The sequence below is a fragment of the Lontra canadensis genome, unplaced genomic scaffold (genome assembly GCF_010015895.1).
Source record: "Lontra canadensis isolate GAN:19392208 unplaced genomic scaffold, GSC_riverotter_1.0 scaffold29, whole genome shotgun sequence".
Taxonomy (NCBI): Eukaryota; Metazoa; Chordata; class Mammalia; order Carnivora; family Mustelidae; genus Lontra; species Lontra canadensis.
This window is the reverse complement of record NW_022631023.1, coordinates 15,231,643-15,290,461: the sequence shown is the minus strand read 5'-3', so window position 1 is coordinate 15,290,461 and position 58,819 is coordinate 15,231,643. Positions and strand designations below refer to the sequence as shown.

The 58,819-nt window shown below is 38.0% G+C and overlaps 3 protein-coding genes across 17 annotated transcripts; 1 reads left to right on the top strand and 2 right to left on the bottom strand.

Annotated features, from left to right (window-relative positions):
- Window positions 1–1,034: 1,034 nt before the first annotated feature.
- On the bottom strand, window positions 1,035–10,915 carry RWDD2B (RWD domain containing 2B). Of its 3 annotated transcripts, none has more exons than XM_032865478.1 (6): window positions 10,822–10,915; window positions 6,181–6,357; window positions 2,665–2,891; window positions 2,500–2,567; window positions 2,014–2,376; window positions 1,035–1,404 (listed from the first exon to the last, which is right to left on the bottom strand). In XM_032865478.1, the coding sequence occupies exons 3-6, from the start codon at window positions 2,869–2,871 to the stop codon at window positions 1,170–1,172; spliced, it is 873 nt and encodes a 290-aa protein (XP_032721369.1). In that variant the 5' UTR covers window positions 2,872–2,891; window positions 6,181–6,357; window positions 10,822–10,915; the 3' UTR covers window positions 1,035–1,169. The 3 variants fall into 3 exon arrangements, with proteins under 3 accessions (XP_032721369.1, XP_032721370.1, XP_032721371.1); XM_032865479.1 differs by lacking the exon at window positions 10,822–10,915 and adding an exon at window positions 10,199–10,244; XM_032865480.1 differs by lacking the exons at window positions 6,181–6,357; window positions 10,822–10,915 and adding an exon at window positions 4,951–5,135.
- A 148-nt stretch (window positions 10,916–11,063) lies between these two features.
- USP16 (ubiquitin specific peptidase 16) lies at window positions 11,064–41,002 on the top strand. Of its 12 annotated transcripts, XM_032865469.1 has the most exons (19): window positions 14,155–14,276; window positions 15,173–15,215; window positions 17,228–17,329; window positions 19,044–19,222; window positions 23,135–23,238; window positions 24,021–24,124; window positions 25,060–25,244; window positions 25,820–25,915; window positions 26,516–26,646; window positions 26,971–27,058; window positions 28,136–28,214; window positions 30,203–30,294; window positions 30,637–30,693; window positions 31,610–31,786; window positions 33,712–34,372; window positions 35,445–35,539; window positions 36,739–36,825; window positions 40,313–40,469; window positions 40,567–41,002. In XM_032865469.1, the coding sequence occupies exons 3-19, from the start codon at window positions 17,269–17,271 to the stop codon at window positions 40,689–40,691; spliced, it is 2,478 nt and encodes an 825-aa protein (XP_032721360.1). In that variant the 5' UTR covers window positions 14,155–14,276; window positions 15,173–15,215; window positions 17,228–17,268; the 3' UTR covers window positions 40,692–41,002. The 12 variants fall into 12 exon arrangements, with proteins under 12 accessions (XP_032721361.1, XP_032721368.1, XP_032721364.1 ...); XM_032865470.1 differs by lacking the exons at window positions 14,155–14,276; window positions 15,173–15,215 and adding an exon at window positions 11,064–11,212; XM_032865472.1 differs by lacking the exon at window positions 15,173–15,215 and having other exon boundaries at window positions 14,158–14,276; window positions 25,063–25,244.
- A 1,104-nt stretch (window positions 41,003–42,106) lies between these two features.
- CCT8 (chaperonin containing TCP1 subunit 8) lies at window positions 42,107–56,036 on the bottom strand. 2 transcript variants are annotated; one of them, XM_032865463.1, is made up of 16 exons: window positions 55,862–56,036; window positions 53,116–53,206; window positions 52,158–52,237; window positions 50,722–50,871; window positions 50,108–50,288; window positions 49,936–49,997; window positions 48,669–48,806; window positions 47,609–47,787; window positions 46,817–46,883; window positions 46,650–46,737; window positions 46,453–46,568; window positions 45,684–45,755; window positions 45,442–45,606; window positions 45,011–45,130; window positions 42,637–42,741; window positions 42,107–42,329 (listed from the first exon to the last, which is right to left on the bottom strand). In XM_032865463.1, the coding sequence occupies exons 1-15, from the start codon at window positions 55,919–55,921 to the stop codon at window positions 42,649–42,651; spliced, it is 1,662 nt and encodes a 553-aa protein (XP_032721354.1). In that variant the 5' UTR covers window positions 55,922–56,036; the 3' UTR covers window positions 42,107–42,329; window positions 42,637–42,648. The 2 variants fall into 2 exon arrangements, with proteins under 2 accessions (XP_032721354.1, XP_032721355.1); XM_032865464.1 differs by lacking the exon at window positions 42,637–42,741 and having other exon boundaries at window positions 55,862–56,035.
- Between the last annotated feature and the right edge of the window lie 2,783 nt (window positions 56,037–58,819).

The window sequence follows — 58,819 nt, the reverse complement described above, 5'->3', positions numbered from 1 at the left end:
CTCTCAAAAAAAAAAAAAAAAAAAGGTTTGTACAGGAATTACTTTTACAAATAGAAGTGGACATATGGCCAATGTTTCCTGCCCACACTCTTGTTTTCTAATAATCCTTTTAACTTTTAACCATAGTTTGATTTGGGATTAATAGCTTGTTTTCAGTATTTATCATTATTTCTTTGTAGATGATTCCTGTTCAAGATATGTATCAAATTAAGACACTGACAGATTGTCATTGTGGAATAAATCGTACGTGCAATCAGATTGGTCAATTTTACCCAATAGGAATGTTTATATATCAAATATGTAATCGTATCAGATATGTAACCACTCCTAATAATCTAAGAAAGCTATGTGTCCTAACATTTAACTACAGTTTTTTTTTATTTTTTACTATTTTTACAGTTTTCTTTTTTTAAAAAAATATTATATTTATTTGCAAGAGTGAGAGAGAGGGAGGAGAAAGTACATGCTGGGGAGTAGAAGGGGGCAGAGGCAAAGGGAGAGGCAGACTCCCCACTGAGGAGGGAGCCTAATGTGGGGTTGACCCCAGGACCCTGGGGTCATGACCTGATCCGAAGGCAGATGCTTAACCAACTGAGCTACCCAGGAACCCTTACCTACAATTTCTTGTAGCTTTTTTTTAAAGATTTATTTATTTGAGGGAGAGGAAATTCCAAGCAGACTCCCTTCAGAGCTCAGAGTCCAACTCTGACCCAATCCTACTACCATGAAACCATGACCTGAGCCACAACCAAGGGTTGGATGCTGAACCAACTAAGCCACTCAGGCACTCAGGTACCCCTCTTACAGCTTTTATTGTCTTTTTCAAAGTATATAGTACAGGCAGGACCATCTAACTTGCTCTTCTCTCTTTTGATATCTTATACTTAAATCCATTTTTATTTTTAAAATTTATTTATTTAGTAAAGACTTTATTTATTTGAGAGAGAGATTGAGAGAGAGAACACAAGCGGGGGGAGGGGCAGAGAGAAGCAGGCTTCCTGCTGAGTGGCAAGCCAGGTCCCAGGAATTGGAGATCATGGCCTGAATCAACGTCAGATGCTTAATGACTGAGCCACCTGGATGCCCCAAATTACTTCATCTTTCAAGAAAGACTGGGGGAAAAATCAAAAGGCCAACAGTGACAAAAACTTTCATTATTCCTCTGCCAGTCACTGTCCTTCCACACCAAAGAACATCTGGAAAACATCCGCACATTCTTTGGCGTTTAAAAACTGATACAGCTGACCAAAGTCCATGTGGTTTCCTCTGGCTCCATTAACACCGAACACTTTTTCTTCAAAACTTGAAAATTTTCTTTGTCTTTCTATTTTGTCATTTGTACCATCAAAAGGAATGTCTTCTCGATGGCGAATTAAAATTCTCTTCCAGTTTAATTTTCTGAGTCTGAAAAGAAATTTTCAAAGTAGACACACTGAAAATATGCTCTGTCCTCTAGAGCTTTGAGAATACAAGTTATAAAACAGACTTAGCAATGCATTTTCCCAGAAGTAAAGACATTTACTTTTATCTCACAGGGATTAATTTTAATCAAATATGATGCTGGTCAGGATCCTATCCCTAAACTCATTCATTGCTACTGACTCAAATCAGCATTTTACAAATGTGAAAACTGCTGTATCTCAAACTCCCAAAGGGACTTCTTAGAAACTCATTTAGGATGTCAGTACAGAAATGAGAAGATGAGAAACCCCTTTGTTTCACAAGGTATGCACAGCTTATCACATCACTAAGAAGAATCCAATCCATGGAAATGAAGGGGATCGTAACATCTTGGACAAGGGCCCAAATAAACAGCTATTTACAGAACATCTCCTGTGTGCACCATGTCAGGGAAGGGGGTGATGCTGATTATATGTGAGTTCTATTTTATCCATTGACTTGAGACTGGATCCCTCATAAGGTACAATACGAGGGACATATTAATTGCCACATCTCTAGTATCTTGTTTACTTAAAATTACTGACACAGCATACAACATTTGTGAAAGCAAACCTTGACCAGAATTCTTCACAGGCACTTTGTGGACCTTCCACACAAACAACACCAGGTTTCCCAGGCATGCTAAATCCAGATAGTGAAAGCTCCTTTGCCCACTCTAGAATATTCTTTCTTTTACACTTGTTGTAGATGTGATGGCTATAGATCCACAGTCTTGTGAGAATGAGATCAACTGGTTGGAATGTACTTCCTGGAGCAGGGGAAGGCATGGGGTCTCTGCTCATATAGCCAGAAGCATGTTCTCTAACCCACTCTGTGGCATTCAATATACAGACGTCTCCAAGACAATTCTTTTGCAGGTATGCAGTCAGATCTGTGTTCAGCTGAGTCTGCTGGGACCTACTTAATGATACTGATCTGATGGAAGAAATAAGGAATAAAAAATGAAGTCAATTTTCTTGGAACAGAGAACAAACTTAAACCTTGCTTTTATTCTCAGGTTAATTTTAACATTGATGTTGGCAAATTTCTGTCACATACCTGACAGTAATTTCAGGCAGAACTTCGGGGTATTGAAAGGGAAGAATACAGGCCAGAGAAAACATCACCTGATTTTAAAAAAAGAAGAGAAAAAGAAGAAAACGCCCTATGTGGTGTTTTAAGTCTTGATAGGCTTTCAGTTCTTCAAAAAGCAAAGTGAATTACCGTTGTTTCCTCAGATACATCCAGTTTCACATTGATAGTAAAGTAAACTTTCGAAGATCGTCCCTCCATCGTCCTCTTTTCAATACAATCTTTCAGTTCCGCTAACGCCAGCTGGTCATTCACTACGAGCTCGTTCTCACCAGGGAACATACTGGCTAGCAGGTCTAACTCAGAGAGCTGAGCCTCTGCCTGTTCAATCTCAATCATTTTTGGATATCCATAAATTTCTAAGGAGGTAAGGATAAGAGAGATAATTTACAAATAGAACCTAGGGAGAACTCAATAGATCAATATAGGTCTTTATTGAAAGTGTGTTTGATTTCTTCATAAAACGTGAAATTTAAACGAATGTTAATATACTAAGGATCCAAACTGTGGGCCAATCCAGTGAAAGTCATAAAACTATAATAATAACCAGGCATCAAATTCCTCTGTATCTGGATAGTTGACCTGGAATCTTGAGCTACCACAATGAACAATTTCACTGGAGTAAACTAATTATGTAGTCAAAAGCCGTATCAGTGATATAGCCAGGAGAGAGGCTATGACTGGTTACTTTGGAAACCTAGAATGAACAGAATAAACAAGAGAATTTTGTGGATGGCTAATATTTTTCTCTTAATATTAGTGTTTATTTGTTTTTAAAAAGCAGAAGAATGTGAAGAAGAAAAAATATGTTAACAATCCCTGTTTTTAAAAAGCAGAAGAATGTGAAGAAGAAAAAATATGTTAACAATCCCACAGCTCAAGTAACCGCTGGTAACATTAAAAGAAAAGTACTAGGTTGTAAAATTCAAGTGGTAGAAGGTTAAAAAATGAAGATATAGTTTCAGCTGGTGATCTCTTCCCCTACCTTCCTAAGTCTCCCATCCAAGTTGAAGGGTTTTGGTATTACAGTAACACAAAATATTTTAGCCATTATACACATACATAAATGGAAAATATGTGGTGGTATAATGTTTATGTATATATAAAGAGTGAGGTATATAATCAAAATGTATCTGCAGGGATCATATAAACATATCTTTTTTCCCTACTTCTTCCCTTCCAAATATATATCAAAGAACTATTCATTGTCAGTACATAGTGATTTATTTCATTCTTTCTAGTGGTTGACTGTCATACTGAATCATGTCAATAGGTCATAATTTATTGCATTCTTTGCCTTCTGATGGGCACCTGGGTTATTTACACACATTTGATATTATGAACATTTATTTAATAGAAGTTCTTAATAGAAGCTCACTGAAAATTTTTTAAGATAGGTTTTTTTAAAGTTTTATTTACTTTTTTATTCTAAAGATTTTATTTATTTATTTGACAGATAGAGATCACAAGTAGGCAGGGGGGCAGGGGAAGCAGGCTCCCTGCTGAGCAGAGAGCTCGATGCAGAGCTCGATCCCAGGACCCTGAGATCATGACCTGAGTTGAATGCAGAGGCTTAACCCACTAAGCCACCCAGGCACCCTAAGTTTTATTTATAACCCACTAAGCCACCCAGACGCCCCTATGATACATGTTTTAAAATCTTTGTCAGGGGCACCTGGCTGGCTCAGTAAGAAGAGCATGCAATTCCTGATCTCAGGGTCACGAGTTCAAGCCCCACATTGGCTGTAGCAATTACTTTAAAAAAATAAAATAAAATAATATCTTTTGTCAGATAATCCTGCCATCTCTGTCATCCTGGCATTGGCATCTATTTTATTGTCTTTTTCATTTAGTTTGAGACCTTCTTTCTTTTTGGTATGATGATTTTTTTAAATTTATTTAATCTGGACATTTTAGGTATTATAAGACTCTGAAAAATACTCAAATCTTCCATTTTAGCATACTTCTTCTGAAACCCTGCTTCAGAAGGGAGAAAAAGGGGAGCTTCTGCCTGGGAGGGGTGAAAGTGCCTCCTTATTGTTACCCATGCGGTCTCCAGTAACCACTTTGTTAATGTTAGGTGTTGGTGAAAGTTGGACTCCCCACTAGACTTCTTGGACATCACTCCAGAAGGGTGAAGGTGGGATGCCTTGTTACTGCTGCATCAGAGGGGAAGTACAGGCTCCCCAAGTGGTCTGACATGGATCTGACATGGGTCTGACACTAAACCCTGGTAAGGTCCTCATTCTCTCCCAGCAGAGAGGAAAGTCCTAGATCCCTAATCACATTTTTTTTTTTTATACCATCCTGATAAGGAGTGGGCACTGAAGTGGTTATTACAGCTTAGTGAAAGTAGAATCTAGGCGCACTTTGCTGGTGTGGTAGGGAAGAGGCCACAGTGTTTTCTTTGGTATTTACCCGATGTAGCACGTTTATTATCGAAGTGCTTTCCATCTTGCTCAGCTGCACATTTCTTGGTACTTTAGCTAGAGAGAGCAGGGTTTTTTAAGGCTTTACAATTTGTTTGGTCTGTACCCTTGATATTTCTCGGTTGCAGCTTCTTTAATCAAGTCTCAGGTATTTGAGGCAAAAAAGAATAACCAAGGAGGGGCGCCTGGGTGGCTCAGTGGGTTAAAGCCTCTGCCTTCGGCTCGGGTCATGATCCCAGGGTCCTGGGATTGAGCCCCGCATCAGGCTCTCTGCTGCATCAGGCTCTCTGCTCAGCAGAGAGCCTGCTTCCTCCTCTCTCTGCCTGCCTCTCTGCCTACTTGTGATCTCTGTCTGTCAAATAAATAAATAAAATCTTTAAAAAAAAAAAAAAAAGAATAACCAAGGAAGTCACCATTGTGTCCTTCCTTGGCTCCCAAGGTCCCCTGGTTTTTCTGCTTTCCTCTTCACTTTTCAGAGTCTTTTGTGTTTGTTTTATAGTGTCCAGGATCCTTAGTTGTATTTAGCTGGACAAATTAGGAAAAATACATCTACTCTGTTCCAAAAGTGGAGGTCCCTCCCACACAATATTTTTAACTTACTAAATTAGTATGCAAGTGCAAACACACACATACACACACACAGATACACACACATATACACACAAAGATGGTTAACATCTAATAATTGTTATAGAAGAAAAACTTGGTATAAGGAAAGCTGATCTAAGTCTGTGAAACTGATCTAAGGAAAAAAATCAGACAGTATATAAAAAAGGTGTTTATAAGGATGTTCATTGCTTATTATCTACAAAAAAAATCAGACAATGACCTAAATGTTCAACAATAGGTTAGTTAAATAAATATATATCTAAACAGAATATTATGAGATCATTAAAAAATACATATTGACACTGATATTCATGATACAATAGTTACCTTAAAAAAGTAGATTGTAAAAGAATATAAATAGGTATGATCATATTATTCATTGTTATATCATTATACACACATGAAAAAAGTCAGAAAGAGAATTCACCAAATTAGTTTGTTAAATGTGGGTAGAAGGAAGAAAGGAAGGACTGACTAATTTATATGCTTCTTTATTGTTTGAAGTTTTAGGATTACTATGTAGTGTTTCTGAATTTAGAAAAAAAAAGGAGTTACACATCTGAAAAGAAAAACAGCTCAGTCCCATTGCTCCAAAGGAAACACGTCTTACCTTCTCAAAGAGAATTTACTCTGTGAAATCAAACACTATTATCTTGGTTAATGGTGTCTTCATGGAATTCCTTCTCAGCTTTGGGTAAATGTTTATTGAGTAAATACTGTATGTAGAGCTTCATGCTTCATTCCTTCGCAGAGCTCTCTAATTAGTTTGAGGATCAGGATTTATTACCTAGTAAGATACAGAACAGTGCATATAAAGGCTAAATGTGTTAAATGGCTAGTGTTAAATGACTAGTATAGGCATTATTGTGGGGATTAAGAAGAGTACATGTCAATGAAATGGGCTATCAGGAAAGGGTTAAGGAAGGAGACAGGATCTGAGTTGAATCTTTCTTCAGAATTTTTTTTTTTAAATTTTATTTAAGTAATCTCTACACCCACTGTGGGTCTGAAACTCATGACCCTAAGGTCAACAGTTAATGCTTTTCCGATTGAGCCAGCCAGGTGACCCTGAGTTGAGCCCTAAATATAGGCTAAGACTTAGACAAGTGGAGAAGGAAGCATAGTGGGGAGAGAAGAAAGGTCTGTAAGGCAGGAAAGCACATGAAAAATAGTGTAGACCTGAACCTGTCCCTTCCTCACAACCCTGACTACAAAGGCCTAATTCAGGGGCTCCTTATTTGGACCATTTTCTTTTCTGCTACTTATTTGTCCCTGAAACACATTTTTGGTCCTTCTTTTCCTTGCTCTAGACTCTAAAAATCTGACGGCTGCAGCCTATACCACCCCACTCTTTTTTCTTGTGGTTAGTTTCAGCTAATGCTCTGGCAGGAAAGGGGAGGCTGGGAGGAGAAAGAAGCCAGGGTATTTCTTCACTACATCTTTCCTGTTTAAGTGGGATTCTGACAATGGTCATGACTCCTTAAGACCATAGCTTTTGTGGGCAGCCCTTCTTCCTTAGCTCCAGCAAATCTTCCAGGCCTAGGGGCAATAATGCACCTCTGTAAACAGTCCCTTCATTATGCAATCTCTTCAAAATTTCAGAGTTGAGTGCATATCTATTTCCTTCTAGAACCTTGACTCCTCTTACCTGGACACTACCTCCATCAACTCATGCTCCATATTGTCATTACACATATTGTATGCAGTGTCTAACAGAGGTCTACAAAGACATGTAAGAGAGCACCAACTATTTATTAGGAATATGTTCTCATAATCCGTGATTGGGTAAGAATGTTGCAGTCTGAGAGGAGTTGGGGTGTGTTAGGTTTCCCTCAGTTGAAGGCAAACTAGCTGAAGACCCTGACAGCCACTTAGTGGAGTGAATTTATCCCAGATCATGATCTGGCTGTTAGTTTCACAGACTGGTAGCCCAAAATGCCAACATATTTAGAGTGGACCCAGTTCACAAAGGCTGCCTTGGATGATTCATTATCAAGCCTTCTGAGAACATGTCCTCCCTTTATTACATCTTCTTTACTCCATCCAAATATAGTTGGATAATTTCTTTAATATTAGAAAATGGTATTTGGTCAACAATTTAGCAAGTTCACTGTATGGTAGTTTTAAAGAATAACAATTCTACTTAAATGGAAATGTATGTTAGTCACAAGTGACAGATCAATAACTGTATTAGGTCCTATCAAGAACACATTAAGGAGATGGGATCAGGAGGGAGACAAACCATAAGAGACTCTTAATCTCACAAAACAAACTGAGAGTTGCTGGGGGGAGGGGGTCCCGAGAGGGTGGTGGGGTTATGGACATTGGGGAGGGTATGTGCTATGGTGAGTGCTGTGAAATGTGTAAACCTGGCGATTCACAAACCTGTACCCCTGGGGATAAAAATATATTATATGATTATAAAAAATTAAAAAATTAATTACAAATAATTTTTAAAAAAGAACACATTAAGGACTATGAGAATGACTAAATGTGGTGGGGTGTTGAGTTCATTACAATTAACTAGATAAGCAATCAGGAAAATAGGAAGCACTCTTGCATGCATTGGCTGTCTCCACAGAGCAGAGTATAAATCAATGCCAACACATCATTCCCAATCCCAGTGCTTTTTCAACTGAAGTCATTAAAATATTGTTTATCAAGGCATCAGTGCCATGCTGGGGAAAAAAAATTACACAGCATTTTTGTGCCTAAATAAGTTCTTGAAATGTTGAATGACACAAAGTTTAACAGGTTTCTTCCGGGTGACAGTTGGCCATCCCTTTGTCCCGACTAGTATTTATCTTAAACAAAAATAACCCCATCTGGAGAGTAAATTGTATGGGGACACTTTTAGCATGTGGCTTCTCAAAGTCTTTATTGTTACATACCGAAAGAGACTGTGAATTTCTAGGAAGTTTTAGTATGCTGAGTATCCCAAACCTATTTGACCCCAGATTTTCCCCCCACCCCAACTGAAGATTAGCTCTCTTCTACACAGAACAGATCAGGAATCCCTGCTTTGTCATCTAGCCATCCTAATATAAATAGTTTAAATATTACCAATGCTACCATCTAACAGTTTTTCAAAAACTGTTAGAGCTGCAAACACTTTTCCCTTCCTTAAACACAATGTTTTCTTTACTAACCACTCACTTCATGTAATTTTATATCCTATTTTCATTTGACATCCTAACATATATTTGCTCTGTTATTAAAAAAAATTTGGGGTGCCTGGGTGGCTCAGTTGGTTAAGCAACTGCCTTTGGCTCAGGTCATGATCCCAGAGTTCCGGAATCAAGTCCCACATCAGGCTACCAGCTCCACAGGGAGTCTGCTTCTTCCTCTGACCTTCTCCCCTCTCATGCTCTCTCTCGCTGTCTCTTTCTCTCAAATAAATAAATGAAATCTTTAAAAAAAAATCCATGTAAGTATTCAAAATCCCTGAACTCATTGGAGTTCCATGAATATCTTTTCTAGTCTTTTAAAGTTGAGGCTAGTTATTAGAGGTTATTAGATGGCTAGATGGTTATTAGAGGAGGTGAATTTATTTTGTATTTTTAACCTAGTGGCTTAAGTATGTACTCTGCTACTTAGACTGCCAACGTGCACTTAACAACTGTGTGACCTTAGGCAGGTGGCTTAATTTCTCTGTGCCTCAGTCTCCCCATCTTTAAAACGGGGAGGATAGGGTCGCTGTGAGGACTAAATGATGGTGTGTGGAAGATGCTTTAAACAGTGCTTGGCCACAGAGTACTGTAAAAGTGGTTGCTGTTGTTATATTCATCCACAAATGTGTCTTGAGCACCTACTGTGTATCAAGCATTGTCCTTCACACTAAGACTCTAACAATGATCAAAAATCATAAAAAAAAAATCTCAAAAATCACACACATAAAATGCCTTTTCCAGGCAAGAAGAACAGCAAGTTCAAAGGCCTTGTGGCAGGGAAGTGCTAGACCAGGTGCTGGAGCTGACTAAGCATGGGGGAAAATTTTAGGAGGCAAGGTTAGAAAGGAAATGTGGGGCAGTTTAAGTTAGGACTCAGAGGGCAAGGCCAGGACTTTGGATTTTATTCTGTCTGATATGGAAGACCACCGCAATGGTCTTACTTACCAGTAAGTCTCATCCAGCATCCAGAGACTTGACTTACTTATGAGACCAGTAAGTCTCTGGATGAGACTTACTGGTCTCATCCAGCGGTTTGACTTACTTATGGAGAGGCCCACATCTGATGCTGTGAAATGTGCAGGGGAATGAGGATGAAAGGTGGGAGACCAGGGAGGCACTACAATGACTTGTAAAGAGAAAACAGTGGCTTGGATTAGGATGTGGTAGTCCAGGTGGTGAGCAACATTCAAGTTCTGGACATACAGAAAGAGTAGAACCAACAGGATTTACTGGCATATTATATGTGATACGTAAGAATGAATCCAAGGCATTAAGACACTTGAAGCCTGATTTTAGAAATACTACGTAATGAAGTGTTATTAAGACATCTATCTACTCAATAGAGATGTTCAGTAGGCAGTTGGATGTACAATTATGCATTTATGAGGTATATGGCTGGAGATGTAATTTTGGGAGTAACCAACATATATTTAAAGGCATGTTTGTTTTGTCACTTACTGAGTGAGTGAAGCTGGGAGAAAGTCCCACTGAATTTGTTGGTCTGTTAGATAAAATAGTGCCAGCAAACAAGTCTGGGGCCAAGCAACCTGTGTGCGAACAACTATGGGAACGATGCTACAGGTGTATAATTTACTTGTCCAACTTTTTTCGTAGAAAAGATTTCAATGCAAAAACAAAAAAACAAAACAAAACAAAAACCCTCGAAGAGAATCTTCGGACTCAAGATTTCAGTGGAAGCTGTACGAATGTAGAATGAAAACTGAGTTTCCTAAGTGGAATCATTCTTTTTTCCTTGCAGATTCTTACTTTACAGAGCACAGCGGCTACAGGCGGCACAAGCCCTGACACCGGGCAAGTCGCAGACCCACTGCCAAAACCTTGCGCACAGGCGCCATCGCCTCTAACAACTGAGTGGGCCTGGGGGTGGTAGTGAGTGCGGGAAGGGAAGGTCGCGACTGCGGGCGGGGTCAGGAGCAGCCGGAGCCGGCTCTATCCAATGAGCAGTGCAGCGCGTGGGGAAGGCGGGGCCACGAGATCGCCGAGCTCCCGGAGGGGGCCACGGGCCTCGGCCACGCGGGAAATCCTCGGTTCGGCTGGGCAGCGGTAGACTGAAGACTCACCTGGGCCATGGACCCCCTCAGTGCGAAACTCTGGATTTTCTGGCTGCACGGACAGCCCAGGTCTCATCCAGCGGGAGCCTCAGCGTTCCTCTGCTAGGCAATCCGAAGCCTACGCGGCCCAAGGGAAGAGAGACAACGCCCTCTCAGCTTGGCGCATGCGCGCGCGGGGCCCTATGCCCCGGAAGCCCATTGGTCCCGGCTGTTTGGTCCTGGCAGGTGCTCGGCGGCTGGAATTCTTGGCAATGCTATGTGCCTCTCAGTCGCAGAGTTCAAATTCCACTCTATTGGCATTTCTCAGCTGCTGCCACTGCCATGGAGAAGTATCAGACGGCACTGGTTCCTGGGTCAAGGAATGGTCCATTAAAGTAATGCTCCTCAAATACAAACACGGGTAGGAATCGTTCGGTTTTATGTAGCTTGGGATTAAGTATGTAAGAGTGGGGTTCCCTATTCTGCGTTTCTGCTATCTTCCCACACAACAGGGATTTTTCTGGCCCCTAAATAGCAAGGCGTTAGGGAGAGGTGAGCCTGGATGGTGGTCGTGGTGACTTTAGGAAATACTGTGTTATTGCATAGAAATATGTCTCTGATAATAAAAGGACAGTTTGAAGGCGAATTCACCATGAAAGTAATATAGATTTTTTTTTCTTCACAAACTAAATATAGGGAATGCACTTTTTCTTTATGTTACATATTCATTTTTTAAAATCTCAAGATTTTTTTTGTGAATATATTTATTGGTATAAGGTATCAGTAACTTGCACAACTTTTTTATGAAAATAAGATTAGTACATACATTTTCATAGCTGCATCTTTGAGTTGCTGTTTTGTGGACATTTTCAATGTTATTAGTCTATTTTTTCTCCAGCTTTAAAAACAGATTTTATTTATTTATTTGAGAGAGAAAAAGAGAGCACAAGGTGGGGGAGTGGCAGGCAGAGGGAGAAGCAGGCTTCCCGCCAAGCAGGGAGCTGGATATGGGACTCAAGCTCAAGACCCTGGGATCATGACCCTAGCTGAAGGCAGACCCTTAACCAACTGAGCCACCCAAGCGCCCCTTTTTTCCAATTTTTATGAGACATTTCAAGCATGCAGTAAAGTTGAGAGAATTTTACAGTAAAGTAATGAAGTGACTCTCAAGGGAGGAAAGAAAGAAGGGGGTGATTTTGCTCCTCAGGGGACATTTGGTAATGTCTGAAGACATTTTGAATTGTCACAACGGGAAGGGTGCTTCTGGCATCTAATGGATAGGGTCCAGGGAAGCTGCTTAACTTTCTATAATGCTGAAGATATCCCCCTACAACAATTTGCTGGTTTAAACTGTCCATAGTTCTAAGGTTAAGGTTCTACAATCATGATGTTGTCATGATTGTAGACACTATAGTAACCTTTTATTCTACCATTTTTGTTTTATATTTAATCCATTCATCAGTCCATCTGTTTTGATGCATTTCAAAGCAATTGCACACATTGGCATACTTCTCCCTAAGTACTTCAGCCTGCATAGCATTAAGATTCAAATGTTTGATTTTTAATTTAGAGGTAAAAATGAAATGTACATCTTTAATGTATATTTGCTGAGTTTTGACAAATGCATACACCTGTGTAGCTTAAATCCTATTCAGATATAGAACATTACTAGCATCCTAGAAGTTCCTTCATGCTCCTTCTCAGTCAGTCCCCACCCAAATCCCCAAGAGGCAACCACTTTTGATTTTTGCCTGCCATAATTAGTTGTGCCTGTTCATATCCATGGAATTACATAGTACGTACTTCTGCGTAAGTCTTCTTCCACTATAGTATTTTATTTTATTTTTTTTAAGATTTTGTTTATTTGACAGAGATCACAGGTAGGCAGAGAGAGGGGGAAGCAGGCTCCCTGCTGAGCAGAGAGCCCAATGCGGGGCTCTATCCCAGGACCCTGGGGTCATGACCTAAGCCGAAGGCAGAGGCTTTAACCCACTGAGCCACCCCGGCGCCCCTATAATATTTTACAGATTCATCCCTGTTCTTATGCCTTACAGTTTCTTTTTATTGCTTAGAATCCCATTTTATGAGTATACCACAGTTTTCCTGTTGTTTTGTTAAAAATGTGGGCTGTTTCTAGTTTCTGGCTATTATGAGTAAGGCTACTATGAACACTCTTGCAAAATTTTTCATTTCTAATGACTGTTCTTTAATAAGTATGTAGTAAGCATTTACTATGTTTCCAGATACTTCTGAGTACTTCTGAGTACTAGAGATAGCCATAACCAAGATAAATGAGATGTCCCATTTTCATTTGTATGTTTCTGTGTATGTATGAGTGTTTGTGTGTGTGTGTAGGGGGGGAGAAATATATAGGTAAATTTGAAAGAAAAATACTAGATAGTGGTAATTGCTGGGTAGTGACATAAAATAAAGTGATGGGATTGATCAGGTGGTTCTATAACCTAGATTGCCCAATTTCTCTATGAGAAAGGGACTTTTAAGTTGTAAACAGAATTACAATAAAATAGCAACTACAGAAGATAATGGGAGCAGCATTCTAGGCAGAGGAAGCGAGTGGTACAATGTCCCTAAGACTGCGTTTTAGAATAGAAGAAAAAAGCCTGTGTGCTGAGTGAAGAAAGTTAAAAAATTCTATCAGCGATAAAGAGCAGAAGAGTCAAATGCAACTCTTGTTACTCTGGCCAATTTGATAGGTCAGGATGCCACTTTCTTAATCTACTTTTATCTGATTACTAATAAGATGAACATTTCTTCCTGTCTCTTATGGCAACTTGTCCTTTTATTGTGAATTACCTGTTCATATCCCTTGCCTATTTTTCTACTGGCGCTTTCATTTTTTTCCCCCCAAGCGATTGTTGTGTCTTCTGTAAAAGACTACACCCCAGGGTAGCGAGACTGTGTTCATTTAATTCACTGCACAGGAGGTGCGGCACTTATGTATTTTTAACGAACACGTAGCAAATGTTTGAAAATTTTACCTTCCGTTGGGAAGGTTAATTCAAGACAATTACTGAGCATTTAGAAGGCGATTGGGCAGAATAAGGGGAACTGCGTGAAATGTAAATGTTACCCTCCTAGCCTGCCTTCAGATGTAACGTGAATAAGGTAACCCATCAAGGAGACTCCAATACTCTGACCACCACCAGGTACTCATGCTTCCAAAGCATTTAAACAACTCCATAATTACACGAGAGTAAGGAAAACAGCCAGCCAGTTTCTTCCAGGTGGCTGTACCTGAACTTCCGGAAGGAATTGCGCGCAAGCGCCAATGCAACAGCGTCAGCGCCGCAGGCTCCTGGGACTAAGCCACCTCCCATAATGCCACGTACCGGAAGTTGTTGCTTTCTAGGGGTCAGTCTGGCTTGAGCTCTGTCGCTCTCTATCCGTCACCGGGAGGAAGACAGAGCTGGCTGCCCAGCCCACAGGCTCATTAGGGGATGCAGTTATGGGCGCTGTCGCCGTGGGTGAGTTCTGTTCCCACTGACTCGGAGTCACCGCTCGCATAACTTCCTGCGTTTTGAGAGCCCGAATTTCCTGCCTTGACCTGGTTCTCTTCTCGAAGGGTCCTCTTCCTTAAGCACGTTACCCGGCCTCGGCCCGGTACCGCGTTCTCATTGGCTTCATGTCCTGTCAGTTCCAGGAGCTGGCCAATGAGTTGTCGGTGCTGGCGCCCCGATCGACCCCGGACCCGAAAGCTCCCCAGTGGGTGCCGAGCAGTTAGAAGGGAAGGGGAGGTGTGGCGGGCGCCGCGCGGCCAGGAGCACCCTACAGGTGGGGTTGGGTTTGCTGCCGCGTCCGTGTGGTGGTTAGTAGGAAAAGCAGGATTTGTCATCTCAACGATTCAGTGACCCTAGGGTAGGTCGGATATACGCCAAACTTGAAAGCCATATTTAAGATCTGCGGACAAAGTTTTACAAACGCTTCCATTTTTAATGGAATAGGGCAGGCATGGGAGGACTGGGAGGGGAAGGGACTGTATTAGTATGCGAACCGGCAAGACCAGCTTTGATTTAAATTTTGTGTGGAGTCCTGTAAAGAGTAATTTGGTTGAGAAGCTGACTCTCATATGAACTCTCTTGAAAAACTTAATAGATTTATTGATGTTTTATAGCTGATGGTACTTGCCACTCTTTTTTCTAGGTTTATTTGAATGCCTTTATAGCGGCTAATGATTTATTGTAACGCTTTCCAAAGCTTTGAAGTGTCCTCTCACCGAAGTAGTTACAGTTGTCAAGTTTTTCTTTGTGTCTGGGCTACCGCAGTCCTCAAACCAGATTTGCTAATGCTGTCTTCACTACTGGAGACTTCTAAATTCTTTACCTTTTTGTTTTTCATCGGAACCTGTTTGCTTCATTCTTAGGTGTACCTACCTATGCACCTTATAATCGTCTTTTATATCTCAGGTACTATGCTCTTTTTCTGTTTCAGTGCAAGCAGTATTTCTTGGGAAGTATTTTTATATGTACTAACACTATATTAGATGCTTTAGGCAATTCAGAAGCGATGCCTAAAACCATTTCTTTCTCCTAGAACTTTAGATTCCAGATAGAGAAATAACACGTGTCCAGGTCAAAGATTTAAGAAGCAGCCCATGGGATTAGGGGACAGAAGGAAAAGCGCACCTTATAAAGGTTGGGAAACTTAAACTGAGAGGTTTATTTATAGTAGAATGGTTGCTTAAGGCTTCATTGAAATGAACATCTTGGAGAATTGGTAAGATTTTGCTAGAGGAGAGAACATCCTAGCTAGAAATCAAAGTCATAGAGGTGGGGCCACAGTGTTTTGGAGAGACTGGTTTGACGGTAATGCAGAGAGTGGTGGTCTTGGAACTGAAAAATCTGTGTTTTAATTCCATCTCTGCCACTCTGTGATCTTTGGTCATTTTGTTTCTGAGTTTCTTCCTTTAGCAAAACGCTCCATTTAAAGGGTTGTGTAAAATCAAATAAGATAATGTTTATGAAATGGCTTTGGAGATAAAAAGTGTGGTATAAGTAAACTTTACTGGTTCTTTGCTGAGAAGTAATGAGAATCAGGATTACCAGAGCACTGAGGACAATTTATAAGGGACCGTAAGTGCACAGGTCAGAAGCATGGATATGATGAAAATGGTATTATTAGATATATCTGGTACTGGAATGCAGCACAGATTACAGGGAGTTGGATTGAGGCAAGAATTTGGGTACTGTTTTTTTCCCCCTTAAAATCTCTAATTCTAGAGAAGATAAATTATGTAACATGTTATTTTAGGGGGATGAAGTGTACGTAAAAAGTACCCTAGTTTTATATATGCCTGTATACTTTGTTATTTGTTTGTTGTTAGTTAATTCGTTTACTTTGTAAACATGGAGCCGTGTTAAATTTTAGATGATCCTTGGAAAGTTTAACTATTACCAGATGTGGCACTTCATATAAACCTTTTTGAATTAACTAACTAAACAAGTAAGAGCTAAAAGAGGAATATTTCTAAGACCTTAGCCACGACAGGATGACAGCTAAGTATCAGAATTAATTGGGAAGTGTTTTCAAAAACTGTCTCCCGGGTCCTGCTTTCCACTTATGTAATCAGAATTTTAATAAACATCCCAGGTAAAATAATTACTATAGTCATTCAGGTGATTTTGACACTAAGTTATTTGAAGTGAAGTACAAGTTTTCAGAATCGTTATTATTTAAAGTTAGGTAGATCTGTATGTACTTTCAGCACTTTTCATATATTCTAATTTTGAATTGTTGACTGAGGAGATGAAGATTTGATGTGCAGCTAGATTTGTTATAGTCTTCCAAACTGATTTTGGCAGTAATATAATAATGTAAACAGTTGAGAATGCATTTGTTATAAATTCTCAGTTAGCTGATACCCAGAGGGAATCCTGGTATGGAAAATGTGGAACAGTGGATCACTTTTTATATTTGGCTTTGAAATTTGTAAATTTTCTAACTCCCTTTAGTAGATTATCTTCAGAATTATTTCATATTTTTCTTGGAGAAATTATCACTTTGATTTGCATAGACTGCAAAGTTAAGAAGGATAGCTTAGGGGAAAGCGACATTATTCTGTTTCAAAATGCCACCACCACTCCACATTTATGTAATGAAACGTTGAATTCCTGGTAGTATAAAGTGCTGAGACTTTTAAAGATCTGTATAAGAAGACACAGATTCTTTCCTGACTCTTACACTCATTGCAAAACTCTTAATCTTACTAAGAATCAGTTTTCTAAGCTATGAAAAACAGGAGTAACACTTTCCTGTCTACTTCAGAATTCTTACTGAAAACTGGAGGATATATGTGAATGGTCTTTGTAAATTATAAAGTGTGATAGATGTAAAATATGTGGCTTAGTTGCTATCGCCTAGAGAAATATAAAACATACTCTTTTTTTTTTTGTCAAGCTAACTTTATCTTGTTTTCTAGATTGTTATTTTGTGTCAGTAAGTAATCCATAAAGTGCCAACATGGGAAAGAAACGGACAAAGGGAAAAACTGTTCCAATTGATGATTCTTCTGAATCTTTAGGTATATTTTACCAATTGAATCTTTAAAGTTATGTTTATATCCCTAAATGGACATATATTTTAATATGTACAAATGGGATCAAAATGTACATCATTGTTCTTTAATTTGCATTTTAACTTAATGTTTTTATCTACATGTCATTTAATAGTCTTGATATTCTTAATGACATGATACTCCATTGATGTAAAGGACCATGGGAACATATTTCATAATTAGGTAATTCCCCACTGTTAACACAAATTTAGGTAATCCTTAACTTTTCAATGATATGAATGGAGTGATAGTAAACATTTTTGTAGCTAAATCTCTTTGCATATCCAACTATCTTTTTAGTACAGATTTTACAAGTAGAATTGCTGAAATAAATGGCATAAATATTTTCAAGGCTCTTTTGCTTCCATAGCTAAATGCCCTTCAAATTTTTTTTACTAACAGGCCCCCTACCAGTGAAATAAAGAAGCCATTTCACTTAACATTGTCAACACTGGCTGGTATCATTTGTAAACATCTGCTGATTGTCTAGTTGAAAAAGAATATTTTCTTTTTTTAGTTTGTGTTTCTTAAACTACCTATTGAGATTTAGTAGTTTTTTATATGATCTCATTTGTTTTTATTTTCTCTGGGTGCAGGTTAAGTTCATTGTACAAAAGCTAAATGTGCCACTTGACTGGTTTCCGAACCTCTTGGGTCCCTGAAACAACTGAGGTGTTTTAGAGTGACTTGCAAAGCCCTTTACTGATCTGGTCCCAACAGGGTTTTCGGGCTCAGGTCCTGCTGTTCGTTTTTACACATGTGTGAGATGACAGTCTGAGGAGACAGTATGCACTTTGATATTTTATACCCTCATACTTTTGTTTGTGGGATACGGTCTTTTCAGTTGTTCAGTCCCTGAGTTTATAGTTTAAAGTGTGAGCTTTGAGGTCAGGAAGACCTGAGTCCAAAATTCTGGCATAGCCATTCTGTAGTTATGTGATCTTGGCCACTAAATCTTAGTTTTCTTATCTGTCAGTGGGGATAGTAGTGTCTTTCTTTTAGGGGGATGTGTGAATTAAATGAGATCATGTATGCAAAAACATTTAGCACAGTGTCAAATTCATATAAGTGCTTAATATCAGAAAACTTTCTCACTATAAATAAGACTGTACAGATGTTACCTAGTCTAGGTAACCTTCATTGATTTTAGCCCTTTGTGTACTGCTGTAGCACATTTTGGAGATACTCTTCTTGTTTGTTTTAACATTTTGGAGATTCTTATACCTTTATTTATTTATTTATCTGCTTCTGCCAGAATACTACTCAAAGAGAAGAACTGTGGCTTGGTCTTTTTTAGGTTTTCTGACCCCATCACAGTGCTGGGCTTGCGATGGTTATATTGTTGACTTAACAAAAGACCTTCTTCATGAACCTTTTAAGATAAGGAGAATAATTAATATGATAAAGGCCTTAATTTAAAGGAAACAGATAAATGAATTGAAGTGAATTTGGGAAGGTGGTGTTTATACCTGGGACTTCAAAAAGCCAAAATTTAAAATTTGTATAGAATCTCTTTCTCACATCATCATAATATTCAAATGTCGAACAAATTTAAGCTTTCAGATTATCTAACAGTTTGTTTATAAATTCATTTTTGAAGTTCAGATGAAGGGTAAGTTTTGAGTTTAACTGCAGAAAGCCATTTTTATCTCACATACTCCTTTATTATTTGTTTTAATAGAACCTATGTGCAGACACATTAGAAAAGGATTGGAACAAGGTAATTTGAAAAGGGCTTTATTGAATGTGGAATGGAATATTTGCCAAGATTGTAAGACGGACAATAAAATAAAAGATAAATCTGAAGAAGAAACGGAAGAAAACCCTTCAATTTGGCTATGTCTTAAATGTGGGCATCAGGTATGCTTCGGTTTTGATCAATATGGGATTTTATAAAACTCTCTGAATTTATTTAGAAGGTGTTATGTAAAAACCACAGTTTGGGTGAGTAGGCTGCCAGCTGGTTTAGGTCCTTTTTCCTGGAGAACAGAATGGGGACTAAGGTCTGTGTATATATGGTTTATTGGATAGTGTTCTCAAGTACCACAACCAGGAAGAGAGTTAGGGAGGCAAGATTAAGCAGAGGGAGAAGTTGAAGTAAGAGGCAGTACTATGGGGCCTCAGCTGATCCCATAATGAATTCTGGCCTTCAGAGGTGTCCTGAACTGAGTGAAGGGGCCCGGCCTTTGTACTTGTGCATGGACTAAACACTGGCTGTGGGATGCTGCTGGGGAGGGGAACTAACCTTGGGCAAGGCAGCTTCGTTACACTGAGGATAATTCCTGGGGATGGATAGATTGAGCTGTGAGCTGTCAGTAGGCCACATTCGTGGCAGCTGGGGAGTGAGTACCTGGATCTTGGCATGGATGGTACCTAGGGGCAGAACAGCTCACAGTATTGCCATGTACCAAAGGTCAGGTCTTTTTGTCCGTTACTGGTGGCAAGTTAAATTCATATGTTAGGCTACTGGGCTGGTAGGCATTCCTGTCAGGAAGCTTCAAGATGAGGCAGAGGACTTTTTTTTCTTTTCAATGGAATTTTTTTTTTGAGATAATTATAGATTCACATATAGTATAAGAAGTAATATAGAGATATCCCTATATACATTGCCCCATTTCCCCCAGTGGAACTTTTTTTTTTTAAAGATTTTACTTATTTGAGAGAGAGCAAGTGAGAGAGAAAGAGCATAAGCTGGTGGGAGCTGGGAGGAGCAGTGGGAGAGGGAGAAGCAGACTCTGCTGTGCTGGGAGCTCGATGGGGGCTCAATCCCAGGACCTTGGGATCATGCCCTGAGCCGAAGGTAGACGCTTAACCATCTGAGCCACCCAGGCGCCCTCAAAGTGGAATATTTTATGAAACTATAGTATAATATCACAACCAGGATGTTAATATTGATACAGTCCATCAATTTTAAGCAGTTCTTCCTAGTTTTACTTCTCATTTGTGTGTATGTATGTTGTGCATGTGCGATTGTGTGTATTAAGTTCTGTGTAGTTTTGTCACCTGTCTAGATTCATGTTTCCACCAGCACAGTCAAGATACCAAGTACTGTCAAATTACACAGATCTCTTGTGTTGCCCATGTCCCTGCCCCCTTTTTAAAGTAGGCTAATGCAGGGCTTGAACTCACAACCCTGAGACCAAGACATGAGCTGAGATGAAGAGGTGGACGCTCAACCAGCTGAGCCATCCAGGCACCCCATATGTTGCCCTTTTAAAATTACACCCACGTCCCTACTGCCATCTCTCCCTCAAGCCCCCGACAACCACTAATCTGTTCCTTATTTCTAAAATTCTGTCATTTCAAAAATTTTATGTAAATGGAATCATACAGTATACAACATTTTTGGATTGGCTTTTTCACTGAGCATAATTGCCTTAAGAATTACCTAAATTGTGTATATCAATAGTTCTTTTTTATTACTGAGTAGTATTGCATGCTATAGATGTACCAAGTTTATTTATTCTTCCGTTGAAGGACATCTGGTCTGCTCTCATTCCAAATTTGGTGATTACAAATAAGCTGCTATGAACATTTGTAAACAAATTTTTATAATTTCATTTTTCTGGAAAAATGTCTAAGTGCAATTACTGTTATGTACTACTTGAATATCTAGTTTTTAAGAAACTGCCGAACTGTTTTCCAGAGTGTCCGTTAATGTTTTATATTTCTACCTGGTCTGTATGTGTGATCAACTGTCTCTGCATTCTTGCTAGCATTTAGTACTGTCGCAGTTTATTTTTAACAGTTCTGATAGCAGAATAGTGCTATCTCATTGCAGTCAGATAATTTAAAAGTATTTGAATGTTGGGGCTTCCTGGGTGGCTCAGTTGGTTAAGCACCCAGCTCTTGATCTCAGCTCAGGTCTTGATTTCAGGATCATGAGTTCAAGCCCTGTACTAGGCTCCATGCTGAACGTGGAGCCTACTTAAAAAATAAATTGAATGTTAGCAAAGAACACATTTATTATTTGTATTTGAATGGTTTTCACTGAAGCTCTTAAATTTATAGAGTGAGAATGAATATATTTTACTTTACCTTTTCCAGAATACATTTCCTATTATAAATTTTATTTTGCTACCTATTTAGTTCCTAAAGGTAAGATAATATCACTCTTAATTGTTAACTTTCGTCCTGCTATAGTCACCTTTTGCACTATTAGCAAGAGATTCTCAACTGCTATCTTTTTTTTTTTTTTTTTAAAGATTTTATTTATTTATCTGACAGAGATCACAAGTAGGCAGAGAGGCAGGCAGAGAGAGAAAGGGGGAAGCAGGCTCCCAGCTGAGCAGAGAGCCCGATGCAGGGCTCGATTCCAGGACCCTGAGATCATGACCCGAGTCAAAGGCAGAGGCTTAACCCACTGAGCCACCCAGGCGCCCTCTCAACTGCTATCTTAAGACAAGTCATCTCATTCTTAAGTTTCAAATGATCTCAAATGGTGTTAAGAAAACTTTTTTTCAAAATTAATAATCATTTATTTTAGCTTTGAATATTGAATGAGATAAATTAAATCAGTGGTATTGATACCATAGAAGGTTAGAAGCCATTGATGAACAGTTCCCCTTCGAGGTATATTTTTAGCTTTAGAGAAACAGGACCACTTCTGTAGTGCAATCTAAGAGAGTTTGTGGCCTGATTCAGATAGATACATAGTGAAGATATATTTCATAACAGTGATTTAGCCAGCAAAAGACAGAAAATCTGGTCATGTTCTTTTATGACTAAGTCTATACATCTTGTAGGTGAAAATCTCCCATTTGCTTGTTCAGTTAATGCGTATTGACCTCCTTCCATTTGCTAATTTTTTTTTTTTTTTGGTAGTAGAAGATTAATTCTGTTTTTGTATCTTCAGGATTTATAGTTCAGGGGAAGAAGGATATAAACATTAACAACTTTAATATGAAGTAGAACATAAGGAATGCCACCAGGAATTTACACCATGTTTTGTAGGAGTTTGTTTACAGCAAGAATACAGTGTTTTCTCATCTGGGAGGATAAACATAGGCTTCTGAGAGGAGGTGGCCTTTGAGCTAGACCTTGACAACTGGGTGGGATTTGATATAGGACAATAGGAAAGTTAACTCCAGAAAGTAGGGTGAGGTCAGATGGTATTAGGTTTATTAATTAGAAGTTTGAAAGCAGGGATGCCTGGGTGGCTCAGTTGGTTATAACCGTCTGCCTCTGGCTCAGGTCATGATCCTGGGGTCCTGGGATTGAATCCCCCACATGGGGTTCCTTGCTTGGCAGGGAGCCTGCTTCTCCCTCTGCCTACCTCTCTCTTTCTCTCTCTCACTCTGACAAATAAATAAAATCTTTAAAAAAAAGTAATAAAAAGAAGTTTGAAAGCAATTCATAATTTTTGAATTGAGTATATGAAGAGAAATTTGTTTCAGATACTATTAAGCTGAAAAAATATGTATGTGAAGAAAAAGTCAAAGTTAGGAAAATACTTAGGAAGCTGTTAAGCGGCTCACACTAGACCTAGTGAATGGCTCATTAACGTGGTTTAGTTGGGACTAGAAAGGATAAGTTGGAGAGGAAGAATACTTTGAGTGCACTGTTCCTAAATACCTTCTTGTTGAGATGTTCTCAGTTGCCTGTTCGTACTTAGGTTTTCACAAAATTGGTACTCTCTCTGGAGTCTAACGTGTTATTTTAGAATTGTAAGAGTGACAGAATTTTTCAAGCCATTTTCTTTTGCATTATGAATTATGAATTCTCTTTTTGTGAACTTTTGTGGCTTCGAGGTTTATGATTATGATTCTCTAGGGCTGTGGCAGAGATTCTCAGGAGCAACATGCCTTGAAGCACTATATGACACCAAGATCTGAACCTCATTGTCTGGTTCTCAGTTTGGATAACTGGAGTGTATGGTAAGTTTCAACTCTTGTGCCTATCATTTGACTGATAACTGTTTGAAATATTGGGGAATGGAGATGTTTAAGGAGCAAGAAAGTTTAAATTTTTGTAGAATTTGTTTAAATACTATCACTTTCAGAAGGCTTGAGAATGTGATATTTGAGAACCTTTTGCTTAGTATTGTAAACACATAGAAATTGTAGCATGTAGAAGACATGTGAATCTTCACCTGTTTGTTTTTCTTGCTTGTGATATTATAAATGGCATGTGGTGGGTTATTATTTAAAATTTGAAACACTGAATACAAATATCAGATGAACTGAGAATATAGTAAAATTTTGGCAATTAATTTGCGTGAAAATAAATGTCAGACTGGTACATGTATTTCTTGTAACATCAAAACAAATTTTCACATCTTTAAAAAACATTTATACAGCTGTGTTCACAGAACATCATCTGTCAATTTTAAAACTTGTGAATTTTAATGATGTAGGTCTGTATTTTGAAATATGTGTAGAAAAAACTTTTGACTCTAATATTGTAACTTGCCATTTCAGTAAAATGTTTGGAGTTTTCCTATAGTATTTGTATGTAGCCACAGTTCTGGCTAATTTTACTAATAGTAAACCAGAGTTAACATGGGTAATCTTCTTCAAGAAACCACAGAGTTTTTATTTTCATTTTCTTTAATAGAATAATTTGGTGGTTACACATTTTTGGGTTCCAAGAATTATAATTTGTCCCCTTTTATGGTTGTGTTTGTCACTTTTCTTCTCTGTGTTCTTTTGGGACACAGGTGTTACCTATGTGATGATGAGGTCCAGTATTGTAGTTCAAACAGATTGGGTCAGGTGGTTGATTATGTTAGAAAACAAGCTGGTATTACAACTCCCAAATCAGGTAAAATCATTTGTTTTTTAATGTACGCTGTAATGTTAACTTAATATTATCTATTTAATGTTAACTTAATGTTAATTTAGCTTAATTATCTAATGTATAATGTTAACTAATGTATCTTTATCCATGAATGTATCTGTACTGCTCAGCATTACATGTACCTGAATAAAATGAATTATGGTTGATTTCAAACAAACTATTTTTGGTTAAGAATGTAAAACATTGGGAATATAGATTATTATACTGTGTTGGAAGGGAATCTGAGAAATCATCTAGTTAGAGTCTGTGATGAGCCTGAAGTAATGAGCAGTGATGCCCTTTCTGTAGAGGGGGCTTGAGAGAGGCCTGCCTCACACTGAACTTACTTTGTTACATTTGTGTTTGGATAATACAGAAGTGAGGGCCAGATATTTCTCAGCTTTTTTTCATGCATAATTAAGTTGATTGGGTTGGCATACATCATCTGCTTTAGACTCGTTTTGATTTTTACAGTCACAGAAGTATCTTTGCCCAGCCAGAATTATTTGCTCTTAACTTCAGGGTTCATTTTTGAGCTGTTCATTTAAAAATATATTTCAGGTCCACATTCTTTACTTGATTGCTTTATACTCTAATTTCATAAGGTAGGATGTGCTCATTTATTGAACAACGCCTTGCAGTAAAAAGGGGAAGGTTTGTACCAAACTACAGTGTTTGGTTTCATTTGTCAAACGAATGCTTCCATCACTTTCAAATATTTTTTATTGGTTTTTCTCTTGTGATGGTAATTTACTTACATTTATTAGAAAACATTTAAAATCAAACAGATGGGAATAAGGATGTTAGGTAAAATTTCAAAAATTCTAGTACTCTGTCCCAAGTATAACTTTGCATTTGGTATAGTTGTATCATACATTTTGCTGAATCTCTTTTTTCTTCCCTTTTTTTTCCCCTTAAAGCAGCAAAAGATGGTAACATTGAACTTGAAAATAAAAAATTAGAAAAGGAGAGTAAAAATGAACAAGAGCGAGAAAAAAAGGAAAACATGACTAAAGAAAATCCTTCCACTAATTCTGCTTCCCAAATAACTGTGAAAGGACTCAGTAATTTAGGAAATACATGTTTCTTCAATGCAGTTATGCAGGTGCCAATGTTAATTTTTTTTCCCTCTATAAAACTTTTTTTCCTCACATTATAGGATGTTCTTGCATACTTCTTATTATAGTATTAATTTTTTTCCCCAAGTAATTTATTTCTGGGTTTTCGAAAAATACTTCAGGAACTGTTGACTTTATATGACAGTAAAACACTGTGCTAAGCATTGCGTGCCTTAGAGTTCAAAATAAACATTGCCCCTGGCTTCAAGGAACTCGTACTTAAACGTTGGTGAAGCACGGGATAAATAACCTAGTACAGAAACAAATACCTGCTTACAGGTGGTGGTAGTGGTGATGTAGCTACTTCATGTTGGACAGTAGGCAGTGCCCTTTTGGGGTGATGAGTAAGCTCTGAACTGAAGAATTTATGAGCCGAATAAAGTGGGAGGAAAAGAGCGTGCTGCTACTTTTTGTTTCCTGAGCTAGATACAACAAAGACTGCAGTGTTGATATTAATTTTCTGTTTTGATAGAATAGACAATTAAACTGTTTAAATATTTTAGTGATAAATATTTGATTTGATTTTAAATAAGTTTCCTTTTCTTTCCATCCCATATTCCAGAATTTGTCACAAACACCGGTGCTGAGAGAACTACTAAAAGAAGTAAAAATGTCTGGAACAATTGTAAAAATTGAACCTCCTGATTTGGCACTAACTGTATGTACTTAAAGATTTTCTTTTACAATCAGTAATTCTCCTCTCTGAATATCTGCATTCTAAATTATTTTAAAGAATTGATGCTCATTTTCACCTTTTTAAACTTGTTTTGTTTGCTTTTACTTTAGACTACTGAGTGAAACATTTTCAGGCTAATAGATTAAGCCCTTAGATTTGTTTGCTACATGTATGCAATGTTTTGCTGTGCTCTGGTGTTTGGTGTCATTCTTGGGAAAGCTGTTGATAGGCATGAAGCCTTAGGCATGCATTATTATTTTCAACAGCTTTTCAGGTGGCTTAAATTGTATGTAGTAAAATGAATTTTATCCTGTCCATTTTTATTATTCACATTTCGCTCTGGCTCTTTCATTTCTTAGGTGGTCTACTCCTGATACTCTAAAACTAAAACAGTAGAACTGATTTTTTCATAAGTAGTCAATGAACAGAAACTTTCTACATCTTTTGATGTACACTTTTGGAAGTTTTAAATGTGACAGCTCTATCAGGAACATTGGCAATAGCAGTTGATTAGCTACATTTTGGTAACATAAAGGATTCCAAACTTTGACTGAAGAAAGTAATTTTTATTCCCATATTCAGGAACCCTTAGAAATAAACCTTGAGCCTCCAGGCCCTCTTACTTTAGCCATGAGCCAGTTTCTTAATGAGATGCAAGAGACCAAAAAGGGAATCGTGACACCTAAAGAACTCTTTTCTCAGGTCTGTAAAAAGTGAGTATCTGCTTTGATTTTGTTTTCAGTGCATCAGTAAGATGCTGAGAAATAATATGAAAAACTCAATAGCATTAAAGTCAATCCAGTATGTATATTACAGCATGGTTTATTTCATTTGGATTAAAAAACATGAACTTCATGTGAAAATTAAATCTACTAAGGGTGCTGTCAAACTGAATGGAAATTTTAAGAAAGTAGATTACTCTGAGATTTGGAATGTGATCCTAAGATTTTGTAAAAATAGTTTCATATTTTAGTAGACTCATCGTTGTTTTTCTGTCTTTTCTTCTTCTTCTTTTTTTTTTTTTTTTTTTTCTGTAGAGCAGTACGGTTTAAAGGCTATCAGCAACAAGACAGCCAGGAGCTGCTTCGATATTTATTGGATGGAATGAGAGCAGAAGAACAACAAGTTAGCATATTTTGACCAGTATAATTTATAATCCCATCTTCATTAACTTGTCCAGAATTTAACATCTGAAGGCTTATTAAAGCAATGAAAACTAGTTATTGAGGCCATTATATTTAACATTTTTTTTTCCATACCAGTGTTTTCAACTGGTATATTTTAATCAGTAGAATGAATGTAGAGAATTAGAAATGATTCTCCTTTTCATGTTGCTCTGTTTTCCTTGGTGGTTAGGGCATTAATATTCTTTAGGAGTTCTATTCTATTGTACTAGCCTATGCCAGGAGAGCTCCAGAGTATTGGAAAATGTTTCTCCCAAAACAGTTCCCAGTTGCAGTGCATTCTTACTCTTACTCTGAGTGTGATTTAACACAGCTTTTTGAGTCTAGGAAGTATGCTCATTTTTAAGAGTCAGGGAATGTAGTTATGTTTTTAAATGTTTGTAAATTGCCAGATGTAAAGTAATGTATTTGGGGATGTTGAGTATAATTAATAATAGTAATATGAGTAATAACAAGGGATGACTAGTGATGACATTTATTTTGCTCTTATTTTATATCAAGCATTGTTTTTAGAATCTTATGTGAATTATCTTACTTGGTCCTCCCAGCCTTTCTCTGAGGTGGATGCTGTTAATCATTTTCTCATTCCATAGACTGTGAAGCTAGGGTGTAAATAAGATTCAGGACCTGGTTCAAGGTCACTCCGTAATGGTGGCTCTCGGCTTTGAATGCTGGATTCCCCTATAGCGCTCATTTAAACAGTCTGCTTCTAGGACATAATATTTCAGTGGTCTTTCCAAAGGAGGTGGGCATGGGCTCAAATGCTTTGGTTTGAATAGATTAAAATCTTAAAGTAAGACAGTGCCTTTGTGTAGGGGTTAGTGATTGTTTTGTAATTTTTTTAGCTCCTTGAATTAATTTCAAAAATGTGATCTTAGAAATAACTAATTTTTATTCAGTAAGTTTGGGGAGCTAATTTTTGATCACTTTCTTGACTTGATTACATATTTTCTAAGGAAAATAATTATAAAACTTTAAAAATTTAATAGTATATATATATCCATTTTATTACTTTTAGAGAGTGAGTAAAGGAATTCTTAAAGCATTTGGTAATTCTACTGAAAAATTGGATGAAGAACTAAAAAATAAAGTTAAAGGTAATGTCTGACTTTTTGAACTAACACACTATAGTTGAATTCTTCTGTAACTTAGGACAAGATTGCTGGCACTTTTATTTCAAATTCAGTTATTAACATAATATTTCTTTATCACCATTGATTTTAGAAAAATTATTTATGCTCCAAAGGGGAATATTTTTGAAAAATTTAACTTTGGTGTATTTTTATGCAGTATTATAGTGAAATTTAAAAAGATAGAACTAAAATGAGATCACAGTTTTATTTTTCAAAAGCTTACACAGTTGACACTTGAACAATGCAGAGGTTAAGGACACCAGTTTCTTCCCGTCCCCATTCCTGCACAATTGAAAATCTATTTATGACTTTTGACTCTCCAAAAACATAACTATTAATGGCTTACTGTTGACCGGAAGCCTTACTGATAACCTAAGCAGAAAAGTAACATGTATTTTTTTTTGTAATATGTATTATGTATGGCATTCTTACATAAAGTTAATTAGAGGAAAGAAAATGTTATTGAGAAAATCATAAGGAAGTGAAAATACATTTTTAGTACTGTGCTGTATTTATTGAAAAGATTCGCATATAGGTGGACCCACAAAGTTCAGACCCACACAGTTCAACACAGTGTTGTTCAAAGGTCAACTATATTTCTAATGAGCAGTGATATGTGAGTTACACTTGTCTGTGTGAATTGTCAATAGCTGGTTTGTTAATCATGGAGCTAACTTCATTATTATTGTGTGGCATTTAAAGATTTAACACAGACCAGTCCGATAGAACTTTCTGTGATAATGGAACTCTTCCGTATTTATGCTGATACAGTAGCCACTAGACACATGTGGCCATTTAGCTCCTGAAATGTCACTGGGGCAATTGAGGGGCTAAATTTTTACCTTTATTTAATTTTAATTTATATCATCACAAGTGACTAGTGGTTACTATATTGTAAAGCATGATTTTTTGTTTTGTTTTGTTTGGTTTTTGTGAGGCTTGAATGCAGGACCCTAAGATCAGAAGTCAGGTGCTCTACTGACGGAGCCAGCCAGGCACCCCTTTGAAGCACAGTTTAGAATCAACACATACACCTGTTTGCCTCTTTAGTGTCCTTTAGGGCCAGGCCAGTAGCAGAGAGAATCCTGCCCTGCTGGCGCTGTTGTCATCAAGTGTATTTCTGTATAAATGGACACACTAACCATTTGAATAAGGCTTATATATTTCATGTATTTAGAAAATTGGGTGACCAGGTGGTAAAATTGTCTTATTCTAAACTTATGAAGATTATTTCTGGGAACATAGAAAAAATAAAAAGAAGATTTTGTCTGAAACATTTTCCCAGTGTTTTTTTTTTTTGTTTTTTGATTTGATTTTTTTTTTAAGATTTATTTATTTATTTATTTGACAGACAGAGATCACAAGTAGGCAGAGAGGCAGATAGAGAGAGAGGGAAGCAGGTTCCCTGCTGAGCAGAGAGCCCGATGCGGGACTCGATCCCAGGACCCTGAGATCATGACCCGAGCTGAAGGCAGTGGCCTAACCCACTGAGCCACCCAGGCACCCTTTTGATTTGATTTTGAATGGAGTTCAGTCTTAGAGTTTATGGGCATTCTCTCCTAAGTTTGCTGCTGAATATTATTAGATATCTAGTAATAATATCTAGTCGTCTAGAATATCATCCAGCTTGGCCCCATCTGTTCATTTTACTAGTGGGATATTGACATGTAGAAGGTCTCACTGATTTGGACGGTTTATTTTCCACTGACCCGATCTAGGATAAGAACTTTTTCTTTTTCATGAGACATGATTATGTTAAATTGTGTTATGCTCAAAAGTGGAGTATTTGCTGCTGACTACAGCATAAAAATAAAATGGTAATTATGAACAGAGAAAACCTGTGGGATAGGAAATTAAAAATAAAATTTTAAGGTTAGATAGGTAAGTAAATAGTTTTAACTTATTCTGTTAATTATGTAAGGGTAATTGATAAACTTTTTTTCCCCTTCTAGATTATGAAAAGAAAAAATCTGTACCAAGTTTTGTGGACCGCATCTTTGGTGGTGAACTAACTAGTACAATCATGTGTGATGAATGCAGAACTGTAAGTTGATGTAATGTGGACTGGATTTATTCATTAATATTAATAGACTATTTCATCGGTTGTGTCTTTAAAAAACAGAAGTATCTAGTTTCATAAGGTTTTATCTGTTGGGCTGTGCAAATCTTCATAGTTCTTTCCTGGGACTGTGAGCACTCCTTTTGTCTGAAAGAAGTTAGTTTAACATTTTAAGTTATTTCTCGTAACCCAAAGCCCTCAACACTGTAATTTTTATTTTGTTAAGAATTTATTTTAAAATGTAACCCCCCACCATAATCTTACCATATAATGTCTAAAATGAATCTTTTCCTTCCTTTTTACATTTATCTGTTTTGGTTGATTAAGGTCTCCTTGGTTCATGAATCTTTCCTTGATTTGTCTCTACCAGTTTTAGATGATCAGGTAAGACCTACTGAGTGTATTTTGTTTAAGTAGATTTTTTTCCTCCCTGTGTTAGATTTTATGAGGGAAGCCTTGTCACTCTTTTCCAAGTTTGTACATTAGCCCTTGGAGGAATTTTTTTAAATGTATTTGAGACAGAAGAATTTTAAAGATTTGAATAGAAATTGGGGTAAATATTATTTTAAAAAAGTATAGATAGTGTGTCTAGAATTCTTTATAGATTATTAGCTTGATTGGTAGACCTATAGGGAAAGTGTTTTCTTTATACTAAAAATTACTATTTTTTTTCGTTATTTAAGACTAAACATAAATCCCTTACAGTCTTCATTCAGTTCATGCATGTTAATAGATAGTATCTCAGTTTTAAGCCATATTAATTCGGCTTCATCAACTAGTGGTTGGAAAAAAGAAAGCCTGTTATGAATATTGGATAAATCGTTTTTCAGCTTCATATGAATTCAGGGTCTATTTAATCAGTGTTACTTAGTGATTAAAGTCTTACCAAATTTACTTTATTTTCTCTTTTTTTCTAAAATTCTCATTTACATGGAAAGAAGGAAAAGGATAAAAAGGAATGCCTGTAGTGCGACAAGTAAACAAATCACTGATAGAAAGCGCAGTTAGAAAGGGGCATAATTACTGTAGGAAGCAGCACATATCTTAATAAAATGCATGATACTCCTTTCAGTTTTACTGGCATGAGAAGCTGCCTTTTTTACTGTTTTGTTTGTTGGCTTGTTTTCACAGTATGTAAGATTGCTTTCTAGTATTTGAGATGAATGAGTTTGTCCTGGATATATTTTCAAACATTGTAGAAAGTAAAACCAATATGAAGTAGGAGTAGAAAAATATTTAGGTAACATGAAATGTCTTTACCAAATAGTTGTAAAATTTTATTTTTGGCTCATATTTTAAGAGTGGTAAGAAAAGTATAAATGATAAAAATTTGAAAAAGACGATGGAAGATGAAGATAAAGAGAGTGAGGAGGAGAAAGACAATGATAGTTATATCAAAGAAAGGAGTGACATTCCATTGGGAACAAGTAAGCACTTACAGAAGAAAGCAAAGAAGCAAGCCAAAAAGCAAGCCAAGGTGGGTAACTAGGAAGAAAACTATGCTTTTCTAATTTTATATTTGTAACTATTTAGTCAAGTCTGAATGACCAAAAGAAAATGTTGTGCTTTTTTTTTTTTAAATCTTGTATTGCTTGTGAAAAAAAAAAAAAATCTTTTTTTTAGAAAGAGAGAGCAGAAGCTGGGGTGGGGTGGGTGGGGGGAGGTGGTAGGGGGTAGAGAAAGAGAATCCCAAGCAAGCTCCATGCCAGCCCAGCATGGAGCCCCTTGTGGGGCTCTATCCCATGACCCTGAGATCATGACCTGAACCAAAATCAAGAGACCGGTATCAAACTGAATGAGCCACCTGGACACCCATACTTGTGAGAACTTTTAGGAGTTTTAGTTCATTTTTAATAATTTTTTGAGTTCTTAATACATTGACTTTCAAAAATTTAAAAATATATAAAGATGCACAGTCAAAGTACCCCTCCAACTCTGTCCTTTCAGGACATAGATAACCACTTTCATTAGTTTCGTATGAGTCCTTCTGGAGTTTCTTTTGAAAAATATGGTCAAATACAAATATGTAGTCTTTTTTCCTCCTAATTTTTAAAGAAATTATACACACTGTTCTGGATCCTGTGTTTTGTTTCTGCTTAGTTGGATTCTTGGAGATTTTCCCACTTCAGGACACAAAGATTTTGTTGTTTTAAACAGCTGTATAGTATTCGGCTTTATAGATGTCCCATAGCTCATTTCCTGTTTCTCTGTTGATTTGGGCTGTCTGTAGTCTGTGCTCTCTAATAACCAGTGCTGCAGAGAAGACTCCTCTACCCCTGTCGTCAGTATGGCACATTTTGAGAAGAGGGATGGCATTTGTAATTTTGATAGATGTACCTAATTGCCCTCCACAAAGGCTATACCGATTTATATTTCCACCAGCAACAATGAGATTTGCTGTTTCTCCTTAACCTTGACAGAAGTGTGTTATCAAACTTCTGGATTTCTGCTGGTTTCATAGATGGAAAATAATTTCTCAATGCAGTTTATTTTCCATTTATTTTAATATAAGTATGTTTTTATGTTTGAGCCATTTGTGTTCCCTTTTCTTTGCAGTATTTGCTTATATCCTTTCTCCATTTTTCTTTCATGTTCTAACTGTTTGTAGCTGAGGCACACGGGAAAATGTTTGTGTCCTGTGTGTGTCCTTCAGCCTTCTGGTATTACAGATTAGCTGCGTGGGGACTGTCATTTTACCTTGAGTCTGTAGGCATTCCAGTGACAGTAGTGTTGATGAAATGCCTTTCTCCCCACTCTGCTTGTAAATAGGCTGCAAATGGCAGATCAAAATGCTTTTAGGAGGGAAGTCCTTTATTGTCCTCTGTTCGTGAGGCTTCCTTGCTTCCTCTCTAATTTGGGGCCATTTATTTCCTGGGATGTTTTCCTCCATCCTGCCCAATACAGTCCTGTACTTGTGCATCCTGGAGTTTTCAGTTTGTTTTTTCTTCCTCAGTACAACCTTGATCTGATAATCGTAACTCACATGGATACATCGCTTCCTGCTCTCTTTGTAGTCAGACTCCCCACGTGGTTTCCTACTTGGCTGCTTCGATTTGGCAGTTTCTGTCTAGTCTACTACCCTGTCTTGGTCACTTCCCTTAGAACACAGACTATGTCTTGCATGTTTTTATTTGCCATCCCCCGCGCCCCCCGTGTCACAATATATTGATGATTGGTGATAGTTTATTCCTGGTTTCAGTGAAAGAACTTTCTTCATAATTTATTTGATCCCTGATAGTAAAGGAGCTTTTAGGATCAGAATTCTGGGAGGGCACTTTTCCTTATAAGCTTTTTGATAAACAAGAAAACCTGATGTGATACACGTATGCTTTTTCTTCTATTTTTTTTCTTCTTCTTCCTTTTTTTAGTTTTATTTTTTAATGTTTCATGCTTTTTGCACAGAACCAACGAAGGCAACAAAAAATTCAAGGAAAAGTTCTTCATTTAAATGATATCTGTACCATTGACCATCCTGAAGATGATGAATGTGAGGTTGAAATGTCACTTCAGGGAGAAGTGGATGTTAAATCCAACCATATTTCAGAAGAGGAAATTATACATAAAGAATATTGTGTTAATCAGAAAGATTTGAATGGCCAAGAAAAAATGGTAGAAAGTGTAACTGACAATCAAAAATCCACAGAAGAAGTAGATATGAACAATGTCAACATGGATAATGATCTGGATGTCTTGGCATCTTCTCCCGGTGACTGTACTAGGAATTTAAATGGTGCCTATCTGACAGAAGGGAGTGGTGATGTGGACATTTCCAGTGGTTTCAAAAACCTTAACTTGAATACTGTTCTTCAACCTGACGAAATAAATATAGAGATTCTGAATGAGAGTCATTCTCCTGGGACCAAGGTATATGAAGTCGTAAACGAAGATCCAGAAACTGCTTTCTGTACTCTTGCGAACAGGGAAGCTTTCCATACTGATGAGTGTTCAATCCAACATTGTTTATATCAGTTCACCCGAAATGAGAAACTTCGAGATGCAAATAAGCTGCTTTGTGAAGTATGCACCCGGAGACAGTTTAGTGGACCAAAGGCAAACATAAAAGGTAATTTAGATTCTCTCACTGAAAGGGAAAATAATGTTCGGGGGCACATTTTGCACTGAACGGGTAGAATACTGCTATCTTAATTGTATCGGGGTTTGCACGGCATCAGTAAGTTCCCTCCCCTGTGTAATATTTTAACAGAAGATTGAACAAAACAGACCAAAGTGGCTGATACTCTGTGACAGCCGAACAGCAGATACGAGGAGGACAGTTTGCTCTCCAGCACCTGTCTGGGGGTGAATCATCCTACTGAGTTGTTACTGCAACAGGCTCCTCACAGACAGTGGCTCTCTCTTAGTCTGCTCAGTTTCCTGTGAGCATTTGTGTTGGCCCTCCTCTCCCTCCACGCAGGGAGCTACACTTCATTTCATCTGTGCGCTCCTGTGACATGCCCAGTGCAAGGTGCTGGGAAGACAGTGCTTTCTTCTAGTCTCCCTCAAATATCGAACAGAAAAATAGTGATAATTCTCTTTCTCCCCACCCCCATTTTTTGAGCTTGGGTAAGTGGGATAAGGAGGGGTTGTGGAGTCCCAAGGGTTCTTACTAGAATTATCGAAACTGTTTTTAAAAAAAGGTCTAGGTTTTTATTTTTTTGCATGTAGTATAGAAAGTAAATTGTGTTGATTTTAGAGCATTTCAGTTTGCTTTAGAGCAGACGTTGGCCAACTGTTGTGCACAGTCAGGTTTTTGTATGGTGTCTAGAAATGTTTTTTACTGATGAACATTTGAACATGATTTGGTGGTAGAAAATACTAAGTTTGAGCCCCAGCTGATTCAGTGGTCTCTCTCCAGTACCGTTCTCCTTGGTAAATGGTACTTGTATTCAGTTATTGCTCTATTTTGAATTACAGCAGTAAAAATGTGGGAATTTGTGGAAATTTTTGCTGATACCTACAAAATGTCCTTGGTTGTGCCTCTTGGTCCACAGAACCCAAAATATTTATTATCTGGTCCTTTCCAGAAAGCTTAAAGATAAATCGATTGTGTTAGATGCTTAAAATGATACTACAGCAAATGTGGATGCTCTAGAAATCGAAAATGATGTTCACACTGTTAAAATTTCTTTCTTTAGGAGAAAGGAAACGTGTTTATACCAATGCGAAAAAGCAGATGCTCATTTCTCTTGCTCCTCCTGTTCTCACTCTTCATTTAAAGAGATTTCAGCAGGTACCCCTTTTTAGCTCAAATTTGTTTTAAATAGGTAACACTTGCCTTGCTATTATCTTACCACATGACTGTGTTTCTTCGGTTTTCCGTTGTTTTGTAATTGGAACTTTAAAAAAAAATTAAGAAACATACCTGGGCATGACAAAAGCTTAGATGAAGATGCCTCTCAAGGTGGAGACGTGTAGGCACAGTCCCTCCTCACTTTTATTAGAATGCGTGTTGTCTTTTTTAGTAAAATTAGCATCTTCCTCTAAACCTTTTCTCAGGTTAAGAAAAAAAAAAAGTCCGGTTTACTAGCTGTATCTCACCGTTAAGAAAATTAGTGATACTATTTCTGTTTTGGGTGTGGTACCTTCTTTTTACTGACCCTTCATAAAAAGACATTGATACCTTGGATTTTCATCATTTTGGCGACCCTGTCTTTTCTGGAAGACTTTTGTTGTAAGCAGTACAAGTTTTAAATTAAGTTCCAAATGCCCAAAGTACCTTTACAACATTTTCCCTCCAGTGGGTGGTGTACGGGTTTGACTAGCTGGGTGGGTCTCCATGAACCAAGCACTAAGCTTGGTTAGAAAGGAGGCTGAGAGTATGTGCTCCACAGAAAAGTATTCTGCTATTGCTGAGTTTTAAGCACTCAGAACTCTGAGCTAATCTGGCTTTTCTGGATGGCTAGAGCAGAAACACAGAATTTTCTCAGGGGAGCAGCTTTCTTTTTTTCTCTTTTTTCCTTTTTTCTCTCTCTTTTTCCTTCCTTCCTTCCTTCCTTCCTTCCTTTTTCTTTCTCCCCCCCCCCCAACCTCTCTCTTTCTTTTTAAGTCCGTTCCATGAGCCTTATGTGGAGCCCAGTATGGGGTTTGAACTCCCACCCCTGAGATCAGGACCTGAGGTGAGATCAAGTCTGTGGCCATACCACCCTGAACATGCCGGATCATGTCTGGCTTGAGATTGAGTCAGGCACTTAACCAGCCACACCACCAGGCGCCCACTGGGAGCACATTTCTTAATGCGTGTTGGGGTGTGTGTGTGGTGTGCACCTAGCAGAAATCATTTAGTGGTCAGAAAGAAAAGAAGAGTCTCCTGAGAAGACTGAACTAGGTTTGGGTGTTGGTGGTGTTTTGTGCATCAGAGTAAGAGTACAGTTTATTTAATGTGTACAGCTTTTCCAGGAAAAGAAATCTATTATCTCTCCTTTTTTTTAGGCTGGTTTTAACCTACGCAAAGTTAACAAACACATAAAATTTCCAGAAATCTTAGATTTGGCTCCTTTTTGTACCCTTAAATGTAAGGTAAGTGCAAGTGGTCTTTTTGGGACGATCCTTTGAAGGGAAATCATAGCTTATTTACCCGATTCTCCAATAGTAACTCACTTAAGTATGAAGTTGATAAGAATGACTGAGTAGAATGGGTCTTTGATCTTTGTACCGTTATAATTTCAAGATCTGTGATGAATCATTTTGAATATTAGGTTGTTAAATTTAGTTCAACATTTTTTGAATCTCTGTTACTGTGGCAGACATTGTCTTGGGAGCTGAGGGCACAAGACTAAAATCAGCAGTAATTAATTTCAGTTTAATATGGTTGAGTGTTAAGACTGGTATATACAGAGCGGGGTGGTATGCACTTAACCCAGTTGTTGGTGGGTCAGGGAAGTCTGCTCTGTGAAGTAAACCACACCTCCACCACTAATTAAAGAAGGAGTAAGAGTTACTGTGATGAATCAAGAGGAAACAAGTTTTTCAGGCAGAGGGAACAGAACAGCTGGTGCAAAGATGTGTAAAATGATGTGGTGGGGACCAGGGACTAGCAGTATGAGCAGTTGTAGAGCTTGCAGTATAAAGCCGAGAGCGCACCGGGACGTGAAACCAGAGAAGTGAGGTGGGAATGAGGCCTGGAGGATTATCATGGTGAGGAACTTGGGCTTTCTTAAGAGTGTAGTAGGTTGCCACTGAAGAGTTTGAAACAGTGGGGTGACATAGCCAGATGCGTGTATTACACAGGTGACTTGCTGAAGCAAGGAGGAGGTTGGATTTTAAGAGGGAAAGACAAGAGAGGCAGGGTCTCCATATTAGAGGAGGTGAAGATGTTGAATTTAGTCAGTGGACTAAATTTAGTCAATGGACTTCAGCTAGGTTAAGAGAAGGCAAGATTGCAAAAGTATTTTGGGAGGTAAAATTAACCAGACTTATGATGGGATTGGTTTAAAAGATGAGGAAGAGGCCTTGAGATGGATGGTAAGGGTAGCACAAGAGGTGTTGAGCATGATTCCTGAGCTGGTCCGATGGGAGTAGCATTTAGCTGAGGTAGGAAATACAGGAAGAAGAGAGGTTGGGAGGTGGAGAAAGGATAATGAGTTTGGTTTTGGATACATTTGGATACATTTTCATATATTTTTTAAATACTCATGGGGCTTTGTTAAGAAAACATTTGCATGTGCGTATCTGAGGCCTGAGGCCTGAGCCCTGAGGCAGGGAGATGAAATTTGGAGGTAAAGATTTGGAAATCAGTACATTGGTGGTTAAAACAGGATAGGATCTCCTGTGTAGAGCACAGAGAAAGAGAAGAGATGGTTAATGACAACTCCGGTGAGCATCAGAGCCCAAGAGGCGTGTGAAGAAGAGGATGACACTACCAACGATCTCAGCAAATCTCCGTGTTGAAGAATTTGGATAGAGAAACTATAGTATTAAAGCTGTAGATTCCAAATACCTCAGTATCAACATTAATAAAGTTTTTATTGGCAAAATTTGAAATGATAGAAATTCTCTTTTCCTGCCTCCCAATTTAGGATTCTTCAAGAAAGGTATTTCAGAGCTGGTGGGTAAAGTGAATTGTTACTATTTTCATTGGAGCATCATGGGGCAGGGCCACTTTTGCTGGTAAACAGAAATACCTGTAGTTGGATTAGTTCAAACACAGGGTCATTAGGAATCTATTATTTGCCTAAAATGTCATTGGCCCGTGTTCAAGTTTCAAGGAAAGGATGAGGGGGCCTCAGTGTCAGAATATCAGAGAAAAAGAAAAGTATTTGTGGATTAGATGGTATGGGGTCATGGTAAATTTTTAAAGAAGTGTTGGTGACTTGAATGAGAATATTGGAAATAAAGCCTGTAGATACATCAGAGGCTTTATTGAAAAGGAAAATAGTGGACCAGTGATTTTGTTAAGCCTGGGAGACTTAAATAGGTTGGTAAGCCAAGAGGAAAATTTACTCCTTGAAGATACAGAAAAGAGAACTGATTAAGCAGGACCCTGGAGGAGATGAGAAGAGCTTAGTAACACTAAGTTGGGAGTATAGTCTCTGAACAAAAGGAAGAGATTCTTCCTGAGAATGGGCAGTTTAGAGTTGAATAGCTTGTTATCTTGTGTTTTCCTGAAGTGGGAGGTGAGATGAACTGCAGAGATTAGGAAAGGGTTGGGGGATAAGGAGAGGCTAAAGGAGTGGTGGAAGTGCGGGCCAGTTGCTGTGAAGGCAATCTGTGGAACTAGAGAGCTAAGGAACAAGTTACAAGATCGTAGTCACATGGAAGATCCCAGTTAGTCCTCAATAAATTTACCAATCCACAGGGTGTGTAATTTTGCCTCCTAGCAATAGCAGCTGTCAGGGTGTGGGGATGGAAAGGGTTTGTTGTAGGATTCAGAGAATTTTCTGACCAATGTGCTCGCAAAGCTGTGGTGTATGTAAGATGATTTGTAAGACTGACGCATGTGGTCTAAGTTCTCCAGCTTTAATGTGCTTGTCACTTGGGCATCAGTAGGTCTCAGGTGGTGGTCTGTGCTGACAGTGCTGTTCCATTGCCACTTTGAGTAGTGAAGACACAGATTTGATTGGGGAATGAGGCTAGGAGAGGCTTCATCAGCCAGGAGAAAAGGACTGGAACATTCAGTTAGGTTGGAGAGAGGGGAGACAGGTGAGATGAAAACTGGAAGAATGAAAGGAGTTGTGGGCTGAAACTAGAAAAATAGGAAGACTTGAAGTGGAACAGTTCCAAGTGAGGATGCATTGTAGAATTTAGTCCTGGGTGTGGCAGCTAAAACGGGATGGCAGCAGAAACCCTGGGAAGCGGAGCAACCCTTTGAAGAGCAGACAGGATTTGGGGCAAAGTATGCAGTTTTCTAGTGAATAGGGGACCATAGGTGTAAAGAGATGATAGTTTGGAAGGACAGTGATGCACATTCAGGACTTTTTACAAGAGAACCTAAGTTGGAAGTTGTCTGAAAGTGGCCCCCAACTCAGAGAATGCCTTTCCTCATCACCAGTCTGCCCTACTGCATGTATAGTATCTTAGAATAAGCAGCCAACATGGTCTAGATGGTGAAAGTGAACACTGGAGAAGTTGAATCTCTAAGGGACATATATAAATTTAAGGGGGAGTTTTTTAAACTGTTTAAATGTGAGCCTCTTGATCTTAAAAAAGACTTAGTCTGGGGAGGAACTGGACTGGTAGAGCTATTGAGTTATTTTGCAATTATCAGAGCCCAGGACTTGTATAGAAACTGGCAAGTTCAATTATACCAGGAAACTGCAATTACAAGTGGCCTCAGGTTTGTGATTCTAGCAGAGAAACAGCAATGGTAACTTTCTAATAAAAGCAATAAAAACATCCAGCCATGGTGTGACACTACTCAGTAGGCTGGGTAAAGGTAGGGAAAAAGTAGTCAAGGTCAGACTTAGGATTTCTACATTCTCAAAGTAAAGGTTAGATAATCTGATCCTGCCCCTGGCATCTGTAAATGGGAGTAGAATTAACTTTTGAATTCTGTTCACTTTGAAAGAATGTGGCTGAAGAAAATACAAGAGTACTGTATTCCTTATATGGAGTCGTTGAACACAGCGGTACCATGAGGTCAGGGCATTATACTGCCTATGCCAAGGCCAGAGCTGCGAATAGTCATCTCTCGAATCTTGTTCTCCATGGTGATATTCCACAAGGTAAGAGGTCTTGGAAAATTCTGGTATTCAGATTATGGCAAAACCAAAAAAAATAATGAACTTGAATCTTCCCATTTAATTTTACTTCTCTCGACAGATTTTGAAATGCAGTCAACCAAAGGGCAGTGGTTTCACATCAGTGATACACATGTGCAAGCTGTGCCTACAACTAAAGTACTGAACTCACAAGCGTACCTCCTGTTTTATGAGAGAGTATTGTAATAGTTTCAAAGAGTGCTTCCTCCAGAAACAAGCTTATGGCTTTTAAAATGGCTGTAATTAATAATAATAATAAAGAAGTAAAGACTAACTGTAAAATCATGTTCACTTAAAATTAAAACACATGCCAGAAGAAATCATGTTTATTAAAATACTGAAGGGAAGACACCTAAAAATTTACAGTGGTTTTGTATTGTCATAGTGGTTTTTATTCTTGCTGCCAGTTTCTGGAAAGGATTCTGAATTCCTTAAGTCCTCTGTGCTTAAATATGTCTGGGTGGTGGGTTATAACATCAATAAACTGACTTACCCCCGAAACTTGTTTTATTACTTGGAGGATTTTAAGTTGTGTTTTTACCCTAGCAGGTAACATTTAAAAAAATGTTTCAGACTGGCTAATGAAATTTCAAGTGAATTTTTAAAAAGTGTTGGTTAGTTAAGCATAGACATTAGATATTGGCAGTAGTATATGCTTGGAAGAAATACTGTTCTCTGCAATTCTGATGGCATACAGTGTATGCAAGCTGGGGTGTGGGTCTAACTACACTTGTTCTGTGCAGTTGTTAATGGATCCAAGGTAGATACTCTCAAGTAATTTGATACCAGGTCCCCCTTAATGCTAGCATGCCAGAGAAAATGTCCTTTTCCCAAGCCAGCCAGCATTGCCACATTGCCTATAATCCTGAGTCTTAAGGATACCAAGCTTGACTAAACTTCCATCACTCTTAACACTTGCTAACCTTATCTAAAATCCAGTGAGTCCTGCTGCTTCCAAAATTCTTTTTAAATGCCAAAATATAAATTTTAATTTTCTTAAAATATAAAATTTCACTGTTACTAGGAGACCTTACATAACCAATACACATAATAGCACATGTACCATAAAAATCAGTTAACCTTTCATGTTATTTTTTCAAAACTCCATACTGATCTTAAGGAAAAATACCTACTTTATAAAAACTAACTTGCTTAATTTATCTGTATTAGCAGATAGATTTTCAGTTGCATTACAAATATCTTTATATTCTACTATGGACTGTGTTTTAAGTTAGGCATTACTAAAACAAGTTCTCTCAAGTCTTAGAATTCCCAGAGCAGAGCTGTGAAAAAAATTGAAATCCAGCAGTCTAGGGGACGACAGACTTCCTATAAAGGGACAGATAGTAAATATGGCTTTGTAGGCCATTTAGTCTCTATCACTACTTCTTTACTCTGCCATTTCCTTATAGAAAGCAGCCACAGACCATATGCAATTACACGAGCGTGGCTGTGTTCCAGACGGGCGGCAGGCCAGATGTATATTGGAACTGGCCCCTAAGTACTTAAGTGGCTTGCCTGAGGTTCCACAGCTAATTTCATTACCAAGGTTGAGACAAACAGATCATTTACATCCAAGAACAGTGCTCATCAGACAGTGAGGCTTTGATACCAACATGTTTATTGTATCATCCAGCCGAGGATATAAACACAAAACACTTCTTAATTTAAGGAAAATATAACATCAGGCAATTCCTAGACTACTACTACAAATGTAGTCTTCAACTATAGTAAAAACTAAGCCAGTCAGTCATTTTGGTCATCATCCCAGTCTTTCTTCCCACTTGGAGGTTTGGGCCCACCGGCTGGTTTTGCCATGATGATCTAAGAAAACAAAAACCACAAACACATTCTCATAAACTCTACCTTTAAAATGAAAAGAAAGAGTATTTTTATACTAGACTGATTCAAGATGAAACAATCCTCTCAATATAAGCCATCTGTTACACACTGCCTATGTGACACTACCACAGAGTTGTTAGCTTCCAGCAATGCTCTTGTGGACATTAACAGCAACAAATCCACACGTTAGTGAAGGGCATTCTGAGACATGCACTTCAGTAACTCAATAACCCTATGAACCAAATGAGAAAAATAACTGCATGCACTACTGTATAAATCTGTTTGGCACCTGATTTGCTATTTATATATGAAGTTCGTCTTGCCAGTCATCTTTATCCCAATCTCCTTGTGGTTTAGGAGCTTTAGGTCCACCTGCCAGTTTTGCCATTATAATCTAAATGGTTGGTACATAAATAATATATAAAAGTTCAACACTGAAATTTCATAGTACCTATAAAACCCATTCAAATGGCAGGAAGTGTGTATTCATAAACAATTATCCAAATATGTAGAGTTTTCTGCTAACTTAAAACCAAGAAGCCCCTTATTTGTCTAGAATGCACTAATCAAGTATGTTCCAAGTATGACCATCTAGCATTTTTATATAAAGGATTAATCTGGGAGAAAAAAAGAGGTAGTGGCAGCTTTGGCTCAAATTTGGAGAAGCTAAATTAAATTAGATGGCTTTCCTCAAAGTAGAACTCTCAAACTCTAATGTACATTCTGAATGTCTAAACTAAAAAGTATTCATTGCTTCCCAAATTTATAGGACTGAGAGACCTCTTTCTGTAGAACATCAAGGGGTTTGGCTGGTGTCTCAAGCAGCACAAACCGTAAAACATCTTCACAACCACTTCCAACAGATCAGCACCCCTTTTCAGAAGCTTCTACAGGAAATCTAAACTTTAAAATTCTTCATACAACATTTTATTAACTGAGGTTAAATTCAGACTGACTTAAAGGCATTATTAGGTACAGTTTAGAACCAGAGTAGAGCTTGATAAAACCAAACAATCCAGAACAGTTCTCAAACTACTAGTAGGCATCAGTCACTGAAGAGCTTATTTAAAACAGACTGCTGGGCCTCCTCCCGGAGTTTCTGATTCAGTGGGCCTGTTAGGGGCTCTGAGAATTTTTGTACTTTTAGCAAATTCTTAGGTGATCTTGATGCTGTTGGTTTAGGGACTATAATTTCAGAAAACACTGAACAAAGATGAATCCAGTCCTATGTTCTTCAGCACTTAAAATTCGATTCCCGAATATATACTACATATTATTTACAACAATCTTAAGGAATGTAAGTTCATTACAGTAGCAAACTGGTTACTGATAGATGGGTTCTTCAGGTATGTATTTGAAAAAAGGACACAGATACATAATGAACATCCCCCTCTACTAGAAAACAAAACACAGGCTTCCCAGTTTAAAACCAAAATTGTGAAGTATCTTTGTGATCCAGGTACTTGCATTATTGTATTACTGTCTCACTTGGGTAACTGACATTCAGGAAGTTCCTCAGTTAAGGAACTTCCACTATTAGAATTCCAGTTTACTTCATGCCTCCAATGTACTTAGCTTCTCCTGCTCCTGCTATTTTTAATGTAACTTTTAGAGCAACCATTTTCTTCGGCTTGCATTATAACTATTTGAGAACTCCAAAACCATATTATGCTGGAAACTACTTGATACAGATATAAATACACCCTATTAATAAATCCAGGACATGAACATTCAATCTGTTTATTTCCAATGAGCTGAAACTAGATATCCAGTTCCCTTTTTTGGTCGTCTCACGGACCACAAGTAGGAAAAAGTTCTTATTTTTACTGCAGCAGAATGTTTTAATCTCTTTTTCATTAATTTCTACTTATAACTTGCTTCTCCCCAGGTTCATCTGGCATGATTTTCACCTAATGGATTTTTATAACCATGCCCCTTCACAATTACAATTTTCTATTAAGTACTTGAAAAATAACTCATTGCTTAACAATTAGTTCTAGAACTCTCTAGGAAAATGGATTTCACTGTGTACCAGAAAACACCTTTTGAAAAACCTCTGAATTCAGGATTGTATCCGAACCTAGAATAGTCTTGATCGTTTTCCTCTTTGCCACAGTATCCTTCCCACCACCCCCTACAAAAAAAAAAAAGGCAGAAATACTATGATTTTTAACATTTTTCTTTTAGATCTTCAAAACTTAATTTGTCATAGCAAAAAATTCTATGCACCTAAGTCCTATCCTTTCCATGGACAACCAAAATTTCCATTTTCCTTAAAGCTGGTGGCACATGTGCTTCAGGGCTTCATGGACCCTTCCATGTTATGAAACAATGAACTCCCTTCTCCACCTTATTTGTAGAAATGGGTTTCTAGGCTAAAAAATATCTGAAAACTATGAACTTAAACTTGTTTTATCTGTTCCAGTTTAAGAGTGGCAAAAATTTCTTTCAGTGAAAGGATACTCACTGAAGCTGTAATATACTAAAAACAATTTAAAACTGTAATAGAAAACCCAAACTTTTTGGGGGGGGGCACTATTAACATATCTACAATGAAAAATAAAGGAATAGACCTTTGGCTAGAATAACCAGTTCTATCAAAATACACTACTGAACCATATGAAGATGAGTATTTTGAAAGATCAAAATTTCTTGTTACTCACCTGATCTACTCTGAGTACAGTGACGGCAGCATTCGTAGCCAGTTTGATAGCCCAGTATTTTCCCAAATAAGTGTCTAGAATACCAGCTTCCAACATGTCCTTTACAGCAGGAACTTCAGCCTGTCAACACAAAAACAATTTTCATTTTTTCACTTTAAATTGCTGAAAGTGAAAATGTGTTTAGGGCAGTAATAAAAACACACGGCTCCTTATGTAGGAAGCTGCCAGGTGAAAGTACTTCCCTACGCACACTATAAAACAAAGGTTATTTAAGGAAAACAATCAGACAAACTGTCAAAGCTTTTGTTAAGAAAATCATTTGTTTACAAATCAGAACATTTTCCAAATAACTTTACCTTTTAAACTTACTACTTCCATTTTTATGTTTTATATTTACCAAATAAGTTCATAGTGTTTGTTTTTTCAAATACCTCAATATCTAATCCAACATTCTTATTTCCTTCTTGATGTACTGCATAAAGTTTGGAGATGACTTCATTGGCCTTAACTCCAGAATTTTCTGCCAGTGCCCGGGGAATAGCTTCAAATGCCTCAGCGAACTTCTTAATGGCATACTGTTCAAGTCCAGGACATGTCTGAAACAAAAATGTGTTTAGCACTGTATTTTATTCAAGGACCATGAAAAAGTCAATTTATCCAGAGAACGCTATACCTCTCCATATGATGTGATCTGTTTGGCTAACTCGATTTCTGTTGCTCCACCTCCAGGAACAAGGCGTTTATCCTAGAATACATAGTAAAAAAAAAAAAATTACTAAGAAGCAATTCGTAATTTTCTAATCCTCTCAGATTAGAAGATTAGATTCTAAAATAGAGCTTTTAATCAAGCACTGTTACACAAATTCTAACGACAAATTTTATACAATGGAGTGATTTGGGCAAATTACTTTACAGTACATAGTGACTGGTATATGAAAAGGGAGAGGGGCGCCTGGGTGGCTCAGCGGGTTAAAGCCTCTGCCTTCAGCTTGGGTCATGATCCCAGGGTCCTGGGATCGAGCCCCACATCGGGCTCTCTGCTCATCAGGGAGCCTGCTTCTCCCTTTCTCTCTGCCTGCCTCTCTGCCTGTCAAATAAATAAATAAAATCTTAAAAAAAAAAAAAAAAAAAGGGAGAACCAAAGTTAATTGAACAGCATACAATACCTTACACCTGCATTTCAAAGGACACAGCACTAAGAATAATGCTTAAGCAACTAAAGGTACATTTAAAATAAAAAACCGTAAGCTAACTTTTTCAAACAGTTAAAAGTTACTTTGCATAACCATTTCAGAAAACTATATACTCATCAGCAATGAACACTTCAATCTTAAGTAAAAAAGGTACTTTGCTTTTACGTAAGCCATTCATTTTGAAATTCTCTGCCAACTATGTTTGAAGCTTTACAAAGTACTAAATTAAAGATTATTGCGAATACTGACCCTTGTGAGAACTTTGAAAGTATTAACACCATCATCTACTGCCCTTTCTATATCATCCATCAGATTGTCTGTGGAGCCTCGAAGCACTATGGTAGAAATGGCACCATCTTCCTTTTCTGTCAAGAAATTTAAATAGATTAATACAAGCAAATTAACGCCCTATACTTACATAAACGTACTTGACTATTTCTACATACCATGCTTAAAAACCACCACCTGTGTGTCTCCAACTTCTGAGAGGTAAACACTGTCACAATGTCCCATTTCTTCAAGGACAGGAGGAGTCTAAAAGAAAGCGACTGTTGTAATAAAAGTAATTCAAATAGGTTCAACTACATTTTATAATGTTGTCCAAAATACATACCAATCTAGGAAGAGCTGTAGCACCGACTGTTTTACATAGCCTTCTGAGATCCCATTTTGAATTCAACCTTAAAAAAAACCCGAAGACCTTAAGAGAAGTTTTAATTCGATCAGATAACATAACAAAATGCAGAGATGAAAGAGGGAAACTACACTGGTCCCCTAGTCACATTCTTGATTCTGAATTTAAGTTCAACAGGTCTGGACTACACAGTGCAATCCAGACATAGACGTATGTAGATGGCATTATTCTAGAATTGGGAGAGTTCAAGTCTCACTAGAATGTCAGGATTTATAGTCCTAAAACACTAAGGCAGGCCTGGTATATAGAGAACTTCTCCCTTACTCTGGCAATGGCATGAGTCCCGAGGAAGAGAAGAGATTTACACTGCATATCCGGTCAGGTGCTGGGAGGGGTGGGAATGGGTAGGTAAGTTGTCTCCTGTCCCCATAAATGGGTTTATGGGTTAGAAGTTACATTCCAGATCCCATATCTAGACTGTGTGCCCCAGGCTTGAGTCTGGTCTCTCAAATTGAGGCTTCTGCCTGGAAAGCTTTTTCTGTTCTCTCTTCAAATAGTATCTATTGATTGGTCCTTCAGCTCTCAGTATAAATACAAGTTTTCTCACAGGTGTTTCTTGTTCCTCTAGATCAAGTTAAATCCTATTATTTGATCCAATGTCTTCAACTTGCCCTTTTTTAACAGTCATGAATTCATGGTGTACTGAAGGTGTTTGGTGTTTCACCATCAAAAGGCTATTTACAATACATGTTAATAGAATGCAGCTCTCACCTCACCAACATGATATTGTACTTGTTTGCATAATGAAGAGCCATGTCTGCCACTTTGCCACCCGTTACGATGACATTTGCTCCAGTATCAGCTATTGCTTTAACTTGTGCATCCATGAGATTTTCTTCTCCCTTGCTAAAATTCATCAATTCTTCAGCCGTCTTTATCAATACCGTTCCCTAGCAAAACAAACAAGGACGCTCCTTAGAACCATTTTACTACTTTGGTGGTTGAAGTCACAGAGTAATATTGTACTAAATAAAGATGTGGAAAAAATATGAAAATAATTATACACGAGTTATGAAACAATATGAAGTGTGTACGAAACTCATAGAAACTCAGCTTACTACTAGAGCCCCCCACTCCTAAAACTGATGCATTTTGCTGTCCAACTTAACCAACAGGCACTTTGTTGGTTAAGTTGGGGAAACACTGTTATTCTAGATATGTTAGGCACGTGGTCTTGGCATTACTGTTAACAAACGTGAATTAATGTACCCAAAGCACTGTGTTGTGGTTCTTGAAGTTTTTCTCAACTTTTCTAAAATGACTCCCCCTGGCCCATCTATAACCTGTGACACTTTAAAAACCATTGAATCAGATTTTAAGAATTCTAGGGACAAAGATGGAAGTGACTTACAAACAAGAACTTCAAATCTTCCTAAGGTTTTTTTTTTTTTTTTTTTAAAAACAAACCTATCATTTTCATATATTAGCATGTTTTTGTTTCAGGATGCTACAGGATCTCAACTTCTAGATATATTAATGAAGAGCACACAGTACTCCCATTCCATGAGCATTTCACTTGCAAGAACCACAAGGAGTCAAGAGCTGTACATGAGAACATAAACTATACTGCTACCATTTCATATTTTAAACTTAGTATGCGAATTGGGTATCCAAAAAAGAATAGGAGTCTGATTCTAAGAAACAAATACAATCCTGGTCTTCAATAATTATGCAGTAGAGCAATCTTTTCCTGAAAATTTAAGAATCATAAAACATTAATCTGAAAATGCAATGTCAAATTTTTACCTTTAAGGTTTTGAAGTCTACATACCTTAGTTTCAGTTATCATGCCATCAAAAGGACAAGAGTACACTGCTATTTTGGCATTTTTGACAGATGTTACATCACCTTCGGTTTCCTTCTTAAAAACCATGCCATGTAATACTGAAGATGAACAGATGCCAGAGCCCTAAGATTGAATATAAAAATCATCAGTGATCTCATCAAAATAACATTAGGGCTCAGCTGCTGATTTGACATGTACCCAAAAGACCTGCTTCTAAATAAAGTAAGATATTAAGGCAGTGACTCTTGGAACTAAGGAATGGGGTGGTGGATAGAAAGCACATGAGTCTGCTGAAGGTAGAAATCACTGAAAATGAGCCACTGTTAAAGAAGGGGGTGGAGGCTGGGGCGCCTGGGTGGCTCAGTAGGTTAAAGCCTCTGCTTTTGGCTCAGTTTATGATCCCAGGGTCCTGGGATCGAGCCCCGCATCGGGCTCTTTGCTCGGCAGGGAGCCTGCTTCCCTTCCTCTCTCTCTGCCTGCCTTTCTGCCTACTTGTGATCTCTGTCAAATAAATAAAAAATAAAAATCTTAAAAAAAAAAAAAAAAAAAAAGAAGGGGGCGGAGGGTTTTCAGTGCACCAGGTGCAACCAAAGACAGAGAACAACTGCTCTGAGCCATTCATTCTCTCACTCACCTAATACTCGGTGCCAATGTAGCTGGCACAGCTGTTAGTACCAGGGACAGAAGAGGGAACAAAGCAAAGTTTCTGATCTTACAGGCTTACAATTCACTGGGGGAGGAGAGGGTAGTGCATGGAGTCAGAAAATGCACAACATCTATATAAATACACAACAGGTATATTTATATAAGCTAAACTCAAAATGAAATTCTAAATTTTCCTATAGGAAACACAATTTTTTAAATAAACAAATACTCTTAGTATTGCATTAAGATGTGAATTCTAATATTGTATTGAACTTCATCTCATTTAAAATTAGCTTCTAAGTTTATTATTTTAATTCAGCACACATTTAGAACATAAGACATATTAATATTTTGTTTATACACTGTTCTCAATCTTCAACTTGTCATGGAAAGATAAAATGTAAAGTTTTACAAGGAGATAATACATCAACACCCTTGAAAAATTTAACCTACGAATATAAAAAGTTACAAATGATAGCTCAAAAGGCACAAAGTCCTAAATGCGCAAAACCTGGAGTAAAATTTAGATTTGGATCAACATATTTTTTTCTTTCTGCAAAATGTAACTGACCTTTGTAGACAACACTGATGCATTTTCTAAACTTACCAGAATCTTACAAACTCTGATGTTATCAACATTGAAATGGCCAGAATCAGGAAAAATAGACACTGTTAAGAAAATGAGACATATCAAAAGATATTTTGGAACAACAGACAAAATATCTTACTTTCATTAAGACATTTTTATTTTGGAGCTTTTCATTTACCAATATACTCACCACATGCTTGAGCAATAAGCTTGGCCAGAAATACTTCATTACCGTATTGTTTACTCATTATGGAGGTATGAAGCAGAGAGGATACTTCATCAACATCCCGAAGATTTTTTGCAGAACAACATACTAAATCAGGAAGAATCTCATGGGCTTTTCTGCAGGCTATTTCATAACCTTCTATGACCTTAAAGAGCAAAAACATTTCCTTAAAAGATGTAATTTTGACATGACTTTATAAAGCACAGATTATTTTGGTAACCCAAGAAATACGGGTATTGGTTTTCCAAATAAAATGGCAAAGTATACTTTCAGAATAAGCATTCATGGCATAGCCTACTCATCAAGAGTTTAGGCTTTTGTGATGGCCTAAATTTGAATGCTAACTGCCACTTACAGATTTTTCTAAGTTAAATTTCCCTTTCCTCATCTAAAATAAAATAGAACTTTAACAGGCCAGACTCACAGGTTTCTTATAAGAATAGGATAAGATACTACAAGTAAGGCATGTGTGCTCCAAGAGGTGGCGCAAGTAAACTGTTACTACAATGATGATTCTTACAGTGTGTGTATACAAGGGCACAAATTAAATAGGAGTACGTTATAAAATTCACACTTGCCTCTGAAACTGACAGGCCAATTCTCAGAAGCTCTTCAGCTAGTTCCAGAAGGGCTCCAGCAAATACCAGAACAAAGTTCGTGCCATCTCCAACCTCTTGTTCTTGCATGTGAGAGGCCATTACAATCATTTTTGCAGCAGGATGCTGCACCTGGTAGAAAGGATTTGAATTTAAACATTGAAACATTTGATCCTTAAGCAACACAAAATTTTTCAGTTCCATTCCCTCTTAAATTAAGACTCCAATCTCCCCATGGGCTAGGTAGCTCCACTCAATCATACTGCTACATATTACTTATAGTGTAGTCACAAGAAGACAATCCAAATCCCTCTGAGACTATCAGCACAAATGCATCACAACAAATGAAAACAACCTAAAACTGCACCTTCCTTTGATGGTCAGTCATCCAGTACAGATGTCTCTGCACGTAAGATTCAGGAAATTACATGCATATTTGAGAGAGAGCATGAGCATGTGTGCACGTACAAGTGGGGGAGGGACAGAAGAAGAGGGAAAGAATCCTCAAAAGACTCCCTGATGAGCTGAGAGCCCTATGCGGGGCTCAATCCCTAGACTCTTGAGATCAAGACTTGAGTTGAAATCAAGAGTTGTACACTTAACTGACTGAGCCACCCATGCTCCCCATCATTAGTTTTATTAAGGCAATGTTCCCATCATCCCTGAATAACTCCTGAGACCATCTTACTGTCCAACATTAACAATCACAATGACTAGTCCTTCCGTAAACATCTTATGGAATTAAGTTTGTTTTGTTCACCATATTATTTTAAAAATGCATTGTTATTTAAGCAAGTAGAGAAATGTTAACATACTTACAGTTTCATCTGAAAAGATTAAGCTCTAATGCTCTAAGAAAGAAGTTCAAGAAAATTCCTTGAAGTTGAAAATATCTTTCAGCTACAAAGCAGCTAGCTGAAGAATGGCTCTCTGATGTTCAGGTGCCAGACCTTTCTCACAACCTTGCCAGCAGTTACCTATTCTATAGACTCTAACATCAAAACCGTAGGTGAACAAAGCAAAATGCCACCAACTTTTATTTTCACAAAGCCAAAGAAATAGTTTGTATTTTTTTTTTAAATCACTGTTTTAAGTACTAGCGATTTCTGCATTATGGAATAATTCACTTCAGTGTCCTACTCTATAGAATGAGACAACATACTCAACTTAATAGGATTATTAGCAAATATACTTTTATCACAACAAATTCTCCATAAATTAATAACTTGTGAGGTTTTTAAATCAAGTGGTGAGATGTTAAAACTAAAAAAGACTCCATAATTAAGAAAATCAATATAATAAACTTTGAAGTTGGGGCAAAAAAGTTCCTTATTACCTTAAGAGATTTTTCCTATGTCAATCTATACTTAATTTTTGACATCACCAAAACATTTCTTGGCTTCAAAGAAATAACTTACTTCTAGCTCTCTTAAAATAGTGGCTGCATCATTTGTCACAAACAACTTCTCCAGGTGGTTGATAACCATTTTGTTCATTCCTGAAAGAAAGAAAAGGAAAAAAAAAAAAAAAAAGAAAAAGGGATGAAAAAAGTTAGAAAAAGAAATTCATTATCACTCAAATCTTTCTCCAAACACCCCAAAAAACCTAGTCAAGAAATATAAGCTTGTATCTATTTCTTAAAATAACTATAAAAATTTGACATGTATTATTTACTCTTTAAAACTATGTTAGCCTAAGGGCACTTGGGTGGCTCGGTCATTAAGCGTCAGTCTGCCTTTGTCTTAAGTCATGTTCCCAGGGTCTTGGGCTCCCTGCTCAGAATGAAGCATGCTTCTCCCTCTCCCACTCCCCATGCTTGTGTTCCCTCTTGCTGTCTCTTGTCAAATGAATAAGCAAATAGAATCTTAAAAAGTAAAACAAAAAAAAACTATGAGCCTAAACGTACTCCCATAGTATTCCTGTCCTTTCTAACCTCCTACTGTTTATTAGGGAGGCTATCTTCTCATATTTTTGTTTAATAAATGTAAATTACATTAACATGTAGAAAGACCAAAATAATCTACTTAAAAATATAGTTTTATTGCTTTCCATATATGTGTATCAATTAAATTCAGCTGATGGTAGGAGGCAAGAGAGAACTTTCTCCCTTACATTAGGTATCCTCTCAATAGTGAAGGCACCATAATTTTTCTATCATCGTAATGACAAAAAGTAACACTGATTCCTATTTTTCTAAAGAGATCTGAGTTGCTGGTTAAAAATTGAAAACACTACACTGGTGGCAATGAACTACGAAATTACTTCTGTATGGTGGCTAGAACGCAGTTTATGTATAATATTCTTAGAATAAGTTTGAAGAAGCAAGTACGCAAAATTCGATCACTGCATCTTTTAAAACATGAATTTGGAAATTACCATTTGGTCCATATGCTGTACGAGTTGTTTGGGCAAGCTCCTTGCAAGCCTGAATGTTCCTGTACACAGCCTCTTCTAATCCAGAAAAATGCTATAGAACAAAAACAAAAACAAAACCTCCTTCTAGTTAGAAGAGTGAAACACAAGGTTTTTCTTCATCTTAAAATGGGGATAATTATAATAGTATTACATATAGGACTGCTTAAAGAATAATCAAGCAAGGCTTATGTGAGGAAAGCATGGTGTTTGGTATTCATAAATGGTTCATAAATTTGCTCACTGGTTGAATAAACTGACATTTTTAGGGACCACAGGTACCCACTTACACATCAAAACATAAAATGTATGGTTTCTTTTTTAAAAATGTAGTGAAAAGTGCAGGAAAGAACACTGTGACTGATCAGTGAATGCAGATGAGGTATTTCAGGTAAAAATGCCTTTTCAGAGCTTATCATTACTTTTTGACTAAATATGAAAACATGGTATGAATACTTTTCTGATTGTGTTAGGGATCTGAGCATTAGAAAACCAGCAGTTTTCTGTTTTTTGGGAATTTCCACTTAACATACCTGCCCCCAAATGTTTATATGGACTTCTGAGTGCTTCTGTGAACTGGAACACAATTCTAATGCATCCATGTTGAAAAATTGCTGAATTGCTCACAATGTGAAAACTCTCAAACTTTACACTGGATTTCAATTAGAACTGGGATTTACTTACGGCCTCAGATGGGTTTCATGAGCCTCCTGTTTGTTCAGTGAGCATTTTTCTAGAGTTGCTATGCTCAATTTAGTAGTCATTAACCACATGCAGTTTAAATAATTAACATTAAAAATTCAGTTTCTCAATCCGTTCAGGTGTCCAGCAGACACATGTGGCTAGTGGATACTGTATTAGACAGAACTGATACACTGCTTCTCACCTTTCGGCTAAGATCAAGCAGACAGAACTGCTACAGAACATTTCCTTCATCATGGGTAGTTCTAGGAGACAGTTGTGCTCCGGAGCACAAGGTGTAGCTTTTATAATATTCATAAAAGGAATGTGATCTGCACAAGGTTAGTAACTGTTGCTTTAGAAGCACTGTCTTCAGAGTCAAGAGCTGAACTCTTCCAAGAGCATTTAGTCTGATCTGGCTTAACTGCTGGCTTCTTCCCCTCACCCATTCTGAGGAACAGCCATGTGATCACAAATCAGATTCCATCAATGGTCTTCCCTCACTCCTAGGATAAAATGTAAACCCTTCCTCCGGGCTAAAAGGTCCTACATGTTCTGGTCCTTAACTACAGGTTCTTTAAGTTCATCTCTCTCACCATTCTTGCGTTCCCTTAATGAGGTTCAACCCCATCACGTTTCTTACCGTTTTCTTTAACAGGTCAAAACTCACTTCATCTTTAGGGACTTTGTACCTACAGGTTTCTCAGCCTGGAACACTGCCCTGTTTAATCTTGGCTGGTCCCTTCTGTCACTTGGTACTGAGCTAAGAGTTCTTCCTTGAACATCTTATTTATTTGTTCTATCTACCCATGACCCTTCATTTTTTGTGCGGGGAGGGCCGACTTTCTTACTTCCTGCCATTCCCTACTACAGTACTTTCTAACGAATCTTTTGTCATTGCTATTTTTTTTTTTACAATACTTTCTTTTATCAGTACCTGAAACTATCCTTACTTGTCTCAAAAGAATAAAAACTATGAAAAATCTTCAGTCTCATTTTTTAGAATAGTCAATGTCATTACCAGCAAAGCTGTTTTACTAGTATTTACAACGAACCCTGACATTCCATATACTCATGTTATCCCAAGTGTATTCTGCCATCAAGAACCTAGTTCCCCAACACTGTTACTGTAAACTGAACCACAATGATCTGTATTTCTTTAATCAGGTACAGGAAATTTGGCAGACAAAAAAGGAAGACTTCGAATACAAGAGTCAAACTTATTGGTAGTATATGAAGATATTTTAAAGAACTTATGCTTTTGAAATAATGTTCCTGATCTGACCACAAAACAAAAAGTCTTAATTAGTCCAGGGCGACCCTTATACTTACAGTAAGTCAGACAATTACACCTCAAAGGTACCACCATCCTTTTCTTAATTTAGAGACGAAAGCAAGAGCTGAGGGCAGGTTTTACATCAAACCAGCTAATCTAAGTTGGGCCCAGAACCCAACCGGATTGAGGGTAACGTTTTTTCCCACCATAACGAACTACTGCAAGCGAACCGAGGAGCCCTCCCTCTATCCCTCACGGAAGGAAAACTGTCCAGAACTGGCCCGGGTCCCCCTCCTCTCCTCAGATGACTGATCCCACTCCCTGAACTGTGTCAGTCGGCTTCGCGGTTCCCGAAGCATTTCACTTACGTTATTCGACTTCACCCTCAAAACACCCTTTACCCGCGGAGACCCGAATGAGCCCCGTTTTAGGGATGGAAGAAAACGCATCAGCGGTTTTCCGCTTGCCCGCCTAGAAAGCACAGGACGCGAATCCTGCGGCCTTGCCTCTCTCTCGCCGCCTCTACCCCTTCGACCATTCCCAGGGAAGGGAATGAACGAAAATGCCCGTGGGTCTCGGAGGCCAAGCCTCCCCCCTCCCCCCAGAACACCTCCCTTTCTGGAATCTTCCTTTTCTCCGACCGCTGTGCTCGCGGAGCACACCCAGACTGTTAGCAGGCCCCTCTCCTTCGCTCCGGCCGCCGCAGCGCTACGGCAACTCTCCTACCTCACTCCCTCTTCCTCCATGCCTTACCTTCGCCCCCTCCTTGAGCATCTGGGCAAAGCCCGGGGCCTTGGGGACGTGAAGCGCCATGGCCTCTGCAGGTAGCCTTTCACGCGCTCGCTCAGAAGATCCCAGAGGAAGCGAGGGGCACGCAAAGCCTCCTGGGGACGCAGCGTGCGGTGACCTCACGCTCCTCCTTTCTCTCCAACTGGACCCGCCTCTTCTCTAGCATCCCGATCTGAAGCCTCGCGAGAAAAAACAGCGTCTGCAGCCAGAACTGAGTTGACGATCCTCGATCACGTCGATCGATTGGGCCGATCGCAGAGCGCGCCCTCGATTTTCCTGGTAGCGCGCTGGCTCCGGGGTGTTAAACCCCTTGCTGAGGCTCCAAGGTCGGGACGTTTGGTTTTTGCCATATTTGACCTGGAACCCACTCCTTTTAACATTAACTTGCACGAAATCTTCCAGACCCACCCCCAACGTCAGGGCAGTTGTGCTTTTTTTTTTTTTTTTTCTCCCCAGCTTTATTGAAGTATAACATATGAATTGCAAGACATACGCAATGTACATTGTGGTGATTTGATATAAATATCCGTTGTGAAATTTTTCAGTATGATTTCCTCACTGTAAAAAGGATTAATGATGGTACTTTATTTATTTATTTTTATTTTTCCCAGTTGTGCCTTTTTTTTTTCCGAGGCAGAGCACCTGCTCTCCTCCCCCTCGAAATACCTCGCTGGGCGTCGGCTCCGTCTCGGGCATGTGGGAAGCGCTAGCAACTTGAGGGCGATAAATAAAATCTGTAGGAAAAGCTATACACCGAATGCTCCGGTGTGCCAGCCTCGGCTGGTGACGTGCGGTGTTTCAGCTAGTGGTCGATCTTAGGAATTAGCTTTGACCATCTCCGTCTGATACAGGGAAGCCGACGTTTACAAATGGTAGTTTGTTCAATATCACAGCGCTAGAAACGTTAAACTTAGGATTCCTAACCCTGATTACAAAATACGGGTTCTTAACCATTAACTGTATTCCTCTGTTCTGCTTCTTCTGGAGATATAAATCTTTTTTATGGTCCCAGAATCTTAAAACCCGATCTCTGTGTCTTCCCACATCACCATATGGCTCATTTCAAAAAGGTTGAATGGTAATAGAATATTTTTCGGAATAATTTCACTCTGTGAAAGTAACCCACTCTTATGGAAAATACAGAAAACCTGAAGCAGAACGTTTTAACTCCACTTTTGTCCTTTGACTCGGACACTACCAAATTGTATATTTTTAAAAATTGGAACAGATTTGCTGTGCCTTAAGGAATACTCAGATGCATCAAGTGTATCATCAGTAATAATGTCTAATAAGCACTTAAAATACATAATTATTGAAATAAAAACGTTTTTGCCATATCAAATCAACAGATGTGTGTGAACCACTTGTTGGGAAACATTACAAGAGATCAGGGATTCTCGAAGTGTGGTCCAGGCACCTCTGAGGCTCGCCAAGACCTTAGGGTCCTCAGTAGAAAACGATTTTTATAAGACTAAGACATGTGCTTTTTTAGTTGGGGAGTTTTCCAGAAATTCACTATGTGTGTGATTAAAATAGTTTGAATGTAAAGGGCATGAGAAGCCAGTTTTTTTGTTTAGTTTTTTAAATTAATAAAAATAAAAATAGGGGCGCCTGGGTGGCTCATGGGTTAAAGCCTCTGCCTTCGGCTCAGGCTATGATCCCGGAGTCCTGGAATCAAGCCCCACGTCCGGCTCTCTGCTCAGCAGGGAGCCTGCTTCCTCCTCTCTCTCTGCCTGCCTCTCTGCCTACTTGTGATCTCTGTCTGTCAAATAAATAAATAAAATCTTTAAAAAATTATAAAAAAAATTTTAAGCCAGTTTTTAATTTATAATACAAATATTGATAGCTTTAACCCACATAAACAAAAGCTCTTTGAGAACCTCAATTTTTAAGAGTAAAGGAATTCTAAGACTGAAAGGTTAGAGAACCATTGCAATAGATCAGTCTGGAATAACAGAACAACTCGAAACTTTCTTTTCTTTTCTTTTTTTAACTCGAGATTTTCTTATGGATTGGCTAAGAAATAAAAAGTTTCATTCATCTGACTCAGAGCATTACTTATAAGCATAACAACACAAAATAAAACTGAAAGGGGTTAAAAATGACACTTGGTGACACTTTATTAAAAATGACTAAGAATCAAATTTGATAAGTACTATGGAAAATTAAACTTGACAACAACTATTGATGAATCAAGTTTCCATGGAAAGTTTATGGTGAAAAATTAATCTCATTAATTTTAGCAAATTGAAAGGAAATGGAAAGAATTGAAATCAATTAAAATCTTCTGTATGGTAATTTACCAAAGAATTAAATTGATTTAATTGCAAGGAAAATGCTTTTTAGATGAAAAAATTTATTGATTTTTTTTATTATTTGGGTTAAATTGTGTATTCATCATTATGGAATCAAAACCTGAAGGACAAAATTTCTGCTGGATCCTAATAGTAGGTCAAATATTCTTCACTTGGGATAGAAAATAATAAATTCTTAATATGGCTTCAAGCCCTAGGTCCTGGTCCCTGGTTATCTCACATGTGTCTTCTTCTTGGCTTTCTCTCTTGGCCATAATAGTAGTTCATCCTGTCTGCTTTACTCTTCTGCCTCAGGGTATTAGCCTCTACTGTTCTCTCTACCTAGAATGGTCTTCTACTCCCTTTGGCTGAGTTAATTGTACTTCAGTAAACAGATACTTTCCTTAGAAAGCCTTTGATGATTCTCAAGACAGTTCCCACTGGTTACTTTAATAGCTTCTGTGTTTCCCCTTCATACCATTTGTCACAACTGAAAGACAAAATTAGTTAAAATCTTTCCTAACCAATAGGTGGGTGCTGTGTCACCAGCACCTATTAATGGGCATGGAGTAGAGAATGGATGACCAAATGCGTGTGCAGAATAGAAGACCCAAGAATTGGGAGATGA

What these genes read in the sequence shown, in the direction of transcription:
- RWDD2B (XM_032865478.1), bottom strand. Translation starts at nt 2,871, where the DNA reads ATGATTGAGATTGAACAGGCAGAGGCTCAGCTCTCTGAGTTAGACCTG. An exon ending in CTGCCTGAAATTACTGTCAG is followed by an intron (nt 2,377 to 2,499) that starts GTATGTGACAGA and finishes TTCTTCCATCAG; the next exon opens with ATCAGTATCATTAAGTAGGT. An exon ending in TGTGAAGAATTCTGGTCAAG is followed by an intron (nt 1,405 to 2,013) that starts GTTTGCTTTCAC and finishes ATTTCTTTTCAG; the next exon opens with ACTCAGAAAATTAAACTGGA.
- USP16 (XM_032865465.1), top strand. Translation starts at nt 14,463, where the DNA reads ATGAGTTGTCGGTGCTGGCGCCCCGATCGACCCCGGACCCGAAAGCTC. An exon ending in CGGCCAGGAGCACCCTACAG is followed by an intron (nt 14,584 to 19,043) that starts GTGGGGTTGGGT and finishes TTGTTTTAATAG; the next exon opens with AACCTATGTGCAGACACATT. An exon ending in ACTAAAAAATAAAGTTAAAG is followed by an intron (nt 28,215 to 30,202) that starts GTAATGTCTGAC and finishes TTCCCCTTCTAG; the next exon opens with ATTATGAAAAGAAAAAATCT.
- CCT8 (XM_032865463.1), bottom strand. Translation starts at nt 55,921, where the DNA reads ATGGCGCTTCACGTCCCCAAGGCCCCGGGCTTTGCCCAGATGCTCAAG. An exon ending in AGATCACATCATATGGAGAG is followed by an intron (nt 45,607 to 45,683) that starts GTATAGCGTTCT and finishes TTTTTGTTTCAG; the next exon opens with ACATGTCCTGGACTTGAACA. An exon ending in CTGTACTCAGAGTAGATCAG is followed by an intron (nt 42,742 to 45,010) that starts GTGAGTAACAAG and finishes CCAACCATTTAG; the next exon opens with ATTATAATGGCAAAACTGGC.